General features: G+C 36.1%; 5 protein-coding genes and 1 non-coding gene across 6 annotated transcripts; 2 read left to right on the top strand and 4 right to left on the bottom strand.

The window, feature by feature from the left end:
- Positions 1 to 12,140: 12,140 nt before the first annotated feature.
- On the bottom strand, positions 12,141 to 12,944 carry LOC141719963 (uncharacterized). Its single transcript, XM_074522321.1, has one exon. The coding sequence runs from the start codon at positions 12,942 to 12,944 to the stop codon at positions 12,141 to 12,143; it is 804 nt and encodes a 267-aa protein (XP_074378422.1).
- A 1,637-nt stretch (positions 12,945 to 14,581) lies between these two features.
- On the bottom strand, positions 14,582 to 15,160 carry LOC141719962 (uncharacterized). Its single transcript, XM_074522320.1, has one exon. The coding sequence runs from the start codon at positions 15,158 to 15,160 to the stop codon at positions 14,582 to 14,584; it is 579 nt and encodes a 192-aa protein (XP_074378421.1).
- Positions 15,161 to 54,477: 39,317 nt separating this feature from the next.
- On the top strand, positions 54,478 to 54,550 carry TRNAA-CGC (transfer RNA alanine (anticodon CGC)). Its single transcript has one exon. It is a non-coding gene; the product is annotated as a tRNA-Ala (tRNA).
- A 231-nt stretch (positions 54,551 to 54,781) lies between these two features.
- On the top strand, positions 54,782 to 60,195 carry LOC141717263 (AP2-like ethylene-responsive transcription factor AIL7). The gene is made up of 9 exons (XM_074519356.1): positions 54,782 to 54,883; positions 55,473 to 55,950; positions 56,315 to 56,397; positions 58,454 to 58,462; positions 58,566 to 58,654; positions 58,770 to 58,843; positions 58,935 to 58,985; positions 59,175 to 59,251; positions 59,507 to 60,195. The coding sequence occupies exons 1-9, from the start codon at positions 54,856 to 54,858 to the stop codon at positions 59,944 to 59,946; spliced, it is 1,329 nt and encodes a 442-aa protein (XP_074375457.1). The 5' UTR covers positions 54,782 to 54,855; the 3' UTR covers positions 59,947 to 60,195.
- Positions 60,196 to 60,780: 585 nt separating this feature from the next.
- On the bottom strand, positions 60,781 to 64,282 carry LOC141717262 (receptor-like cytosolic serine/threonine-protein kinase RBK1). Its single transcript, XM_074519355.1, has 8 exons — positions 64,083 to 64,282; positions 63,540 to 64,001; positions 62,900 to 63,157; positions 62,642 to 62,799; positions 62,238 to 62,317; positions 62,014 to 62,149; positions 61,358 to 61,507; positions 60,781 to 61,246 (listed from the first exon to the last, which is right to left on the bottom strand). Exons 1-8 carry the CDS (start codon positions 64,105 to 64,107, stop codon positions 61,106 to 61,108), a joined length of 1,410 nt encoding a protein of 469 aa, XP_074375456.1. The 5' UTR covers positions 64,108 to 64,282; the 3' UTR covers positions 60,781 to 61,105.
- A 415-nt stretch (positions 64,283 to 64,697) lies between these two features.
- Positions 64,698 to 66,245, bottom strand: LOC141721423 (UDP-glycosyltransferase 91A1-like). The gene has a single exon (XM_074524347.1). The coding sequence runs from the start codon at positions 66,213 to 66,215 to the stop codon at positions 64,812 to 64,814; it is 1,404 nt and encodes a 467-aa protein (XP_074380448.1). The 5' UTR covers positions 66,216 to 66,245; the 3' UTR covers positions 64,698 to 64,811.
- Between the last annotated feature and the right edge of the window lie 5,844 nt (positions 66,246 to 72,089).

Below are 72,089 nucleotides of genomic sequence, written 5' to 3'. Positions count from 1 at the left end.
TCACTACCTCTCATCACACATAGTAATAACGATATTAATAGTTATAATTAGTGATTTCTGATTGAGATTATGGTTGTTGTCTGGAGACGGTAGTGAACTGATTGAAAGTGATGATGATGGTGACAGGGACAGTAAGAAAAGAGGTAGTGTCATAATCAATGTGTATAATATATAATGACTCTGTATCAAATTTTAGTGATTTTTAAATATAAATCGGTAATTTTTATAGCACTTACTAGTGATTTATGTAAGATAAATTAGTGATTTTAACATTTACGGTATTTCAGTAATATAAAATAGTGATTTCGGTTAAGATCATATATGGTGGTGATCAGTGATATAAAATAATTATTTCAGTTCTGATCTGATATGATGTTGTTGATGATGGTGTATGTATGTAAATCTATTATCGTGTGTATAGGAAGATGAAGATGGGAGAAATGAGCCATGTATATTAAAGCACTGATTAAATATTGGGTTGGGCCTTGGTACTTGGTGTGTTTTAATTAGGACCATTGGTGTGTTGGTTTCTAGTATCCATTTTAAGTCCATTTCTATTTGAACAACTATATATATATATATATATATATATATATATAGAAAAATGACCATAATACTCACTTATTGCATGGAGCATGTCCAATTTATCCACATCCTGTTTCGCTAACCATATTACCTGTCCAATGCGTTGGTTTCTAATGCGTATCTCAGTCAACTCAAACAACAACTTCAACTCAAACATCTATACTATTATATTCAAGACGAAATAAGAAAATTTTTGTTGGTAGTCGACCTGTAAATATAGTAATATTAAAAGTACAACACTCTCATAAATATATTAATACTTACAATATAATTATACAAATACAAATAGAATTATAATGCGACCCCCCAAATCCGCTATCTTGCGAATCTGAGTTATCACGGTACCATCTGCTGAAACCTGTATTATTACAACACATTATATCATAAGATAATCTACAATGGACTATCATTCCACAAATCTCAGAATCGATTTCACACTCTCACATAATTTACATCATAATAAAGTACCAGTACCAACGGAAGTTGGTTAATTCTAGTCTTGTTATAGCTCTGATAAAGCTTGTAACTTGCGTAAGATCATTCATTGGGCAAGGCGAAGCTAATAACTTTTAATCCCGATAATGCTCTTTCTCCTTTTATCCCTCTGCTGCTCTGAACATTTTTCTCTTCATCTTTAATTGTGTAAAATATTCATAATAGTAAGGGTGAGCATCTAAATGCTTAGCAAATTTATCCCGTGATGCAACGATTTATAAAACATAATTTTGAATTATTCAAAAATAAAAGAGTACCAAAACTATTTCAGTACTACAAAATGTAAGCAATTTGATATGAAAATCATATTTAAGTTGCTATATAAGTAAAGAGAAGCAACTCTTATATGGCACTTGATTCCAAAATGGTAACGAGAATAAACTGGTCATATTTCACCCCGGTACATCAGTGATGCGATCAACTACCACAGTGTACCGTCCTTCTGCGTGTTTTACGCTCACCCGATCACGGCTCGTCGTAAGGACACCTAACACACTTGCTAGCATTAAAAACGAGTTTCATTTCAAACTTACGGCCACACACGGGCCGGTAATAAACAATATCTACATCTCAGATAAATAATAAATAAACCATGAATACTTCCATATTGACCAGTATAGATGAAAGAATCCTCCGATGATTACCACAATTCATTTGACATTAATTTATGAAACAAATATGTTGGTATGTCGAATGAAACAAATATGTAGAATGTCGTTGGTATGTAGAATGAAACAAATATGTAGAATGTACGTTTAAAATGAAACAAATAAACTTAATATGTAGAATGTCGTTGGTATGTTTACAAAAAAAAGTTAAAAACTAACATATATGTTGAGAGTTGACCAAAAATTTTGAATTTCATTTAAATAAACTATATAACTGGTCTATATTATTACTGAGTTCTCTACTAACTAACTTACAGTTAACTTACTCAATTTAAAAAGATAAAAAATGAATAACTGAATTCAGAATTACTTGCAATCATATATAAAATCATTTATATATGGTATTCACGTTATCACTGACAAACAATTCATATTTGTTTTTTACGCGACCGAGTATCAATCATGTAACATAAAAATAAATTATATATTGTAAGACTTATTATTGATGTTCATGATTTTTTTCAAGAATTTGAAGGAAAAATTGTAATTATATTGTTATTTAAACTATTTTTAAGTTTTTTTCATTACAATTCTAATATTTCTTCATATAATAATTTGATAATATTGTATATTATTTTCCTAAAATTAAATATTTTTCAATTCGATAGAGTTTTATAAATATTAGTTGAACTGGTTAATTCCTTCAAATTATTGAACAATATATATTTTTTAAATAGTATAAAATGTATTGAATCAAATGCTACAATATATTATAGATATAACTTTTATTTGAATAATTTAAAATATTAAAATAATTCAAAATATTTGTACAATATTATCTTGATCAATAAATATTGTTTATCTAAAAGAGTTCTTTTTAAAATGCTAGTTTTTTAAAGTGAAAAATGAAAAATAAATCGATTTAATATATCATCGTAGTTTTAACAAATCTTATGAGATCTCATATCAAATTTCAAATATTTTTAAAATCGGGACAAGTCCTAAAACACTATTGCGCTATCAGTGTAGTTAGTAATTTTAATACAAATAATCAATTGACTTGATCCTATAAATACCTCAAACACATTAATTTATATTAATATAAGATATCAAAAAAATTCACATTATTGGTAAGATATTCTCGTCGAACTTGTAATTTAAATTTACTAAACGTAGAATGTGACAATGTTTTTCGGCTAATCATGTAGTCAAATTTTGAGTATTTTTTGAAAAATGGACCAAATTCTGATTTCAAATTCAAAATAAACTAAAATTCATTGACTTATTATAATTCAAACTTATCTAAATATTTAATATCAATCTAGATTATTTATATATAGGCGATTCTATTTTCAATATTTTCTTTAAAAATTATACATATACATTTTGATTACTTTTTATAATAAAAAAATGTTAAAAATATATGAGATATATTTTCAAACTAAAAAATAATAATAAATAAAATAATAATCCATTTATGTATTATGCCTAACTTTATATCTGGAATTCAGTTCTTTAAAATTAATTGTACAAATATTCAAGTAGCTATCATTTTTTTTGCGGAATTCAAGTAGCTATCTTTAAAGTTAAATAAAATATTCCTTTAGCACACTTACATATTATGTGTATGATAAAAAATACATGTGATAATATGGTGTGGTGGTATGAGGTTGTATAGAAGAATGAAGCAACTCGAGTTCGATTCCCACTAAACACAACTTTTATATAAATATTAAAAACAGGGGTAGTTTAGTCTTTTCAATGAGACTTTTTAATCTCAAAATATTATCCCCTTGTTGTGCTATTATATATAGAAGAGATATAACCATCTCATACATGTAAGTTGGAAATTTGAAAATACATTGAACGCGTATTAAAGACATGTGGGTATGAGTTTACGCATTCAGCTAATGCTGATATGGATAGTGTACTTTGCTTGCCATGCAATAGTGTAGTGTATATTCAGAATACGCAAGCCAATTATGCACATGTAGAAGGAATTTTGGTCCCTTTCCCCCACATGGGCATTTTGATTAATGATTAATCAAAAGGAGGTATTTTTGTCGTTCACCTTACAGATATATCTTGAACAGGTTGTTATATCAGTTTAAATAATGAATCGATAACTACATGCAACATATAATAAAATCTTTCTACTAAATTTTTTAATAAATTTTTCCATAGCACTTCCTTTACATATAATAGTTTTGCTACTTGTAACATCATTAAGATAATAAAATAGTATAAGCAAATCCAAGCGGCTCCGTCGGTGATAATTAAATAACGTATGTTAAAAGATATGTAACCGATGAAGTATATAAATGCAATAGCAATATCCACATCTACACAATATCCACATCTATACAGTGCATCTACAGATATAAAGATGATTTCTGAATTAAATTCAGGCGACCTAAAATGAAAACGTATTATAAAAATTTGTCGTGACGTTTATTTCAGTTGATTATAATCTAGCCATTATCTATATAGTTAATATCTTTTTACACTTATTTTTCACCAATGCAATCTCACAACTATAAATTGGGATCGTGGGGTGTTAGAATCAACTTATTACTAATATTTTTTCTCAATTTTTCTATGATAATAAGAAAGTACATAAGGTTTTAGTTTTTCAATAATTACCTTCATATATAAATAATGTTTAGGATTTTGGTCATGGATGAAGATGCAACTTGTTTATTTTGTTAACTTTTATGTACATTAATTTTGTAAACTTTATGTACTGGTTATGATTTTTTTAACCATTTAAAGTGATCTAAACTTTTGTTTTTAGATGTACAAATCAAGTAGAAAATTCATATGATTTTGTTTCCGCAAATGTATACATGTCGGGCGGCTTCAAACTCCCACGACACGTTAATAACAAACACCAATTATATGTAAGTTTCTATACAAACCCCCGACTGAAATTAGTTTATTGATACACTTAACAAAAAGCTAAAATAAAAAATTTATTTTACTAGAACTAGTTTTTTTGGTATAAAAACACATGAATTTATTTACCAATTTTTTTTTCAAAAGCATAATATTTTCTCATAGTTATGTTTATTTAGTAAAATTGTTATAACTTCATGGAATAAGAAGATTTTTCGAGATCTCCATTAAACCTTCTATAATGTACATCTACAATATGCTAATGCATGAATCGATTTAAGGTAAACACTCAGGTGCTAATGCATAAATCAATTTAAGGTACACTCAAGGAGAAAAGAGGCATAAATGAGTCAAGCTGTTCGTGATATATTATAACTCGACTCATAAAATATTATATTTCAAGTAAACAATAATCAAGTCGAGTTCAGGATCGATCTATTCAAACACAATGTTGAGTCGAGTTTGATATTTAAATTACTTGCCTCGTGTGTTTCATTTATACAAATATGTTAAACTTCACCAATAAATATTAAAATTGTGAGAAATATTGATATCTGTTGATGACAATATTGAGATCATATGCCAGGGATCCAAGAATGGAACCCTGACTAACTTATTATGGCAGGACATGAAAAAATAGTGCTTACAAAATAATCAAAAAAGCGAGTGTATAATAATCATTTGATCATTTTTCAGTTATACATATGTCGAGGATAAATCAAGGGTAAGAAATTTCTACTTAACATATATGTGTTAATTATTTCTCACCATTTGGTTTATCCTCGACATCTGTACTGCTTGAAGATGAATAAATGATTCTTGGTACACTTGCTTCAATGATCCTTCTGTGAACATTAATTTTAAAAAATTTGAAAGAATTTTGATATCCTTTATCGTTATCGCCTTTAATAAGTTAGTCGGGGTTTCATTCTTGAGTCCTCGTATATGACCTCTTTCTTGTCATCAACAGGTATCACTGTTTCTCAGAATTTTAATATTTACTAGTAAACTCGAATATATTTATATTTGTGAAACATACGAGCCGAACAATTAAAATTTTAAACTTTAATCAGTATAATATTTGAATTTCTCAAGGAAGACTTGTTCAGTTATTGTCGAGCTAATGAATATTTAATGAGTCAAGTTCGAATAACTCACGAATAATTTAGTCATTTACACCTCTTATGTCCCCGTGTGTACACCTTAAATTAAATCATACATCCAAGTTTGTAGATATATATTGTGGCATATTGAATAAAGAATTTGAAATTTGTTTCTCTTTCATAATAACTATACCATTTTTAAAAAAATATACATGTGGAAAAAATGTTAAGCATTTGAAAAATAATTAGTGAATTACTTCACATAACATATATATATATATACATATTATCATAATGAAGATACTAGTTCTTCTTAAAGTTATACTCCCTTCGTCTCACAACATCAGACCCTTTTAAATATTTATGCTTAATAAGAAAAATATTAATTTAATGATATATTTTTACATATAGCCATCATAAATGCACGAGTGTAGACTAATACTCACCCCTCGTAAATTGTTATACAACTTTTTTAAGTAGGTTATTTTTGAAAAAAATGTCAATAAATTTGTATTGGAATTTAAAAGGGGGCATATATTATTGGGAAAAAAATAATCTCAAATGATACTATTATGAGACGAAAAGAATATTCATTTATGCCCCTTCTTAACTATTCCCTTAACAAATTTCAGTGAGAGGTTAAATATGATTTAAAGAAAATTTAAATATAACATGTATGTTAGAATTATTAATAATGTGTCACACTAGTTCAAAGTTGTCCATGAAAGCCATGTTTGCATCGACTGAAATCAAATCACTTAATTTTTCTTCTTCGCCTTCTCCACCGAATAGTAATGACAAATTGACGATGATGATTTTCTTATAAATAATATTAGGATGAAGACTAAAAATTTCATTTGGACAACAAACCTTTAAATTTACTTTACAAAACTTATTTCAATCCCTAGTTTAAAAAGTAAGCTTTATATGTGTTACGCCCAGATCCTTTCGGTTGTATGAACAGGCTTCAGCTGGATTGAAGATGGCTTTGGCCGTACCTGAAAGTGAAGAGAATGCGAGGGTTTGGACCCCCGATTCACCTCCGGTGTGAGAATCAGAATCTGGCTATAAAATTAGGGTAGTAATACAAGAGAAGTAGAGTGTTGAGAGTGTATATGTTTTATCTTACTTCACAAGGGTTTTTATACCCAATCATCCCATGAATGTTCTTCCGTTACCAACTATTAAGGAGGGAGTGAAAAGGGGGCGTTATGTCCCTTGCATTGTCCAATGGTCCGCGAGTAGCAGGCCTCGACCTGGGCTTCCATGGGCCTTAGCGACGCGGGCCTAGAGGTCCTTCGGCCCAGTAGCATAACCGCTTAATGGGCCTTCGTTCAATGGGCCTTATTGGGCCTATAACCAACATGTCCCTGTCCTTCGGCTGGGCCTTCGGGTCGGCCGACGGAGACCAGTCTCGGCCCATATGAGGGTGAAGGAACCCTAGGGTGATCGCTTCAGTCCCGCCTGGATCTTCGGTCGTACACGTGGCAATCTTATGGGGACTTGCAGTGCATTGATGACAGCTGGTGGCACGTCGTTTCATGACTCAATCTCAGTTGTTGAATGCCAACCGTTTTGATCCGGGACGTGCATTTCAAAAACCCCCAAACGTCGCTGCTCTAAATTCATTTTAGGCGCCTATATAAGCCCATTTGTATGTTTCATTTCCTTTTTATCACTTTAGCTTCTCCACACACAGTGACAAATCGCGGTGAATCTATCAATCACGGGCAACAGCAACTCCGTCTTCCCAAATCATCCCATTTCAATCCAAGAACATCTTCAAATAAGTAAGTCTCTCTTTTTGTTTTCCAGTTTTGAATTTGCATGCTAGTTTCCCGTGTTTTAGAGAGTTTGCATGCAGACTTTTGTCCCGGGTTTATGGGGATTTTCTGGGTTTTTGCGTGTGCTATTGTGTTTTTCTGGGGTTTGGGTAGGTAACATAGGTTTCTGGGTTTTACCAATTCTGAGGAGGCCCCAAGGGTTTAAAGATGGCATGCGAGGTGTTTTATGACCAAGAACGTTCTTCAAGATTTCTTGGTTTTAAAACACCCTTCGGGAGCCGACCCAGGGCTTAAACAGGTGGTCTGGAGCGATGTTTGTGTAAGGCTCTGTAGGCAAGAACATCCTTCGGGTGGGCTTGGCTCAGGAGCAGCATTCGGAAACAGCCTCCGGGGTTCTGGTTCGTTCGGTCCTGGGACGTGTACTCGGGTGTTTATTTTTTCTTTTATCTGCTAATCCGAGTACATGGACTAATTTTTCTCTGTTCCTGATACAGGGACATGGACCGAGCAGAACGTCCCCCGGATTCTTGGGACCCCTTATCCAACAGCTTGGTGGGAACGTCTTCCATTCGCCCCGAGCGGACGGGACGGGCCCTATACGGTTCGGCTGCCGACTATCCCGCAGCCAATAATAGATCTGAACTGACGAAAGGGCGCGTAATTCAGATGTACGATGATTACTCTGTTCCTTGAGGACTTTATTGGCTGTACGCGTCGAGGGAGGGTGAGAGAATCTTCGACACTCCCGGGGTACCGGACGGATATGGAGGCTGCGCCGTAGGGATTTCGGAGGCGGCCTTCAAATGCGGCTTGAGGGTGCCGCCGTTGAAGCTGATTAAGCACCTCTTCTTCCAGATGGGTATCGCCCTCGGACAGATGGATCCGAACGGGTTCATCCACATCAACTGTTTTCAGAACAGGTGTCTTCACGCCGGGATCGCTCCCAGCACTCGCCTATTCTAGTACCACTACGATTTCAGGAGGAATCCGAAGAGTGCTGGTTTTTACACCATCGCCCGTCGGGCAGGGCGACCCGATTGGACGGTGACCAACTCGAACAATAAGTCCACTCACACACATTGGTGCTATGTGAGTGGTCCGGGGTTGGCGGCCATGTCGGTTTGGCGGGATGTAAACCCCGCACTGCTTCTCATGCCGAGCTTGACCTTGGACGAGAAGGATAGTTACACGGCGTTGGTGGACGTCAATGTGAAGAAGCTGGGTCCCGGAGAGTTTCGGGACAAGGATTGGCTCTTCAGCTTATGGGGTGGGGGTAACAAAACTTCTTCCTTGGTCTTTTCTTTAGTTTTGTCCCCACACCTGTGTTTTCTTTTTCTTATTATGCATTCGATTATATATATGCTTGGACTGACTTGTTTTCCCTTATTTCAGTGTCTTCAAGGGAGGCCCTGATAGAGAGAAAGAAGGCCAGGGCGGCCGAGAAAAGGGCGGCTGAAGAGGCGGCGAAGAAGGCCGTCGATAAGGGGGCTACGCCCGATCCCTCTGATGGCACAGGCGAGAGGGTCCCGACTGAGAAGCCCTCGTCGCCCCGTCAATCCCGAGTGGCTTCTGAGGCCGAGGAGGGGGACAATTTGGAGTACATGGGGGAGGGGAACCCTACCAAGAGGACCCGAAGCAAGGAGGGGATAGTGCGTTCTTATCTCCCGGGGTGGGGCGTGCTTACGTCCGACCATACTATGTATCCTGCTCGGCAGTCCACGAAGGAGGTGGCTTCAGATCTCTGCCATGGGCTTCAGCTCCCGGTCAATCTCCCGACCTTTGCTTCGACCTCTGCTACCGAAGCCTGCACGGAGCTTCTGTCCTTCCTGTCCTTGGTATGTTTTTTAATCTTCTATTCTTCTTCTACTTTTTTCTTTTCGGCATCCTTTAGTAATGTTTTTGTCGTCCTTTTGCAGGCTGCCCCTTGGGTCGCAACCGTGGAGGATAAGGTTAAGGATATGGAGACTCGCATGGCCGAGGTAAAGGAGTTGGAGAGGAGGGCTACGGCGGCCGAGGAGGAACTCGTGAGGGTGAAAGCCCAGAACGAGGTCGAAGCCGCTGAGCTGAAGAAGGATAGATCCCGGCTGGAGACTGAGTTGGAGAGGGCGAATCGGAGGATCTCCCATCAGAACGTCCAGCTGAAGAGGTCCCGAAAGGAGCTTCGGAAGAAGCAGAAGCAGCTGGACCGGACTGAGGAGCGCTGTTTCCAGTTCGGCGCTGATTATGTCCTGGAGAAGGCCCATGGCCTGAACTGGGACTATAAGCAGTTGTTGGACGACAGCCTGGAGGATCCTATCGGTCGTCCAGCAGTCGAAGTCCCTCCTGTCTCCTCCGGTGAAGACGAAGAGCTCTCGGATGAAGACCCTCGAGCCTAAACCTTCAGCACTGAGGTGGTTGACATGACGGAAGATGATCTTGTTACGAAGTTTGCCGTTGGTGTTTCCATGGTCGTACCCAACTCTTGCAGCGGCATTCTTCGTTCGTCTTCCTGTATTTCTATTTTTTGTAATCGGTACTCTTTGTAATTGGTAGTAGTTGGTACTATTTGTAATTTAACTAGCCTTCGGGGTTTTATATTTTAATGCATCTTTTATTTTTCATCAGCATTGTCCGACTGCATTTAATTGTTCACCTTAAAAACGAATCGTCTCTTCGGCATTATTGGTGCCTTTAACGATTATTAAAATTGTATCTTTGGCTTCATTCGCCTTAACAATCTTAAAAATTTGAATAAAATGAATTGTATTTTCGGCTTACTCATTTGCCTTAACGAAATTAGTGAATTGTATCTTCGGCTTATTCTGCCTCAATAATTTTAATAATAAAATGAATCGCATCTCTGGCTTCATTCGCCTCAACGATAATTGAATAAAATGAATCGTATCTTCGACTTATTCATTTGCTTTAATGATTTTTTAACGATTTTAATGTATTGCTGCCTCACTACCCCTTACGGCCCCAAGGGTTAAAGGTCGAAGGTTGGTTCGGGCTGTTAATCCTTTCTTAATTCAGGCGAGGGCACATGGGTGTTGATCTTTTAATGATCGCCCCTAGATTAGCGGTCATCTTCGGGATCGCCCCTAAACCTGGTCGGATTAATTGTTTCATTATCTAGGCCGAAGGACCATGTCCTTCCTTTGATCGCCCCGGGACAGGGGTTCCTTGGGCCTCATTAATAATAAATAATTAAGTTAAGACGAATGATAGGGCGTTATTCTAGGATTGCCCCTTAAGGCCCTTAATTCGTGTTTACCAATTTCAAGTTGTCATAATAGTGTAGTGATGTTCGATTTTTGGGTGATTGCCCCTTATATCTTTTCAATTAACAAATTAGACAATGGCGGCAGCCGGAGGGTTTATCTTCTTCGGGATCGCCCTCAGATAATACTCGGTCGGCCGCAGCATGTATAAATAAAGAAATTTTGACAGGAAATGCATCTTTATTTAATCAGACTGCTTACATTCTTCACATATAATTGAAATACAAGCTTTTTAAGAAATTTCTTACTGATAAAATTTCCGAAGATGGCTGGCATGCCAAGTATTTTTAATTGATTCGCCTGATAACGTTTCGAGCTTATAAGTTCCTGGGCGAACGACTTCGGTCACTTTGTAAGGCCTTTCCCAGTTCGGCTGGAGCTTTCCTTGCTTGGCCGGCATAGATGCGGCCAACTCCCTTAATACTAGGTCCCCTACTCCGAAGGCCCTTTTTTTCACATTGGAGTCATAGTGTTGCGCCGTTTACAGTAAATACCTCATGTTCCTTTGATGGGCGGCTTCTCTTTCTTCCTCCAGCAAGTCTACGTTCACCTTCAACCCGAAGCTATTAGTTTCCACATTGTAGGTCTCAGTTCGGTATGATTCCAAGCCCACTTCGACAGGAACTAAAGCCTCGGTGCCATAAGCCATTCTAAAAGAAGTTTCTCTGGTCGATGTCCGGGGAGTGGTTTGGTAAGCCCATAAGATCCAAGGGAGTTCCTCCGCCCATCTTTCTTTTGCCTCGCCCAGCCTCTTCTTGATTCCACGGAATATCACTTTGTTCGCCGCCTCGATCGCCCCATTTCCTTGTGGGTGGACGACTGAGCTAAATTTTTGTTGGATTCCGAAGTGGTGCAGGAACTTGCGGAATTTGTTTCCGATAAATTGAGTTCCATTATCTGAGATGCAGGTTTTTGGAATGCCAAATCGGAGAATGACCTGTTGCAGGAAGAACTTTTTAGTGGCTTCTTCGATTATGGTTGACAGAGGACGGGCTTCGACCCATTTAGTCATGTAGTCAATGGCGATTATGCAGTATTTCGCTTGCTTCGTGCTGGTAGGAAGTATGTCGACTATATCCACGGCCCATACGGCGAACGGAATTGGGCTTAGTATAGATGTCATCTCTTCTGGAGGTTGCTTAGGGACAGTGGAGAACAACTGGCATTATACACATTTCTTTGCATAGTCAAAGGCGTCTGCCTTCAAAGTGGGCCAGAAGAATCCCTACCGGAGAATTTTAAAGGCGAGGGAACGACCAGCCAGATGCTCGCCGCAAATTCCTTCGTGCACTGCCTCTAAAGCCTGCTGCTGTTCTTCGTTGTTCAAACAGCACAGAAGGGGTTGACTGACTGATCGGCAATACATTCACCCATTGATGATAGTGTAGCTTGATGCTCTATATTTAACCTTCAGGGCATCTTTCCGGCCGGGTGCAGAATGCCCTTCTCCAGAAAGTTCCTGAGGGGGGTCATCCAGTCGCTGCCCTGGTGAATCTCTAGGCATTCTTTCTTTTCGATCGAAGGCATCTTGGCTTCAGTGAGGTAAATAGAACCGGTTAAGTTCTGTGTCTCGGCCGAAGCTAGCCTGGAAATTGCGTCCTCCCTAGAATTATTTTCTCTACCAATTTGACTTAATTCAAAGGTTTCAAATGATAAAGAAGCATCTCGTACCTTGGCAGCATAGGCTCTCGTTCGGGGATCCCTTTGTTCATGCTCCCCTGTGAAATGTTTCACAACCAACATGGAGTCACTGAAGGCCCTCAGGTGCTTTGCCTCGAGGCTTCGGGCAAGCTTCATTCCCGCGAGGAGGGCCTCGTATTCGGCCTCATTGTTTGTCAAGGGGAAGTCGAACCTTATGGCCTGGCATATTTCAAATCCTTCGGGGCTGGAGAGGATCAAGCTTGCCCCACACTTTTTTCCAGCGACCGACCCGTCTACAAAGAGCTTCCACTTCCCTGGGATTCGGATTAGTTGTTCTTCAGGCGAGAGATCCTTCGGACCCGAGAATGCACATTCAACCACGAAGTCGACCAAAGCCTGGGCCTTAATTGCCGTTCGGGGGACATATTCGAGATCAAATTCCCCGAGTTCGATGGACCACGCTACGACTCTCCCGGAGGCTTCGGGCCTGGTCAAAATCTTCTTCAGAGGTTGATCGGTGACAACTTGGACCGTCCGGCCTTGAAAATAATGTCGCAATTTTCGGGAGGCCATAACCAACCCATATGCGAATTTCTCGGCGTTGGGGTACCTTGTCTCTGCGTCCTTAAGAACATGGGACACGTAAAATACGGGATGTTGATTGCCTTCATAATTCTTCACAAGGACGGCCCCAGAGTTCTGTCAGACACAGCTAGATAAAGCTGAAAAGTTTCCTTCGGATCGGGCCTCATTAAAAGTGGTGCCTTTGTTAAATATTCTTTTACTTCTTCGAACGCCTTTTGGCATTCGGGCCCCCACTCAAAATTCTTTGACCCTTTGAGCACGGCGAAGAAAGGAAGTGCTTTCTCGGCTGACCGGGAAATGAAACGCCGAAGGGCAGCGAGTCGGCCTGTCAATTTATGCATATCTCTAATGCATTTGGGAGGTTCCATATTGATAACCGCTTCGATCTTCTCCGGGTTCGCCTCTATCCCCCGGGCGCTGACCATGTACCCGAGAAATTTTCCACTAGAGACTCCGAAGGTACATTTGTTCGGATTGATCCTCATGTTGTTCTTTCGGAGAGTTTCGAAGCATTCCTTTAAGTCCTCGGCATGATCTTGGAACAGTGACTTCACTATCATATCATCCACATATGCATCCATATTCCTCCCAATCTGCTCTTTAAAGACTTTGTTCACCATTCGCTGGAATATGGCTCCAGCGTTCTTCAGTCCGAAGGGCATTTTAATATAAGCATAAGTCCCCTTCGGAGTTATGAACGCTGTCTTGGGCACATCCCTATCATTCATAGCAATTTGATGATAACCGGAAAAAGCGTCCAAAAAACTAAGTACCTCGTATCCCGCCGTTGCGTCTATTAGTTGGTCGATGTTAGGCAATGGGTAGTGATCCTTCGGACATGCTTTGTTGAGGTCAGTGTAATCCACGCACATCCTCCATTTCCCATTCGACTTCTTCACGACCACCACATTGGCCAGCCAGTCAGGATACTCGATCTCCTCGATAAATTTGGCCTCTAAAAGTTTTTCCACCTCGGCCTCTATTACCTTCTGTCGTTCGACTGCAAATGTCCTCTTCTTTTGCTTTACCGGCTTGGCCTCAGGCTGCATATTCAAGCAGTGCGTTGCCATCTTGGGATCCAATCCGGGCATATTTTCGGGCCCCCAGGCGAACACATCATGGTATTTCCGAATGACAGCTATTACCTTCGCCTTCAGATCTGGCCCCATGTTTTTGCCTATCCGGACCATCTTTCCCGAATGGCCTGCGTACAACTCCACTTCTTCAGTCTCTGCCGCGGGTTCGGTAATAGGACTCGAGAGATCGGCCCCAAATTTTTCCAACTCAATGTTCAATGTTTCCCAACTTCCGCTGGGTTCGGATTTTGCCCGCTTCCTCTTTCCGGTTCCATCCGGTCCTTCATATTCTTGATCCTTCTCAAGGTCTTCGAGCATTATGATTCGGGCAGTTTTCTGATCGCCCCTCATTTCTCCTACCCCTTTTTCAGTTGGGAACTTGAGTTTGAGGTGGGGTATGGACTCCACTGCTTCGAAAGTTGATAAGAAGGGCCTGCCAAATATTGCATTGTACGGGCTTTCAATCCGAACCACGTAGAACTTTACCAGCTTCTCGGCGGTATACGACAACTTGCCCAGGAGGACTGGAAGAATAATTGTTCCTTCGAACTAAATTGGATGGCCTCCGATTGCATAGAGGGGAGCCTCATTGCAGGGCTCTAGTTGCTCTCCCGCCAAGTTCATCTTACAGTAGGTTTTGTGGAATAGTATATTGGCTGAGCTGCCGGTATCCACCATCACCTTCCATATTTTATTCTGCCCGATGATAGGATTGATGATCAGAGGGTCCTCGTGCGGGCGAATGACATCCTCATAGTCTTCAGTGCTGAAGGTCATGGGCATGTGTGGCTTTGCCTGCCCGAACTGATACAGATTGTACACCTGTCGGGCGTACATCTTCTTTGCTGTCTTGCTATCCTTATCCAGGATGCTTCCCCCAGATATAGTTTTTACTTCGCCCCTTATCCTGTCCCTTTGTTCTGGCTCATCGGCCCCTACTTCCTCCTCTGGGTTTTCCTTCGGCCCCAATCTATCTCTCAGATCTCGTATGAACTGATTAAGCTCGCCGTCTTTGATCATGCACTCAATGAGCTTCTTGAGGTGGTAGCATTCATCTGTGTTATGCCCCTTGTCTTTGTGATAGTCACAGTACTTATCGGGGTTTTTCTTGTGATTCGGGACCTTCATCTTGGCGGGGCGAACAAATCCAGGCTTGCCCTTTATCTCATGGAGAATCTTGGAGATCGGCGCATTCAAAGGAGTGAACACGACCGAATCTCTATCCCGACATCGTTCGGCCCCTCGATCTGATTCCTTCCTTCCTTCCTTTCTGCTATCCCTTCGGTCAGATCCTGATCTTGAGCCCTCATATCTGTCGGCTCACTTTGATCGGTCGTCCTTTCTTGAGTCTTTATATCCCCAAATACTTTTCATCTTACGGCGAATATTCTCGCCCCTCATATATATATCATTTAGGGATTTTGGGGGAAAATCGTAAAGAGATGAGCGAAGCTTTTTACCTTTATAGGGGTCTAGCCCCGCCGTTAGGAAGCCCATTGCTTTGATTTTGTCCAGATTAGTGACCATCCCCGCTTCTTCCTTAAACCTAGCGAGATAATCCCCCAGCTCCTCATTCGCCCTCTGCCGACAATGAACCAAGGCTTCGGTGTCCTTCGCCTTTCGGCACAGGTGCGAGTAGTACTTTAAAAATTTCCTCTTCAACTGCTCGTAAGACCCGATGGACCGAGGCTTCAGAGATTTGTACCACATCGAGGCAGACCCTTTGAGATAAGTCTTGAATATTTTGCACAGCATTATATCGTTGTGGCCCATACCAACCATCAGGAGTTCATACTTTTCACAGTGGTCCTCGGGGTCCCCTTTCCCGTTAAACTCGCTCATTTTGGGGAATTGTCTCTCCTCGCCCGGAAGGGGTCGGTATAGTTCAATATCTTGTGTTACAACAGGTTCTGGATCGGGCCTCCTATCACCGAAGAGGGCCTTCTCTAAGCGATTGAGCCTGAGGCGGGATCCATCAGGCTCTTCATCTGAATCGGAAGAGTATGGTTGCTTAGCCCTCTTCCCTCGGGGATGCGAATCAGAGTCAAAATCATCTTCTTCCTCATATGCCCTTCATTCCCTTCTATCCTTATGTGCTCCGCCGGTTTCTTCGGCCCGCATCGCTTCTCTCAAGGCTTATTCTTGCAGTTCAATTTCTTCCCTCTGCAGTTGCAGGGCTTTAAGCCGGAAGGCATCAGCTTCTCTTTTCTTGGCCCGCGCTTCCGCTTCCTTGTCAATCTGATCAACTTTGGTCTTACCCTTCTCCGCAGCCTTTTCTGCCCGGATCTTTAGGAGTAAGGCCTCTTCTTCAGGGGTTAACGTGATAACCCCGTCCTCGTCGACTAGGGAGGATGGTTGTCCCTTGTCGGCGAAACCAGGTGGCGGTGAATGCTCATGAATTTCTGTCATTTTCTCAACTTGTAACTCTTGTACGTTCCCACAGACGGCGCCAAATGTTACGCCCAGATCCTTTCGGTTGTATGAACAGGCTTGGCTAGATTGAAGATGGCTTCGGCCGTACCTGAAAGTGAAAAGAATGCGAGGGTTTGGACCCCCGATTCACCTCCGGTGTGAGAATCAGAATCTGGCTGTAAAATTAGGGTACTAATACAAGAGAAGTAGAGTGTTGAGAGTGTATATGTTTTATCTTACTTCACAAGGATTTTTATACTTAATCATCCCATGAATGTTCTTCCGTTACCAACTATTAAGGAGGGAGTGAAAAGGGGGCGTTATGTCCCTTGCATTGTCCAACGGTCCGCGAGTAGCAGGCCTCGGCCTGGGCTTCCATGGGCCTTGGCGACGCGGGCCTAGAGGTCCTTCGGCCCAGTAGCACAACCGTTTAATGGGCCTTCGTTTAATGGGCCTTATTGGGCCTATAACCAACAATATGCATATTATGTACATCAAACACAATAAAATATCCATTTATTTGAGTAACCTGAAAACTAGTGGCGGACCAAGGAAATTAAGGTAGAGGGGTCTAAACTATACTATATCTTTTTCTTTCTTCACATCACACCTGAGAGAAGAATTATGGCATTACCCCTTAATATCTAGTTTGTTTTATCACTTGTATGTTTACATATATGTTTTAGACTGTGGCTATGTAATATAAATACTAGGCATATGGGATGGACCGTGACTATGGTCTTCATCAAGTTTCACTCAGTTAGTTATAACTAAAGAACAACTTGAAAGCCCGCCAAAATATTGTCAGGGGAATACACACAAATATAGAATCAAACAAACAATGCAAAACACAAAAAAATATATGACGCAGAAAACCCACATCCCAACTTGTATTATTAATTTAAATAATTATGAATAATACAATTAATCTTACCAAACGGTATTCACTCACATGATACTGAAGCTAAAAAATACTCAAGCATACATCAAAAGAATAACATGACTATATATATATAGTCATTACAAACTTATCCACCAAGATTAATAATCTGATCTCATAATAATAATAATTTTTTACCTAAACAATTATTAACCACTCCAATTATGATAATAATTATCTATCCGTATAGTTATTACTCAATCCAATTATGACTTCTATCACTAAGCCCGTACTAACTATTGGGTTGGAACCCAACAATCTTCCCCTTCAACACGATACAGTTTCATGCACGACCAAATTAATGGTCATTATTAAGCCATAGATATCTATCCGCAAATGCCTCCCCTCGAACAATAACCTCTCCTTCTAGCACAAAAGTATTTAACTTATCTTCTCGACCTTTGAATATCTCTAATTTCCTTTTAGTGACCTCCAACAGATTGTTCTTCATCATAACAATATATCTCAAATCAACTAATTTACCCGATAAAAGTAGATTTTGATTTAATTCCGATATGTACCTTACTTGAGTTAACTTCCGAACACGACTATTGTGAAGTTTCATTGTTAATTCACCATGCCAATAACCTTTTTCATTTTACTGTTCGGTAAAATTACCATCTTTCCCACACACTTCTTGAAGGACGAGAACCACTCCTCCCTGCACATATATGATGAGAACATCTCGAATAAATCATTTTTCTTTTGGTCCCTTCTCTTCTTGAACCAAAAGAACATCTTCATCAGCTTCCACAAGTGAAACACTACCCCTCCTCAATTTTTCCTCAACTCTCTCAAGTCTTCTCTTGCCTGTGGACACATAAATTGTATATGACCAACAAGCATATCCTGGCCATGGTATAAGTCAATAACATTTAATAATTTTCATTCATTATATAACATTCTGTCTAACTTGTTTAAATGGTGTAATAGTTAGTTGTTTTTTCATTTTACAGTTTCCCATTTTTGTAATAGGAACATTAGTTTACACAACATAAATACTTATATACATGATATAATATGCATTATACTTTCTATTATTTATAGAGAATAACTATAAAATAATTTTTTTATGTGGAACACATTTTTTTATCGTGTACTATATATTCTAATGATCACTATATTTTAGTAACGGCATAATAGTTTGCATGTATAAATGTTTTAAAGAATACTACAATTTTTTTATGGAACTCTGTTTTACTATGGTGTTAATACATGATGATCTTTTCCAATATTTTTATGATATGAGTACATTATGACTATGTGTAATGAACAAGGTGGCCATTTTCTTGTGTCCACTCTAAACTCCCAAAACCATCTTTAAGATCATTCCTAATGACTACATAAACTTTCAGTAATTGACCCTCCATAATTTTAATTTGAACATATAAATATTTGCAGAAAAATGAAGTGATTAATATAGATTATCTTTATTTATTCTGATCACAAAGGATTTAATCAAATGCTAAAGAAGATTAACTAATATATCTCTTATCTTCTATATATTTATACTATACTATATTAACCGGAATGGGGTATAATTTGTTTCAACGGTTGTTCCCTAATTTTAATTATTGTTGTGCAAGACATGCATATACTTTAACAAGACTAAGTCAATTTGACAACCCTAAGTAAGTTGTATTGTTATCTTAATTTATATTTTTTACTTGTAATACTTAAAGTCTGTAAAAATGTCAAAGGAGCAGACTGGAGTCTTTTTTTATAAACATTGTCAAGCCTAAGAATTCTATCTGGAAGAAGATCATGCCTCAGAAGAATTGTGAAGAAGCTTGGAGTTGAATAAATCTGTTTTAGGAAAAATATTCTAAGTCAAGATCTCTTCAAGTCACATATTTAGTGTTATAGAGAAGTCATTCGAGAACTCCAGAATGACTTATAGAGAACTCAGGAAAGCTTATAGAGAACTCAGAGATATCGACAAGCCAAATTGAAGACATGAAGATTGGAGATATCGACAAGTCATTTCTTCACTAGAGAACTCAGAGTTATCGACAAGTCAACATTCATTAGAGAACTCTAAGTTATCGATAAGTCAAATTCCACTAGAGAACTCAGAGATATCGATAAGCCAAAATTCACTAGAGAACTCTGAGATATCAACAAGTCAAATTTGACTTGAGAACTCTGAGTTATCGACAAGTCAATAAATCACTAGAGAACTCATAGATATCGATAAGTCAAAGTGAAGATATGAAGACTAGAGATCTCGACAAGCCAAATTCTCTTATAGAGAACTGGGAGACCTTTACAAGCCAAATTAACTATAGAGTACTAGAGATCTCGATAAGCCAATATACTTATCGAGATGTCAAGTTCTCTATAGACCAAACTGGAGATCTCGAGGTAAAATTGAAAGTACAAAATTGATGATCAGTTCAATATCCAAGATTAACAATCAACAAACAATCCAACCAGCTGGATTGACAGTATACAAAAAGCAGCTTGAAGGGTGTGCAAGATCAATAGTGAAGATTAACTGACAGAGGAAGATCAAAGTTAACACAGTGTGCAAAGATATGCTAAGCCAGAAATGGAAGATATACTTTTCCTAAAATGGAAATGACAAGTGACAGTTTACTAAAGTAAAAAGTATGTTTTATTATACACTGTGTAAACCAGAAGTTAACTAAGTTATAAAGTTAACACTGGTCCTTTGTTTAGAAGTAACAATTTAGGAAGAAAATCTTGTAACTCTCTCGAGAAGAAGCTAAGCTCTTTATCAACAAAGAGCCTAGAAATTTTGTAGCAAAACATTCTTAATTTTAATATAAAATTAACTGAGTTTTGAAAGATCTGTGTTCTTCATTATTGCATGTTTAATTTCTGCAGTAACACATTTTCACTACAAGATTTAATATACCTTGTTCAACCATAAAAATTTCAAGAAAATCATAAAAACAGTAAAACACATTAACCCCCTGTGTGTTATTCATTTCCTAATAAGAGGTATCCGAGCAAAATCTAAAAGTAAACAGATTCAAGATCTTGGAAGAATGAATACACAGAAAATCAGTAGCATCAAAATTCCTACATTTGATAAAGCTAACTACACTCTTTGGAAAAAGACAATGTTGCTGTTTATCAGGATGACCAATCCACTCTATATTCAGATTCTTAAAAATGGGCCCTTCACTCCTATGGTTAGAGTTGAGGAATCAACAGATGGTGATATGGTCATTCCAGCTCATTATGCTCTAAAAGACCCTTCTGAGTACACTGAGCCTGGAAAGGAGAAAGTTTCCCTGGATAGTGGCATGTAACTAATATTGATAGAGTCACTTGACAATGTAATGTACAACAACATTGTCAACTATGACACTGCTAAGCAAATCTGGGAAAATATTGAGATACTCTGTGTGGGAACTGAGGAAGTTAGATCTAATCAAAGAAGGATACTGATTTCACAGTATGAGGGTTTTATGGCCAAAACAAAAGAAAGTATAACATATGTGTTTGAAAGGTTTAATAAGCTGATAAATGACTTACAGTTCCATGACAAATACTATGAAACTGAAGAAGTGAACTTGAAGTTCTTACTTACTCTCTTTGACCATTTGGAATTCTCAAAACATATGAACTAGAAATGATTCAAAGGAAATCAATGAGATCTGGTCAAGGACATGTTGTAGATGGCTCAAGTGCTTTAATTGTCAATGAAATCCAAACATCTAATGATGAGCCAAGATCTCAAACTCCAGTTGCCTCAATAAGTGAGCAAAGAACAAATGATTCACAGGGATTAAGTAATTCTGGAATTAGAAGAAGATGAGTTCTACATACTTGATGAACTGGATGAGCTAGATCAGTCAATGGCCTATTTGGATAGAAAATTCTTTAACATTAGAGTAAAGAAGCCAAGATTTTTCAAGGGTAAAGGACAATCTTTCAACAAAGACAGTAGCTGGAAAGGAAAATGGAAGTACACTTTTGATAGCAAGAATGGTTACAAAACTGGATCTGTTGACAGATCTAAGACAAGGTGCTACAACTGTGATGAGTTAGGCCATTTTTCTACAGAATGCAGGAAACCCAAGAAAGCTAAGAAGGATAAAGCTTATCTTGAACTGGAAGCAAAATATGAAGCTCTTCTAAGGAAACAGTAAAGTAAAGCTTATATTGTAGAGGGAAAAAGTTGGGATGACTCTGAAAATGATGAAGATGAAGAATTTGGAAATTATGCACTCATGGCTTTGGAGCAAGGAGAATCATCCTCATCTAAATCACAGGTACCAACTCTTACCACCATTGATTTAAATGCGAGTCAGTATAAGAAAACTGTTGAGAAGATGAGCACATAAATGTTTTAGATTCACACAAGCATGGTTGCTGCTAATGAAGAAGTTAGCAGACCGACAAAGATAAATGAGAAGCTTGAAAATGAGAAACAAGAGACTGAATTGTTGTTGGTGGAGCTTGAAGCTGTAAAACAAGAAAATGCTTATCTCAAGAACAAGCTCAAGTGTGCAAATAAAATTGAAGCAGTGCTAAGGGAGAAGCTTGAAAAGAATGAGGTAAAGTTAAAGTCCTTCAGAAATGCATCTGAGTTAGTTGGACAATACCATGAGAAAAACAAACCATGTGCAAATATTGCTATTGGTCTTGACTATGATGCCTTGAACAACAAAAAGAAAGAGATAGGTGACAAAGGAAAAACAACAGTTAATAAAAATGTTCCAGCTATGCTGAAAATGGTTGTATCACCTATGTTCAAGGCATGTAAAGTTAACTTCAGTGAAGAAGAGCTGCTTATCAAGCAAGAAATTGTTGATGAGGACAAAGAAAAGAAAACTGCAGAATCAACTCAATCTTCCAATATTGAAGAAAAACTCATGAATAAACAAAGTCCCAAGACACCTGTCAAAGAAAACAAGACTGAAGATGCAAGAAAGAAGAAGAAAATAGAAATGGGAAAATTGGGATAAACAAAAGCAAATATTTTGCTTATGTTGCAGATGCTCCAAGAAAGAAATGTGAAAAATGTGGCTCTGTGAATCACCTAACTTACCTTTGTAAAAAGGAAGTTAGCAAGCCAACTGAAGGAGCCTGCAAATACAATGAAGCAAATATAAATGATCCCTACTCCTTCTGTGACAAGTTTGACTGCATTCTTTGCAACTTAAAAGTGATGAAAAGTTGCCACAAATTGAGAGTAGACCTCAAAGAAACAATAATTAGGTATACAACAGAAAGAGAAAATGCACAACAGTCAATGAATTCTATTTTATCTGAAACTACTCATTCTACTTCTGCTAAATGAGTTAACAAGAAGAAAGTACCCAACACTGCTTGGGTTGCTAAATACACTTAAAACTCATTGTGTGCAGGGCAAAGTGAAGAAAGTCGTCTGGATCATAGACAGTGGATGTTCCAGGCATATGACAGGTGATAAAGCCCTGCTATCACAGTTTGAGGAGAAGGCTGGCCCTTTGGTGACGTTTGGAGACAACAGCAAAGGATTCACAATGGGATATAATGCAAGATTTTTTCCGAAAATGTTGTCATTGATGATGTAGCACCGGTAGCTGGATTTGAAGTGAATCTTCTAAGTGTGGGTCAATTTGCAGACAAAGGCTTTGAAGTTTTATTCAAAAAGAAGAATGCACTTTTATTAGCAAGAAAACTGGTGAAGTTGCTCAGAAAGGAGCAAGAAAAGGAAGCTTATTTATTACAGACTTGGACTCAACAAATAAGGATGGAATTTGTTGCTTCTACACTAAGGCATCAGAAGAACAAAACAAGCTTTGGTATAAAAAGTTGTCTCACCTGAATTTCAAGGCAATCAACACCTTGGTCAAAAAGGAATTGGTAAGAGACATGCCTAAACTGAAGTTTTCTCAAGTTGAAGTTTATGAAGCTCTTCAGAAAGGAAAAATGAAAAGATCAAGTCACAAGTCAAAAACTGTGAATTCTATAAGTGCACCATTGCAGCTCATTCACATGGACTTGTTTGGGCCAGTAAATGTCTTATCTATTTCAAGGAACAAATATGCACTTGTGATGGTGGATGATTTCTCAAGATACACATGGGTAGAGTTCATGCACTCTAAAGATGAAACTTCACACATCATAATTGAGCAGATTATGAAGATAGACAAACAGATTGAAGATCAAAATTGTGTAAAGAGATTGAGAAGTGATAATGGAACAGAATTCAGAAATGTAACATTAAGTGAATTCTGCAAAAGCAAAGGCATTGTCCAAGAATTTTCAGCAGCTAGAACACCTCAACAAAATGGAGTAGTTGAAAGGAAGAATGGAACATTGGTTGAAGCTGCTAGAACAATGCTACAAGATGCCAAGCTGCCAACAAGTTTTTGGGAAGAAGCTGTTAACACTGCATGCTGCACTCAAAACAAATATCTCATTAACAAGGTACATGGAAAATTACCCTACTCGATCATGTCTAAGAGAAAGCCTACTGTGAAGCATCTTCATGTGTTTAAAAGCAAGTGTTACATTTTGAAAAACAACTCTGAATATGTGGGAAAATTTGACTCAATGGTTTTTGAAGCAATTTTTCTGGGATATTCATTGGAAAGAACATCCTACAAAGTTTATGTGATCAATCAAAAGAAGATTATGGAAAGCACATATGTGACCTTTGATGATGATAAGTGTCCAGACTTAGAATGCCTTGATGATAATGAAGCCGAAGCCCTTGCATTTGAAAACCTCAATATTGATCGTGATTCTGATGGGGAAGATGAAGTTGATGCACAACAGATGATAAATGAAGAGACTGTTCAACAGGAAAATCATGTAAATGGAAGCTCATCTCAAACACCTGAATTTGATAGCACAAACTCAGGGGGAGAAAGAGAAAAAGGATTTAGCAGTCATACCAATAATGAAGAAAATGATGAAGCCACAAGTCAACAAACTCATACAAGAAAGTGGGATATAAGTCATATCAGGGAAGCAATTATTGGTGATCCTACTGTTGGTGTGAGGATTAGAAGTGCAACTGCTAATGAGTGCCTACACGAATGTTTCCTGTCTCAAGTAGAGCCTAAGAAAATTGATGAAGCTCTACTGGATCCTGATTGAATATCTACCAGCAGAAGTTGAATCAGTTTGAAAGAAACAAAGTTTGGAAACTGGTTCCTGCACTAAAGAACAGAAGTATAATTGGAACAAAATGGGTGTTCAGGAACAAAATAGATGAAAATGGTGTAGTTACCAGAAACAAGGCAAGGTTGGTTGCAAAAGGCTACTCACAAGAAGAAGAAATTGATTATGATGAAAACTTTGCTCCAGTTACAAGACTTGAAGCAATAAGGATTTTTCTAGCATTTGCTGCACATTCAAATTTTAAAGTATATCAAATGGATGTCAAGAGTGCCTTCCTAAATGGTGAGCTAGAAGAAGAGGTTTATGTGCAACAACCACCTGACTTTGAAGATCCAGAATTTCTAAATTTTGTGTACAAATTACTCAAGGCCCTATATGGACTAAAACAGGCACCTAGAGCTTGGTATGATACACTGTCAAAATTTCTACTCAAACATGGTTTACTAGAGGTACTATAGACAAAACTCTCTTCTATAAGAAACATGGTGAAGATATGATCCTAGTTCAGATCTATGTAGATGATATCATCTTTTGTTCTACAAATGAGAAGCTGTGCCAAATATTCTCCAAGATTATGCAAAGTGAATATGAAATGAGTATGATGGGGGAACTGAGTTACTTCCTTAGACTTCAAGTCAATCAAAGAAGTGATGGGATCTTCATCAGCCAAACTAAATATGTCAAGGATTTATTGAAAAAGTTTGGTATGGTTGATTAGTCACCTATATCTACACCCATGTCTACTGCAACAAAGTTGGATGAAGAAAAAAATGGCAAAAGCTATCTCAAGCTATAGAGGGATGATTGGATCATTGCTTTACTTAACTACAAGTAGACCAGACATCATGTTTGCTACATGTCTATGTGCAAGATTTCAAGACAATCCAAAAGAATCACATTTGATGGCTGTAAAGAGGATTTTCATATACTTAAAGGGGACTCCAAACTTGGAATTGTGGTATCCTAAGGGAACTGGTTTTGAAGCTGTTGGTTACACAGATGCAGATTTTGCTGGATGCAGGGTTGACAGAAAGAGCACTAGTGGAAGCTGTCAATTTCTTGGACAAAGACTTGTATCCTGGTATAGCAAGAAACAACAATTTGTATCAACTTCTACAGCAGAAGCTGAATACATAGTTGCAGGAAGTTGCTGTGCTCAAGTGAATTGGTTTAGAAATCAGCTAATGGATTATGGCTTAGTGTTACACAAAATTCCTATCATGTGTGACAATACTAGTGCTATATCTATAGTGGCTAATCCAGTTAATCATTCTTGAACAAAGCACATTGATGTAAGGTACCATTTTATTAGAGAACATGCTACAAATGGTACCATTGAGCTCATTTTTGTTCCAATAGAAAAAAAATTAGCTGACATTTTTACTAAACCTTTGGATGAAGCAACTTTCACTAGACTTGTAGGTGAAATTGGAATGCTTAACTCTTCATCCTAAGGCAAGAACTCAACTAATGTTTTGCAGCAGATTAATTTCTTATAAATCATCCTTTATTTGATTTAATTGGAAATTAACTGAAATATGAATTATACATATTTCAGAAATCTCTGCATATTTATTTTTCAAAATTCAAAATTTAACTAGGAAATTTATCATATTCTAAGTAAACTGCTTAGTTGTTAATTTACATCCTTAATATGTAAAATTAATACAAAGCATAATAATAAGTATCCAAAAGTATATAGAGAACTGAGTTCTTGATAAGTCTAATTGACTTCTCGACAAGCCATTTTAAGACTTCTCGAATGAGTTCTCGATAAGTCAATCTACTGACTTCTCGAGTGACTTCTCGATAGGCTTAAATATGACTTATCGATAAGTCCTTGTAGAGTTCTCTTGTAGTGATACTTCACAGAGTTCTCTACAAGTATAACTTTTAGACTTATCAATAACTCAAAACTGAAATAATTTAATTTAATATATTAATTTGGTAAAATACTTTTGGGAGATTTATTCCAATTTTATTTTGAATTTATTCAAATAAAAGTTGGAATTAATTCAGTTCATTTCTGGACAAACTGGGTATTTATTTGACATCTCGATAAATCAATTTTTAGTTATTTATAAGAGTAATTTAAAATGACGTCTCGATATATTTTCCATTTCTTAAAATGACTTCTCGATAGGCTAATTCCAAACATCTATTTTTGAGTTCTCGACAAGTCATTTGCTTTTACTATAAATACCTAGACATCTCGAGACATATACATACTTACAACTTTCGAGATCTCAATTGACCTGGCTCTTCAAGCAAAAACCGATTTCTCTCTCATTTTTCCTCCTTTCTCACAAATCTCTTTTATCCACTAACCTTCATACTCATATCAATGGAAGCGAACAATCTTGTACCCTCCATCCCCAAGGAAACCATCTTTCTTGCATTTCTGGATGCAAACCAAACACCTGAAGCTTTTCAGTGCTTTGTCAAGTTCCTTTCTGAGACCTACTTTTTAGGTGCTCTTACTGCTAATCCTGTGTTGTATTTGGATGTGTTAGGGGATTTCTGGAACACAGAAACAACAAGGACAGTCGTGCATGAGAATCAAGCTGCAACCATAGTGATAAACTGCACAATTAAGGGACAAAAGTTGGAGATTCTTGAGGATGATGTCAATAAGGCTTTGGGAATTTCTACTAACAAGCTGGTGGAGGCTCCAACTCAGGATGAGCTGTATGAATTCATAGACTTCATCAATTACTTTGAGAGGATCAATCTGGCTAGCATGAACAAGAAGTATCCGATGAGGGAATGATCATTCCTGTTTGATTATGTGATAAGGGCGTTCACTTGTAGAAAGTCAATATTTGACAACATTTCAAGTGTTGTCCAAAAGCTGGTCTATTCAATGACCTTCAACAAACACATAAATGTAGGTCACTACATATTGGAGGAGCTTAGCACCAGACTCACAATGCCATTGGAGTCAAGAGGTAAGGAGATCTTTCTGCCTAGATTTATTATGTCAGCTTTAAATTATAAAGTTAATGACATACATATTCTAAAAGGTGTAAACAGGACACTAACTAGAAATTGTAAGCAAGTATCCAAAATTCTATTTGAATCACTTCTTACTAGGAATAAGGTTCCGGTAAGTCTTAAGTTAACACCTTTCATGATTGAAAGATTTAAGACTTACCCTTATTCTATGCCAGGCTTGAGAAGTAGTGGAAATCATCCTATTGTAACAATGGTTTCTGAGCCTATGGAAGCACAAACACAGGCACACCCACAGGAACCTACCCATGTTGAGCCTGTTCTTTCAAAACCCTTAGAAGCTAGGCATCTAACCGCCTCATCTTCTTAATAGGATGAGGTGAGTAAAAAGAAGAGAAAGGGGGTAACCTTAGCAGTTATAGCTGAGAGTGATGAGGATCTAGCAGAAGCCGAGTCACTTTTGGTCAAAAGATCCAAAAGAAGTAAGAAATATGACCTGACCACTCAAACCACCTCTGTATCATCCCAACATGATGCAGTTGTAACAATGGGGACTAAACAGACTCTAGATGCATCCTCTCAACATGATGTATCTATTGAAAAGAGTATTCACCCAAATGCACCATGTAAAGAATCTGCACAGCCTGCACATGAATCAATTAAAGTGTATGGTAGGAGAAATAAGGATGGCACACACTGTGAGGGCACATCTTTTGAAGCTCGCTCATCCACTCAGGGGGAGCTGCCAACACTCATATCTGAGCACCAATATCTCATATCTCAAATTTCTTCTCTACCAACAACACTTGAACTCACTTCTCAAGTGCAAACTCACTCAAGTGACTTGGTTCAAGAAACCTTGCTCACCACCCACACACTTCATTTAGATGGTGAGAGGCTACTATCTGGGGTAGACCTTGATGACACCATAAAAAACACGGGGGATTCATCAATTTCTACTGAAGACCCCTTGGAAAATCTAAATGCACCCGCATGTGCAACTCAGTCTTCACAGAATGTACGGTTTGAGGGTAGTACTCCTGAGGGGGAACTATCTAAATCCTCTCCAATTCAATTGGAGGTTCCTCATGTAGGAACAACTCCCCTCAAAACACTAGCGGAAATTGCTTTGGCAGTTGATACTAGGAGTACAATTTCCAATGATCCTGTCATAGGGGAGGCAAGTATAGCACATTCAGGTGATAGTTTGGTGCAAGACACGCAAGGGTTTAAGACTGGTGCACATGGCAGTAACCCAGTCAAATCCCCTCCAATTCAATTAGAGGTTCCCACAACTAGTGTAAAACAAAAACTATCCATAACCACAAAGCAATCTGTAAGTAAAACTGTGACTTCAGTCACATGTGGTTCTTTTGCTCAACCTTCAACATCTCACACGCACCTCATCTCTCAATGGCTCCAAGACACTGAAAATTAACCATATACTATTGAAGATAATAGAGTTGATCAACTTGGAGGCCTGGCTCAAATCTCACAACAGCTACTCACATCCAACATGTCCAATCATTATTACCAAGCTATCATGTTCTCCTACCAGGATGATATGGAAGAAAATCAAGCCAAGATTATTGATGAAGCTGGTCAGGATGCTAACTGTGATGCTTGGTAGGACAAGAGTTCACAATTGAGATGGATGTTGTGTTAGCAAACTTCAGAGAAGAGTACATTACAATCTTGGGAAGCAATGCTAGATCCCTCACTCCACAGGAGGTTTATGATGCCATAAATGAAGTCTACAAGGCTCAAATCAAGGATTTCCACAACTTTGAAAAAGCTTTACAAATAACATTGAATCGTCATCAGGACAAAGTAATGAAGATGGTCAGAGAAAAGATGGACCATATCATCCCTTCACAAACTGAGATCAAAAACCAATTCAAGATCTTCTCACAACAAATGTCTAGGTATGATCTCAGTGGGATTGATAAAAGTGTAAGTCAACTCAAGGAATCATTTGTGGCCTTGCACAAAGTTGTTCAAGATCATATCATTAACTCCAATGACACAAGGTTGAAGTTGGATCAAATGCACATTACAAGATACACTCCTTCACCTTTGGTCATTGATGAAATTCAGAAATTTGTGCAAGCTACCTTTGGCCAATCTAATGCTATCTCTGCTCCAAGCTCTTCCTCTACAGATATGCAAGCACTCAAGTATCAAGTAGCTTCTTTGGAACACTCCAATGTTTCTCTCAGCACTAAAGTTCAAGTTTTGACTTCTCTAGTCAAAAGCCAACAGACAAACATCAAGACCCTGATGGACTCTGACAAGCACCATCAAATGCAAAACTCTGTTGCTTTAGGATCCATCATGGGAAAGCTCAACATACCTCTTCCATCACTTCCAGAACGGATAAGGCCTGAAATTCCTACTCCCCTTCTCATGCCTACCAACAAGACTAAGGGGGAGATAGAAGCTAGGCTAGCACAATCCAAATCATCTCAACAAGTCCAAGGTGCTAAAAAGAATTTAAGTTAAGAAGTAGATCTTGACATGAAGAGACTTATTAGGGTTGCTGGAGGACCAAGTCTGAGCAGAGAATTTGATGAATTGCTCAAGCCCCTAAAAGATTCTCGTAATGATAATCACTTCACATACAAAAATACCCTAGACAAGACAATAAATTTCTTAAGGGTGGTCATGGTGAATCAAGATAATTTTCTACAAAAGAGGATTGTGGTCAATATCAATGACTCAGGGATAGACAGATGTATGCAGGTGTCCCTTAATTATCTTATCTCAAGGAGGGCATCTAAGTTGGGCATTATGATCAACAAAGTCAGAGTTGTAACTCATGAAGATACCATGCTACTAATTGAATTGAAGATATCATTCTTAATTTTAATACAAAATTAACTGAATTTTGAAAGATATGTGTTCTTCATTATTGCATGTTTAATTTCTGCAGTAACATATTTTCACTACAAGATTTAATTTACTTTGTTCAACCATAAAAGGTTCAGCAAAAACATAAAAACAGTAAAACACATTCACCCCCTGTGTGTTGTTCATTTCCTAACAATTATTAAATAAATAAATAGTATTATATATCTGCTAAACTACTAAATTATTAAACTATTAGATATAGTCTAGTAAATAAATAAATAAATTATGTTATATATCCGCTAAACTACTAAATTGTTAAAATACTGGATATAGTCTACTTATCCTACTAAACTACGACCACAACTTATCCTATTATTAAAATAAATAAAGAGTGTTATATAACCTCTAAACTACTAAATTCTTAAACTGTTAGAATAGTTTATTTATCCTACTAAATTACAATCACATGTTATCCTATTATTTTTTTTATAAATTTATAATTATTGTTTATTAATATAAATATTTTAAAATTATAATACAACATGATAAATAAAAAAATTTAAGTATTAACGGGAACCCGTGCATCGCATGGGATTTAAGTTAGTACTAATTTGATATCGGAATAAAGTATAATTTGATATGCCCTTTTTTTAGTTGATTTGGTTATCTCATTTATTACCATCAAATCTTTTTAATCAAGTGATCAGAAATATTAGATTCAAATACTAAAATAATATACATTACTCAAGCTCCCACATTAGAACTCCGTCAACAATAAATATTTATATTATTATTTATACACTACTAAACCTCCCAGGTTCGAACCCCACCAATGACAAATATTTATATTATTATCTATACACTACCCAAGATTCAGGTTCGAATCCCGTCAACAAAGAATATTTATATTATTATTTATAAATATACTAATAAGTTTATGATCCCAAAAGAAATTTATTATAATTTTAAATAATATAAAAATATTAATGAAGACCCTGCATCACACGGGTTGTAAAGTTAGTATATATAATAACCCCAACATGGCTATAAAATTGATGAGATATTTTATTATCGTGAAATGACATATTTGCTCGTGTATTTACTATATTTAAAAAATATATATTAATGAGAATCGAATCCGAGTCCACTCATTCACTAATAATACTTCTATATACCACTACACCAACTTATCACATATATTTTTTATGGTACATAATATGTGAATGTCATTGAAGAGTGAGATATTTTATTTAACTTTAAACATTATTATTATATTTGTTAGGAATATGTTGTAGGCTTGATGATATATTACCAAAATACCTTAGTAGATTTAATTAAGTGTAATTGTAGCTTTCAACGGATAATCTTACTTGTCATCTGTTGAAAGAGTAGCTTATGAGTAAATAAGTTTGTGTAGCACATTCCTGTGTACTGTAATTTCTTAGAGAATTATAAGTTGTGGGATATTCTACGTCATGTTGACTACAAGAATGATATGCAAAATAGGTTGGCTAATTGTAAATATTAGATGCCTTGTAATTTTGTATAAGTAAAATTGAGTCAACTGCTATGGAAATACGTTCAATGGATGTTTATACAAGGCCTCAATGGATGACCCAAGTTCCAATCTGTCAGGAATATGTTGTGTGAACTTGATGATAAGTTAAACAAAATACCCTAATAGATTTAACTTAGTGGATTTTGTAGCACCCGACGGATGATCAATTATAGTCCCAACGGATGATTCAATATAGTCCTGACAGATGACTAATTGATATCCATCGGGTGAGTAGCTTATGTAACAATAAGTCATGTAGCACATTCCTGTAAACAACTTTGTGTAATTCTGTAGGAGCATATAAGTCATGTTGACTACTAGTAGATATGCAGAATAGGTTGATTAATTATAAATATGTAATGTCTTGTAATTCTGCATAAATGAAATGGAGTCAAGTGATAAATAGCTACCCGACGGATGATCAACAAAGCTACCCGACGGATGAACAACAAGACTACCCGACGGATAACAAGCATGTACCCGACGAATGATCAATTCAAATATCTGTTGACAGTGACAACACAGTCACATGCATTGAGTGTTTACAAAAGGAAGGTGGCAGCCTGTTTAGCAGGAAATCGAGAACAAAAAAGCATTGCCATTTCCATGCAAGCTATGAAGATTTTCAAAAATAATGGAATAGAGTAGTGAAGCAGCATGGTATTATACTTGATAGGTTTTGTTTTATTATCTTGTCTTATTACTATGTAATCTTCGTAATATATAAACCAAGAGTAGCAAGTAGAACAACAACAAGACTAAGAAAATACATTCTCAGAGAAACATTTGTAAGCTGATTCCTGTAGCATTTCTCTGTAAGTTTAGTTGTTCATATTTGTAAGCAGCTGTGAGCTATTCAAGCTTCACAGGGTTCTCTTGATATATATATATATATATATATATATATATATATATATATATATATATATATATATCTGGTGGATACATTCAAATTCACCAGAAAGTTTTAAAGACCTGTGTTTTTATTACTTGTGTTTTGATTTCTATAATTCTTTCATTCCGCACCTTGCAAATCAAACACTTATATATTATCAAGTTAGAACCATTTTTCACAAATCTCAAAAAGAGGCAAGAATTACATTCAACCCCCCTTCTGTAATTCTTGTTGTATTGTTAGGGAATAACACAATCAACGGATAATCCAATAGAGTCTCGACGGATGATCCCACAAAGTCTCGACAGATAACAAATTCAAATAGGAGTTGATAGTGACTTGACAGTCACATGGGTTGATTGTATACAAAAGGAATGTGACAGCCCGTAATCGGGATTATGAAGATCAAGAAGCATTTCCATTTTCATGCTAACTTGAAGAAATACAAAGATGCTGGATGGAGAAATAAAGAAACATGTGATTAGACTTAGACATGTTTGTTTTATTAGTTTGTCTTTTTCACATGTAACTTGGTGATATATAAACCAAGAGTAGCAAGTAAAAAAATATCCATTTGAAAGAACTGAAAAATAGATAAGGCATAATCTGTTAAGAATATCTAAGTTCTCTCTCTGTAAATTTACTTGTAAGCAGCTGTGTGCTTTTTGCATCATATAGATATTCTACATTTATATATATCACTAGTGGAAACAAAAATCCATTAGAAAGTTTTTAAACATCCTAGTTTATTTACTTTGTGTTTGAATACTTGAATATTTCTTATCCGCACTTAGCATATTTATACACAGTTATATTTATATTTGCAAGAAGTTTCAAAGATTGTAAAGAAACCAATAATTACATTCAACCCCCCTTCTGTAATTCTACTTGTTAGATTGTTTGAGAATAACAATTGGTATCAGAGTGAGCTCTTGACACACTAAGAGTTTAAAGATCAAAACAACTAACAACATGAGCAGGAAGGATGTTGGAGTAAAGATCTCTTTCTTGGATAAAGACAACTATCATCATTAAAAGGTGAAAATGCACCTGCATCTACTCTCTCAAGATGAAAGATATGTTAATTACATTGAGAAAGGTCCTCATGTTCCTCGAAGAGCTGCTACAAACACTGAAGGAGCTGTAGACAATGAGCAAAGTATTCCAAAGCCACAACCAAAATGGACAAATGAAGATATTGAGCAATTATAGAAAGACAAAAAGGCTATGAACATTCTGTTCAATGGTCTTGATGGAGACATGTTTGACAATGTCATCAACTGCAAAACTACTAAAGATATTTGGAATACAATTCAAATAATATGTGATGGAACTGAAAAAGTGAGGGAAAATAAGATGCAACTTCTAATCCAGCAGTATGAGCATTCTCATTGTGAAGACAATGAATCCTTGAATGACATCTTTAGTAGATTTCAAAAACTACTAAATGCACTGAAGTTGCATGGAAGAGTCTATCAGACAAAGGATTGAAACCTGAAATTCTTTAGATCTCTCCAAAAGAATGGAAGCCTATGACAGTCTCTCTCAGAAATTCACAAGATTAGAAGGAGTTTACTTTGAAGAGATTGTATGGCATTCTAAAAACTTATGAGCTTGAGGTGGAACGAGATGAGAAGATAGAGAAAGGAAGGAAGAAGGGATGATCTATAGCCTTGGTAGTTGAACAAGAGAGAGTGAAAGAGATGAAGGTTGAAGCTGCGGAATTTGCACAAAATTCTAGGGTTTGTGAAGGCAAAGGAAAGGGGCTAGTGGATGAGCATGAAGTTCATCTAAGCCAGGATGAAATGGAGGACATATATGAACATCTAGTTTTTCTATCAAGAAGGTTTGCTAAGCTAAAATTCAAAAATAATTTTGTAGAAGCCAAGCCAAATAGAAACATGGTGGATATATCCAAATTCAAATATTTCAAATATGGCTTGAGTGTGAATGCAGAAAGCCCGATTCTGAAAGAAAGAAGTTTGAGAATGTGGACTATAAAAAGAAGTAATTTGAATTACTCAAATAAAATGAAAGGGCTTTCTTGACTCAAGAAAATGACTGGGCAACTGATGGGGTAGATGAAGATGAAGAAACAAACTATGTCAATCTAGATTTAATGGCCAAATCAGATGAAGCAGAGGTCAGTTCTTCAAGCAATCAGGTAATCACTACTAATCTAACAACTTATCTAAAGAGGAGTGTAATGATGCTATAAATGACATGTCAAGAGAATTATATCATTTGCGTGTTACACTTAAATCACTCACTAAAGAAAACACATGAATTAAAGATAATAATCTGTTTTTAAGTGAGAGAAATGTTGTGTTAGAAACTCAATTCGTTGAGTTGAGAATTGAATTTAGAGTGTAAGATTTCCAAAAAGGAATTGACTGAATCTTTGAAGAAAGAGGAGATTTTGAGAAAGTAGCTTGAACGAAAGCAAGAGGTAATTAAGGCCTAGAAGTCATCAAGAGATGTTCATACCCAAATTGCTAAAGTTCAAGGTATAGAATCATTATGTGAAGAAGCCTGGAAAAAGAGCAAGGAGAAACTGAATCCCAGCTTGATAGAAGGACTTTCAAAGGATGTGGATTCAACGGATAATGAAGATTATCCGTCGAAAGATAAAAAGAATTATCCTTCTAAAGACAAAGAACCACATCCTTCAAATGAAAGAAAACCAATTAGCAAAGCTAAGCTATCCAAACTCAATGAGAAATATGGATCAGTTTCCAAGAACTTTGTTACAGGTGAATCAAGTCAAGTCATAGAAAAACAAAAGAGTTCATGTGGGGCATTTGTCGATGAAGCAACTGAATGACATATTGGAGAAAATTGAGGTCAAGGAAGATTCCAAAAAGAAAAATAACAGGAATGGGAAAGTAGGAATTAAAAAATATAACAACTACACACCTGATAAATATGCACATATAAAATCTGTGCTAAGCGTGGTCGTGTTAATCATTTGTCTGTTAACTGCATATCTGCTATGCCTGCATCCATGTTTGCACCTCCCTCATTTTCCAACATGCCCACAATGCCTATGAATGTTATGCCTGCATAAAATTTGAATGCATAATTTGCTAACATGCCATTTGCACAAAATCCTTACTATGTCGCATTCAGTATGCCTCAAATGCCATTTAGCATGCCATACTGGAATAACATGTTTACAAATAATATCCATTTCATGTTAACCAAACTGTGCCTGATAATTCTGCAATTATAAATGGTTTTCAAAGCCCTGCTATAATGACCAAGGTTGAATGTCAATCACCTAAGTCAAATGAGGACTGTGACGGCCTCAACCCCGGGGTCAGGAGTTAACGTCATCAACAACAATAATAACAATTATAATTATTAATAATACATAACTACGACCCCTTTACCAAGACCTTTTCCAGGTTTAAGTATGAATTAGGTTACAACTAACACAACTCAAATCACCTTACACAATCTTGACCACTAATTTAATGCAGCAACTCAACAGACCTCATCTGGTCTGAACACAACTACCTCAGAAGAGTCTGACTCGAAAGGAGCTGGAACTCTGCCCTGACTACCGTGCAAGAATCACCTAGGCATCTGCAATACATATAAAATATTCTGCAAGGGTGAGCAATTGCTTGCTCAGCAGCACCACTATATGAATAACAAGTAAAACAATTAAAGTAAAGCAGTTATAGGAACAAAATTCATATCTTGCCAGAAACGTGTAAAACAAGTATAAACTGGATATCAAAACTAGCATGCTCTGTAAAACAACAACATCAGTAGTGTGCTGTGCATAAATACCAGAGAATAATTCTAGCATGCTATTTTCATTTCTAAAGCCGCTATATCAACTACTCATGCCCTTACGGGAATCACACAAAACCAAATCAGATACGTAGCGGATATGTGAAGACAGCTGATCAGGCTATCAACAACAGACGGCTCCAACTGCCATCTCATTTACCTGTTCCGGAACTCAGAGACTAGCTAGGTCTCTGACCTGCTGGACTAATCGGTTATACAGTGCGCGCAACCGAATTAGCCTCTTACGCCACCTCAATAGGCCTACTCTGGCCCCAACGTATCCCATATCTGATCGTTTTAATCCAGTTTTCAAAATCATCACTTTTATCTATCTCTTTTCAAAATCAATTCTGTCATAGCACACTATTCAAATCCTCTTTTCATTTAAATCACATTTAGAGATAGGTGTTTTCAGAAGTTACTTTTCCCCAAAACATAATGAAAACAGTGATTTATAACTATGGGGATACGCAACTTAAAACATTTATGTTCCATTACGAGAATAAAACATTCAGTTATTCATATACACTGAACCATAAAAGAATGACCAGGGGTACTTGCCTTGCAGATCTATACAACTATCTCTGATTGACCTTGAACCGATTCGGGACACTCAGCTTTATTGCGTTACTATTTGACTATCCTGGATCCGACTTCAACGCTCAGGTCCTTCGCTTAGGAACCTCGCTGCGCTTGTCGATTGATCACTAAGTTATCTCAGTTCGATATCAATTCTTGAGTCCTTCGATTAGAACCTACAGATCCGAAATATCCTACGTTAGACATCTAGGTATGCTTGACATATCTTTGACACCAATTCTACCCAATGATATTCAAACCCGACTCGCACATACTCGAACTACTACAACTTACATAACAATTAGGGTTCACATATTCACAACCCAGTTCACTAATTACTTTCAGAATATACATATACTCTCGATACCGAAAATAGGTTTTGGAATTCATTTTTCACAAATATATAGATATACACCCAACTGTGTTACATATGACTAACTGTTTGGAATCTTGGTTTTGAGTTTTAATCTAGACTAGCAGAACCGAATTTATACTTAATTAATCGTTAGTAAGATAAACCGACCAACATAAGTTAGTAAGTTTATCTGAGTAATGGTTAATTAAATACAACTCAGGGTCGTACTAATCCGAGTTAGTACTCGTACCAAAAATTAAATTATGAAACGTTATATCTATAATGATATAGGCAAACGACTCGATTGGTAAGTCCGATAATTATAGGAAATGTTTCCGAAATAGTAATTCTCCGAAATCCGGACAGCACCTCCTCTATTTATTGGACTACCAGTCGATCTCATATCGACACCAAAACCAACAATCAAATTCACAACATCAATAATCCACAATCCAACCGATAACACAACCAAACCCAATCAATCCAGTAATCTCTATTCACCATCCAATATTATATGCCTTACTTTATTTATAATAACTAATTTTCGATTCGAGAAATTATTTTATAACTAATTGGTATCTATTTAATATTTGGCTCATGAATCATCATCGCCAATTATTCGTCAGCTCAACGAGTTCATCGCTGACGTGGCATAATTTCGATGGTATCCCTATGGGTTTCCTATCGAAATTTCACCAATATTAATCGCCGAAATTCACTCGATTATTCTTTCAATAAAATCAGTCAAGTAATTCGAACAATCCAACCAATGATATATTCAAATTAATCAATACAGTAACATCACAGCAACCGGATATCATTCAAGCAGCACAGTACAGGACACGCGCACTAAACGTGCAGGCCACCTCGCCGGCCGGAGCACGGCGGCGGTCGGGAAGCAAGTCGGAAAAATAAACACAACAATCACAACATCAACTAACTGACACACACACATATACGGATGTATATATGTATATACCAATCAAGAAGAAATGAACCGCTGCCAACGATCAGAAAACATAAGCAAATCGGAAGATTCACGGCGGCGAACTGAACGCCGGCAACCAGAGTAGCGAATCGAAGTAACCGGAGGAACAGAGCAATGGAGAATAACGGCACAGAAGGAGAGAAAAACCAAGAGCAGAGAATAGAAAATAGAGGGAGAGGAGACAGTTGAGATCGAGTGAGAGGAGAAAGAGGGTTCCCTGTGGTTTGTTTGTACCGAGTGACAGATGCTAAAAAATAAACATTCCACGTGTTCCTTTAATTTACTAAATATTGACACGCAAGTTTTAAGATAAATACGATAATTTAAAGGCCTATTTCGGCCCTGGAACTCAAAATTAACGAACCAGGATGTGCATAAACAATTTCAGAAAATTACAAAATTAGCCTTAAAATATCACAAATATCCCGAAGTTTATAAAAACATAAGTTTCGGAATTTTTAAAATAATTTTCAAGGTGCACTTTGTACCCGCTTTTTAACAGATAACGAAACGACGCGCGGGTGAAACTAACTCCGAAAATTTCCAAAATAATTTTAAAATTCCCGGAATATTCCCAACTTAAATAAGTGTAAGTTTCATAATTTTTAAAGAATTCGAGGATTAAATACAGATTTTACAAATAAATGAAATCATAAAATCATACAGGGTTAAATAATTGATGAAATATTGATTTATGAATTTTATAAAATCCCAAAAATAATTATTGAGATTATAAAGTCATAAAAACAATTTTAGAGACAATCCACATATTTACACAAATAAACTTGTATTAAATCCACTTTTAAAAGTAAGAACAAGTCAATACAAGTCCATAATTAATTATATGAACCTTCCTGGACACCATAATTCACACACATAGATAAAAGTAAAACAACACATAGCTGACAGAAACTATACACATATATTATTCATTTAATAATTCCATAATTACACTTTAATTAAATATAAAAATATACAGGTCGTTATATCCTTCCCCCCTTAAAAAGATTTTGTCCTCAGAATCTGACTTAACAAAATAAGTGAGGATGTTTGTCAAGCATATCTGACTCTAACTTTCAGGTAGACTCTTCTACTCGGGGATTTATTCATCGCATACTCGCTATAGACATAACTTCATTACTGAGGACTCGCTCTCAACGATCTAGGGTTTAGATCGATCATTCCACGCAGAATAATTTTGGATAAGAGCACATTGGCTCCTAATCAATAATTTGATCCGAATCAGATATATATCACCTTAATATTGATACGCAAGACACATTATATATATATATATATATACTGCAACTGCAGCAGCCACATCAACTCATGGTAACTATACCTATATTTACCAATACCGCGAATGATTCACTATATTGAGGACTCAACCTGTCCCTTCTGTTCAACTTAACCAATCTCTTTCAGGGTAAATCTTTTGCCTATACCACAATCCTCATTCTATATATTCCTATTCTTTCGATGCAAATCCGCTTTCTCTCTTTTTCTATCCTGGGCTATTTCAACTCTTTTTCGAGTCAACACCACCACACTCTTGATGTACTAAATTAATTCAGGACTTAACAATGTCTCTACTTCCACTTTCTCTCACTAGGGTGAGGACCCACACTTATGTCCATACAACCCTTCACAAAGTAACATTCTCGTGCTAACATGATAACTATTATCATAGAAACTCAATCCATGGTAGGTGATTATCGCAGTTCACTTTTTAAACCCATCATATATATACTCTCCACATATCTTATGTTGTCTGAATCATCTTCTTACTTTGACCCTCTGTCTAAGGGTGATAGGTAATACTGATTTTCAATTTAACTTCCAACATCCGATCACTTCTTACTCATTTCCATCAGTTAAGGTTGGGAAATAATCTTATATACTAACTTCTCACCACCTTTAGATACTCAACTTCAATTCCCACAGTTTCAAATTCTTGATTCATAACTTCTTCTTAACACTTCTTGATTCCTTCCATTCCTTCTGACTGAAAAGTGATCTCATACAACTACTCTCCACTATCTCCAGGTACTTGAATCTTCAATTTCTCACTTCTTCCATTCTTCTGTCAACTCTCTAATGATCTTAATAATATTCAATTTTCTTTTCTACTCAAGACATCTATCCCTGAATGGACCCTTCCTGGTAGGTAGTCACTTAAACAACCATGGCTCATATTCAATTTTAATCAAGTTCTCATACTTTTGAAGCTTAGTATACAATTCCTACTTCTCAACCTTTCATAGACACTTCTTTAGGCTTTCAACTTGACCTTCCTTAGCCCTTAGATGGGCGAGGATGTTATCAATAAATACCATCATACCATCCAAATATTCCTTATACACCATGTTCCTTGATTCCTTATAGATAAATGATGTACTTATTACTTCGCATAATATCACCAGAACTTGCAAGGCTTATAACTCATCCTAATCACAATCTTTGATATATCCTCAGGCTGGATCTTAAGTCAATCTCGTAGAAATCACACACTCCTTGAATTAGGTCCCATAAGTAACCAATTGTTTACAGAGGTTACCTATTCTTATTTATCATTTCGCTAAATTCCCAATAATTAGTACACACTCTCATAATTTTCATTCCTCTTTCCAGCAACATTACTGGTGCAATCTCAGGGGTCTCTATCTAGTATACTCACTTCCCTTCCAATTACTTTCACAATCATCGCACTAATTATTTCGTTCCACTGACCTCTAGAGACTCCAGGGCATTTATTTATTACTCCAACTTTCTCTTCTTCGTATCTTTACACATGGTGGATCTACCTTATATTCTTAGCATATTACTTCTTTCCCAGCATAATTGGAAGAACTTTTATATCCACGCTTGAAATATTGCACATTCTTTCAGCACGAACCACTGTGTATCCTGTCACAGAATCTTGCAATCCACTGCTGACTCGAATGACTGAGCTGGAGTGGAAGCAACTGCAGTAACACTAGATCTATCCTGAAATAAACTTTACCTCCGGAATCTCTTACTCATGTTCCAGCCAAGCCAATTCTCAAATCCTTACATGGATTCTCCTTGGTTTGCTTTATCCTTAACACTTTCCGATTTACTTTCTTATCACTTTCGTCCCTAACAGTTAACTTCTAGTCACCTTCTATTACTAGGGTGGCCTGAACTGTGACGGCCTCAACCCTTGTTGGAACCTTCTTACCTTCTGACTCTCCGTACTTACATACTCAGGAATTAATCGGGCAATTCTGTAAACTTGGCCTTAAATTCCAACACACTTCTTTCACCCTGTTTTAGTTCTACAAACTCGATTTCCATTTGACTCCGCACACAATCTGGGAAATACCCTTCCCAAAACAACTCAGTAAACCTAGCCCATGAAACAGAGCCTTCTCCTTCTGCACTCTGGAAAGATTTAATACTAGTACTTTGATTCACTCCTTGTTGTTGCTGTTGCAACAGTAGTTACCACTGCAACAGTAGTTACCACCACTGAACCTATTGGACTAGCTGCAACTGTTGTTGCTACTGCTGGCGCAACAATTTTAGAGTTTCATTTATGATTGGACCCTCTGCAAAACTACTACTATTTTCTTTAGATTGGGTAACTTTATTAGGTGGCATCTTCCTGGAATATATAAATGAGTTTTATTCAAAATATAACAAAATGTTTGACATAAGGTATCACCGTTTAAATGGTGCACCTATATCAGGAAAATGCTGCCCAATCACAGTACCCAAGTCCTTAATATCGGGGTCCACTTATAAAAGGAATCTAGATTAACAGCTCTAGCAATCACAGCAACAATGACAGTAGCAGAATCAATGACAGTTCAGGGAACTAAATATAAAGAAACCGAATACCATAGCGTAGCTCCTCAATACAACAACAACTGACCAGCTTCCCATCACTGCTCTATTATCATATTAACACCAATCTGATATACAATGAAACTTGGCTATACATGAATGGAAATTTTACCCTGCTCACAGAATTCAAGGAGAGAGTTGATCCAAGTATTACTTTTGGAGATGACAGCAAAGGATATACTATGGGATATGGCTTTATTTTTAAAGATAATATCATTATTGAAGAAGTTGCTCTAATGCATGGACTCAAACATAATCTTTTGAGTGTCAGCCAGCTTTGTGATAAGTGTAACTCAGTAACATTCAATTCAGAAGCCCGTTTTGTTACAAACAAAAAGAACAACAAAGTGGTTCTCACTGGAGTGAGGAAAGGAAATGTGTATCTAGCTGATTTCAACTCATCAAGTGCAAATTCTATTACTTGTCTTTTCAGCAAAGCAAGTCAAGATGAAAGTTGGTTGTGGCACAAGAAACTGTCCCATCTAAACTTCAAGACTATGAATGAACTATTCAGGAAAGATCTTGTAAGAGGCATTCCTCAAGTTGAGTTCACAAAGGATGGACTGTGTGATGCCTGTGAGAAAGGAAAACAAATCAAGGCATCATTCAAAAAGAAGCTTGAATCTATAATTGAAGAACCACTACAACTTCTGCATATGGATTTGGTTGGACCAGTCAATGTGTTGTCAATCTCAAAGAAAAGATACTACCTAGTGATTGTTGATGATTTCTAAAAGTTCACTTGGATATATTTTCTTAAATCTAAAAATGAATCTAGTGAAATCATTATCAATCATATAAGGCAAGTCAACAATCATCTTGATCTCAAAGTTAGAAGAATCAGGAGTGACAATGGAACTGAGTTCAAGAATTCTTTTATGAGGTTATTTGTGAAGAAAATGGGATCATTCATGTGTTTTCAGCAGCAAGGACTCCACAAAAAAATGGAGTGGTGGAAAGAAATAACATATCTCTTATTGAAGCTACAAGGACAATGCTAGAAGAATCAAAGTTACCAACTTACTTTTGGGCAGAAGCTGTAAATACTGCATGCTACACTCAGAATATTTCTTTGGTCAATCAAGCAAAATGCATGACTTCCAATCAATTATTCAAGAACAGGAGGCCAACACTAAACTTTGTTCATGTCTTTGGTTGCAAATGCTATATTCTAAGGAATTAAAATGAGCAGCATGGAAAGTTTGATGCCAAAGCAGATGAAGGTATTTTTGTTGGGTATATAGTTGGAAAAGCATACAGAGTCTTCAATCTAAGAACCAACATTGTTATAGAATCTTTACATGTTGTGTTTGATGATAATAAGATTAAAGGACTGTAAGATGGAGATTTCCATGAAAGCCTCAAATTTGACAATGTTGAGATGAACAGTTATGATAGTGATGATGAGAGTGATCAAGAAATAATCTCTAAGGATAATGCAAAAAAGTCAGCAACAAATGGAGCACAGAATTCTTCATCCGTCAAAAGACAAGGTGCATCATCTGTTGAGAGACAAACTACATCATCCGTCAAAAGGCAAAATTTAACATCCGTTGAGCCATCAATAGGTTTTGAAAGTCAATGTAGATCACACATAGAAAAGACCCCAACTTTAAGTCAAAGATCCACAAACTCAGGGGAGTTTCTTCTAATCAAAACTCAGTCACACATCAAGACAACTTTGAGGCCTCTTCATCTAGAGCTAATCTACCACAACAAAGGAAATGGACTAGAGATCACCCATTTAAACTAATTATTGGTGATGCATCTTCAAGAGTTCAAACTAGGAAAGCAAATCAAGAAGAATGTTTATATAGCAACTTCCTGTCAGAGGAAGAGCCAAAGAAGGTAGAAGAAACTTGGTTGGATCCTGATTGGGTTTTAGTTATGCAGGAAGAGCTAAATCAATTTGAAAGGAATAAGGTGTGAAAGTTGGTACCCAAACCTAAAGGTAAGAATCCTATTGACACCAAATGGGTATTCAGAATCAAGACGGATGAAAATGGCATAGTAGTCATGAACAAAGCTAGACTGGTTGCTAAGGGCTATTTCCAACAAGAAGGAATAGATTTTGATGAGACATGTGCTCCTGTTTCAAGACTTGAAGCCATCACGATCTTTCTAGCTTATGCAGCCCATGCCAATTTCAAGGTCTATCAAATGGATGTTAAAAGTACATTTTCGAATGGAGAATTGGAAGAGGAAGTCTATATCATTTACCCTCCTGGTTTTGAAGACCCCAACTTTCATGATTATGTCTACTATCTTTTAAAAGCACTATATGGTTTGGAACACACACCTAGAGCCTGGTATGACCCTTTGCCAAAGTTCCTTTTAGAAAATCATTTCACAAGAGGTACTGTTGATAAAACTTTTTTCTTTAAAAATGCTAATGGCTTTAGTATACTTGTTCAGTTTTATGTAGATGGTATTATATTTGGCTCTACAGTTGAGAAACATTGCAAAAAGTTTTCCAAATTAATGCAAAGTAAGTATGATATGAGCATGATGGTAAAACTAACTTACTTTCTTGGTCTATAAGTTAAGCAAGTTAGTGATGGAATATTTATTAGTCAAACCAAATATATTTATGATCTCTTAAAGAAGTTTGACTTAATGGATTGCACATCTGCAAAAACTCCCATGGCCACTGCCACTAAACTTGAATTGAACACTACTGAAAAGTCTTTGGATATTTTAAGTTATAGAGGCATGGTTGTCTCACTTTTATATTTAACAACTAGTAGGCCATATATAATGTTTGCTACTTGTCTTTGTGCTAGATTTTAGGCTGATCCTAGAGAATCTCATTTAGTAGATATTAAGAGAATTTTTAAATATCTCAAAGGAACACCAAAACTTGGCATTTGGTATCCTAGAGATTCTGGTTTTGATCTAATTGGTTATTCAGATGCAGATTATTCATGTAATAAAATTGATAGAAAAAGTACAACATGAACCTGTCAATTTCTAGGAAACAAGATAATGTCCTGATTTAGTAAGAAACAAAATTCAGTCTCTACTTCTACAGCTGAGGCTGAATACATTGTTGCAGGTAGTTGTTGTGCACAGATTCCATGGATGAAAAATCAGTTATTAGATTATGGTCTACATGTTGACAAGATTCCAATTTTCTATTACAACACAAGTGTCATTGCCATTACCGAAAATCCTGTGCATCATTCAAGGACAAAGCACATTGACATCAAGTACCACTTCATTCAAGAACATGTCGTGAATGGTACAATGGAACTTCATTTTGTTCCAAGTGAGAAGTAACTTGCAGACATCTTTGACAAGCCACTTGATGAGTCAACTTTCACTAGGTTGGTAAGTGAGTTAGGTATGCTTAATTACTCTTAAATTGATTTTGATGTCTAAGCAATTTGTAATGCAGCCATAATCAAATTTAATTTGTCTTGCAAAGATGAAATTTTAGCTAAGTTAAAATTTACATCTCGATGGATGTTCATTACCCGTTGAAATTGAATATCCGTTGAATTTCATTATCTGTTGAAAATCAAATATTTTTCTGGGTACTTTTTATCTCGATGGATATCTGTTTAATCTATATCCGTTGAAATGCTTTAACCATAGCTGTTAATTCTATTCCTTATCCGTCGAATTTACTTACAATATGTAAGTATATGTCGATGAATAATCTCCAGAATTTCTATAATTTATTTCATTTTTAAGCGGCTATTTTGGGAAATTTTCATTGGGTACTTTATTGTACTTTTCAATTTTTATTTGTTTATTTCTGAGAAAGTATAAAAGCCCCCCTTTCATTTTACTTTTATCTTTTTCAAAGCAATTTTACTCTCTTCGTCTCCAAAGCAAAAACCCTTTTCTCTGTAACTACTATCAATCACAGCTATGACACTTGTAGTCAAAATCATGTCTCAGTCTGGATTTGTTTATGAAAAGAACAACTTTGTAGCACTGGTAAACAAAAATATTGCTGCTTCTGAGGACTATCACAAGATGATGGACTTCATTCGAAGTTGCAAACTAAGTTATGCAATGCTTGAATCTCCGGTTATCTATTGCAAAGTTGTGGAGGAGACTTGGACTACTGCAGTGTACAACTCCAAAGATAAGAATATTGCCTTCTCTCTCAAAGGTAATGACTATTACATTAACTGTGATGAAATTCAAGCATGCTTTAAATTTCCTGAAAATAACACACTTGTTCCACACACAGACGTAGATGTTAGCACCATGCTTGTGTCTATGGGTTATTCTATTAATACTGCCAAATTAGGTGAGGTTAGGAGAATAGGCCTTAGAAAAGAGTGGAGCTTTCTCTGTGACTTTTTTACAAAAGCATTTTCAGGAAAGATTAGCAATTTTGATGCCATTACATACTCTATGGTTAACATTCTTTACATGCTTTTAAGTGATAAGTACTTTAATTTAAGTAGTTCTGTCATGTATGAACTAGGGTATAAGTTAGGAGACATTAAAAAGAGGTCAAAAAATATTTACTATGATTGGTTCATTATGATGCTAGCAAATCATGTGTTTAAGAACTTCTTGATTTACAAACCAACAAATAAGCTTGATTGTTGGGTCCAAGAAAAGAGGGCTCATGTTGATCTTAAAAGAAACAATCTCTATAGTGAGGTACCTCTCAATTACTTGCCAATCATGGAGGCACCTCGGGTAAGTGAGGTAAATGTTTTTGTCTCTACTATTTCCCAACCTCAAATTACTTTGCAAACTACTGTGGCTATGGCTTCTGTGACAGTGACCAAATGGATGACTACCCAAGCCACAAAATCCAAAATTTCTAAATCCAAGTCAAAGAAATCCCACTCTAGTTCCTCTCAAAAGAAACTAGTTTCAAAATCTACCAAAGAACAAGAGGGGAGTGTGAAGGGTTGTAAGAAAGGTGAGGGACAGAGTAAAAATTAAAGAAACCCTAAGGATAAAAAGAGTGAGGTTTGTGTGACCCAAACCATCCATACTGCAGTCTCCCAACAGACTGTAGTGCTCAATAAGGAAATAAGCTCATTACTAGTTGCATCCTCCCAAAAGGATGTGACAATTGAAACAAGCTCTCAACCAAGAGCACAAGCTAAAAGGGGAAGGAACACAGACCAACCTCAAACTTATATAAGAAAGAAGAAATCTAAACCTATGGGGGAGTCACAGGGTGCACACACAGTGCCAACTGCAGTCCAAGACTCAGTCATTGCCCCATCATAAAGACAGGTTGATATGGCTCCAATAAATGTGGAGTCACATCCAAAATCTCTCACAATTGAAACACCTCACACACATAATTGTCCCATAAACTTACTGGATGTGGACATAATTAACACATCAATTCTTGATTCTCCATCTTTGACACTCATGGAGGAGCCAAAATCCAAAGCAAGTAAGCATCATCTTATAGATGATTTGTTGGCTCATTTGCCATTTCTTTCTGATACTATTGAGAAATCTGTGCATAATCTCAAATCAATCACCACAGATTCTACAGTAGTTTCAAATCCTAATTCTATCATTTTTACTCTCTCGATGGATATTTCTCATTCGTCGACAAGTGATTGTCTCTCGACGGATAAGCTTCACCGTAATTATCCGTCAACATTCATAACTACTATTTCGACGGAAGTTTCTAATCAGTTGGAAGTCTCTACACAACTTGAAATTTCCAAACATGTTACTAGTGTAGATGACTTAGTGGTTGTTCAATCACTTTTAGGATTGAGGGAAGGGAGTGAATTAAGTGAGAGGTTGAGTTGCTTTCAGGCAAAAGAAGAGGAAAAGAGTGATCAAATGCATGCTATTTCTTCTAGCTTGGAAAAAGTAAGTAAGAGGAGTCCCACCTTTGATGGTGAAGGTGAGGGTGTGAGGGTGGGAAGCCAAGGGGAGCCCTTGATGCAGGAAAAGAGAGATAATGAGAGAAAAGCAGGTACCATAAAATGGGAAGATCCCATTGTTAGTGAGTTAAGGGATGCCAATGATGCAGAAAAGGAGCAACTATATCAGCAAGAATATCAAGCTATTTTAGATTCTGTCTCCTTTGATGCTGAGGCATTTACTCATTCTGTTCCAGCATATCAAATTTTAGCTGAACAGGGCAATGAGGATGCTGAGAGGACATTAAACTTGGTGCACACAATAGCTTCTATGCTAAGAGCCAAGGATACAATCAACTCTCTTCCACCTACAGCTAGTGATGATCTTGAGTTAGAGTCTAGTGGCTCTCTTGGAGATGCTTCTAATGAGGAAGATGATAACATGAACATAGGGGAGATGCAGGACCTAGTTCAACCACAAGTACTCCAGCCTGGATGTTTACCAATGACTGCACTGATCATCATTTTAAATCTACTCTATTCAAGCTTATCCATCAAACTCAATCAACTCTTCAAGCCACCACAGATGCCAATACCAAATGTCTTCTCCAATCCATCTCGAATCTATACAACTGTACAAGATTCAATCTCTCAAACAGAGTCAAGATGTGGATAACATCAAGACCAACATTGAGCAAGTCGAGAAGGATATCAATGACAGAATGGAGTATAAACTTCTTAAATCAACAATGAAAGACACTCACCAGAAAATCAGGAAGGACTATGACTTGAGTAGCAAAATTGATTCTTTGGACTCGAGGCTGACAACAGTGGAGAATTCCATTACCAAGGTGCTTGTCAACCAAGTCCATCAGACACTCCTTCTTCAAAAATTGGTAGCTGCTCAAACTCCAACCCCTGCATTACTTGATGATAACAAAAGGGGGGGGGGATGCAATTGTTCAAGTTAGTGAGGGGAAAATGATGTGAACATTCAAGTCAGCAAAGTAATTGTTCCGGCCATTACTTTCTCAAATCCACCAGTGTTGGACAGTATTGACTTGATCAACATTGCAACAGTTGAACTTAAGCTGAAAGAACAAATAAATAAAATTGATGAGAAAATTGAAAAGGTGTTTGGTCCAATTAAAAAACAAGACAAATCTGTGAAGCACTTCACACAATTGAGACATATTACAATAAGTGAAATGAGCTTGAGGAATATGGAAAGAGGTCAAACCTCAACTAGAAGACATCAAAAGGCCACTGTGATCATGAAGCCCAAGAACCATTCATTAAAACATTCAAGAAAGAATCCTTTAGACATAGTCTATGAAACTCCTCAACCTGATGAAAAGAAGCTGCTTGGTCACTCTATTGCCAATCATAAAGATCCAAGAGACTCAGTATTGAAGAAAAGAATAGCAAAGATCTACAAAAATTGAAAACTGATTTATGTGATGGCTGGACATCCTCAATTTGCAGAAGCCAAGAGAAAAGAAAAGTTAAGGCTCAAATCTCATAAAAGACAGGCTGCCTTAGAAGCAAAGAAAAAAGCTGGGAAGCCTGTCACCAAGTCAGAAAGTGAGAATTTGGAGGAACTAAAGCAGAAATCAGAAAAAGGGTATAGAAAGGAAAGAGCAAAGAGGAAGCTGGTATCTGAAGAAGAAGAGGAAGAACCCAAGCCAACTCAGTCTACTACTATAAATCAATCAACTATGCCCATATTGGAGCAAGTTGAAATCAAGGTCCATTCAGATGTGAATTTTCATGGTGAGCCAATCATTCCCAAGGATAAACCAATAGACTGGGAAAGCCTATCTATTCCTGAGCTGATCATCCCAATACCAACTACCTCAAAAAGGAGAAAGAACATACGAAGCAAGCCAGCCAAATCTATCCCGTTGAAATCTAAAACTATATCCAAAACCAAACCAACAGTTAGCAAAGAAGATCAACTCTTTATTTGTGACATAAAGGAGTTTTCAGACATAAATCTTTACTTGGATGAGCTGGATGAAGTGAGAGCTATTGATTCCCACAGCAGACTCCCAAAAAGATTAGTATTCAAGTACAAGGGTGGAAAATAATTCACTTGGCCTCTTCACAGAATTCTCAATGAAGGTTACTCTTTCTTAGTAAAAGTATTCTCTGCTATCAAGGAAAAATTTTGGATTCACCATGGTGGCTAAAAAGGAGATACTTAATAAAATTGAACAAATAAAACAAAGCCGGAGAGACCCAAGTGCACTACCAAGAGTCTTAACCATTCCTTACACTGGGAATAGAGTTCACTTGAGGACATATTGGTTAATGGAGTTCAAGGATGAAAAGAACACCAGAAGGTTTTTCAGATTAGAAGTCCAGCTAAAGATTTCAAACAATGAAACTCTCAGGGAAATGCAGGAGATGTTGGATCAATCTAATGAAGATGAATCTGAGTTTTACAGACAACTCCAACACCATATAAAAGAGAACAATGAAAAACTAGGAAAGAAGACTAGGCACTCAAGGAGAAAAGATTAATTTGCTCATACTAGAGAAGCACCTTGAACAAAGCTTGTAAGACCTGTGTGAACTTTCGTCTGTCAACTTTCAACAAAACTGTAACACTTATCATTTTAATCTGCTATTAAATGATCTTTTTATTTAGGGTGTTTTGTTATCATCAAGTCCTTCTAAATTTATGCCTACAATTCTAGTAGACATAAACTGGGGGAGATTGTTAGGAATATGTTGTAGGCTTGATGATATTTTACCAAAACACCTTAGTAGATTTAATTAAGTATAATTGTAGCTCATAACAAATAATCTTACTTGTCATCCGTTGAAAGAGTAGCTTATAAGTAAATAAGTTTGTGTAGCATATTCCTGTGTACCGTAATGTCTTAGAAAATTAGAAGTTGTAGGATATTTTAAGTCATGTTGACTACAAGAATGATATGCAAAATAGGTTGGCCAATTACAAAAATTATATGCCTTGTAATTTTGCATAAGTGAAATCGAGTCAACTGCTATGGAAATACTTTCAACGAATGTTTCTACAAGGCCTCGAAGGATGACCCAAGTTTCAATCAACGGATGATCCAATAGAGTCTGGACGGATGATCCAACAGAATCTCGACGGATAACAAATTCAAATAGGAGTTGATAGTGACTTGACAGTCACATGGGTTGATTGTATACAAAAGGAATGTGGTAGCCTGTAATCAAGATTATGAAGATCAAGAAGCATTTTCATTTCCATGCTAACTTGAAGAAATATAAAGATGCTGGATGGAGAAATGAAGAAACATGTGATTAGACTTAGACATGTTTGTTTTATTAGTTTATCTTTTTCACATGTAACTTGGTGATATATAAACCAAGAGTAGCAAGTAGAAAAATAACCATTTAAAAGAACTGAGAAATAGATAAGGCATAATCTGTTAAAAAATTCTAAGTTCTCTCTCTGTAAATTTACTTGTAAGCAGCTATGTGCTTTTTGCATCACAGAGATCTTCTACATTTATATATATCTCTGGTGGAAACAACAATCCACCAGAAAATTTTTAATACATCCTTATTTATTTACTTTATGTTTGAATACTTGAATATTTCTTATCCGCACTTAGCATATTCATACACAATTATATTTATATTTGCAAGAAGTTTCAAAGATTGTAAAGAAACCAATAATTATATTCAGCCCCCTTCTGTGATTCTACTTGTTAGATTGTTTGGGAATAACAATATTATTTGTTAAGTTAATTTTAATAAATTGATTTAAAACATGAGGTCAAACATAATAATACATTAACAAATCATAATCTTATTCATTGATCGTTTTAAGTTTAAAAATATATCTTAAACTTTTTCTGTATATTATATATATAGGAATATAGTTATATATGAATATTTAGTATATATAATACATAAAATATAATCGTATATATATATATACAGACATATACATTTATTTATTTATTTATTTGAATATGTCACGACTTCGAAGAGTCGGTGTACTTTAGTTGAATTCGAAATCATAATTTAACCCATTTTAAAAACAATACTTGAAATGCTTCAGCTTATTTTGAATTAGAAATCTGACCCATTCTTTGAAAATATTCATCAATTGGCTATGTGAAACGATTCACTGCGTAGTTTTAGTCTATTTAAATTATGAATTCGATAAAGACATCTTATTAATAAGGCAAAATGTTTGTAATATTTTATATCAATAAAATTTATTTGATATTTAAATAACTAATATGTATCAAATATATCAACTTGGCCAAAGATGAGTTATTATTTTTGGGACTGGACATACATGGAATTTGACACAATTCGTCACAAAATCTGTTTATCACTCTGACTTTCAAGATTTTCCAGCATAAGCTATAGGCCCAGTTGATTTCGATGTGATCTCTAACCTACCAGATTAGATAAAAGGCTCGGGATTGGGTCAAGTTGGTACCCTAGATATCATGAATCTTAATATGATCCCCAATACCGACGTGTTACAGGGATGTGAGGGCATTGAAGAAGATTTCTTTCATGGTGGGTTGAGGTTTATGAAAGAAGTGGATCTAGAATATGTCATGAATAAAGAAACTTATATATGAGTACTATAATAAAAATGATTTTGCTTGAAGTCAAAATTATGTATTTGAATTGTATATATGTAACTACACGACCACACCCTAATTTTTTAAATAGCAGCTGATAGAAACTGTGGTTTATCAAAAAGGCTTATTTAGTAGGTTTATACGGATTTTATTCAACCATTGTATAATTTCTCGGGTGTTCTAATACAATTCTTTGCTTTTTTTAAAAAAAACTTATGACCTGTGTGATGCTAGGTAATGTTTTAAAAATTTATTAGTAAATCTTTTGTCCTTTTTATGATAAAACATATGTAAAACTTTATATATAATTTTATTGGCCAATTTTTTCTAACCTTTTAAAATTTTAAATATATTTACATATATTTTTAAAATTCAAAGCTGAAAAAATTGATAATTAGACCAACAAAAGTGATTCAAATGATCGAGATAGGTGAACAATATGATACATAGTCTCCATTCAGTGACCAATTTAACATTGAAATCATTGAAAATATCATAAAAATACTTGTTTTATCAATAGTATCATTCTGAAATTCTATGCATTCCAAGTTAAAGTAATAAATGTAACTCGTTATCCACGACTATGAGAAATATACTATCACACGTGTCTTGTAGTGCTTACCACTTACAAATTTTGCGGAAAATAATGATTCCAACACGAAGTTGAAAAAACAGAAGGATCTTCATTTATTCACAAAGATGTTTTTCCTTTTCATATAAAATGAAATAATGTATTCAACATTCATAATTTAGAACTTTACACTTTACAACTTGTTTCCCTTTTTGTTAAAAGCTCTATAAATGTAATTTTATTTCATGAATATTTGCAACTATAAGTTTCAGTTTCATCCTATTTAGCTTCCAACTTGCATGATTAAAAACATAGAAATTTCATTACTTAACAAAATATTTTTGATTTAACATATCAAAAAAATGACATTTTTACCATTATTTTTTCCATCTGATACATGAATATCACTTTTCAGGGAAGATAACCAATAATACCATTCTAATAAGCAATTGACAAATGCTTAATAGAAAACAAACAAACACACATATGTTTTTGAAATTCTGAAATGGGTCTAATGTCGGCTCCTCACAATTCCCACAAAACATATGTCAATTACATATGTTTTGAAATTCTGAATGTTCTACTTGAACGTATGGTGGTTAACTTTCTTTCTTTTTATTTGAAACTTTTGAATATTTAAAAGACGTGTAATAGCATTGTATTACGCATATACAAAATGCATATATATGTATCACCCTTTTGCACAATGCGTATCGGTGTTTCTTTAACAACATCTATATGTAATATATGCATTCATTCAATGCGTGAACCATATTACTCATTCAAAAAATGCATAACACGCTCGTAAAAATGGCCAACATCTCCGCGTCGTGGTATTTCTGTCAATCCTCTTTAAAAAACTGTTACTTATGGCCTTTGTCCTAACATATCACGTCCAAAACGTGTTAGAAACTGGCTTGTGTCTCGCACGGACTATTGCGCTAATTATTTTATTTTATTAAAGCAGGACAATTAAGTTTGGAAATGAGGCCTTCTGGTTATTGTGTTTGTTGGATATGTGACTCTTAGATAATATTTGTATTTTTTTATTATACATGTCAGCCAGCAACTAAGACAGGAATGAAATTTCCAAGGAAATTATATATCCAGATGGATTAAACAAGCAGCGTTTGTATTGGCAAAATATTATCATCAACATCAGCTTGGGGGTGTAGCTCATATGGTAGAGCGCTCGCTTCGCATGCGAGAGGCACGGGGTTCGATTCCCCGCACCTCCATCTCATTTTTCAGTTTTATTAAACTATAAAATGCTATGTCTACTGAAGGCACCTCCATTCTTTTTCATAATTATTAAACTATAAAATGTTATGTCTACATTACTGAAGTTCCTCTTATTTCGGGTTTCAGACTTTCAGCTTATAAATCTTGATCCATCATGGCCCAGTTTAGATGAGTAATTTAATATAAACCAGGCTCAGGCCCAAGTAAGAAATGTACTAGTACTGTCTCCTGAACTCCTAAATCCTTTTCTTTACAGAGCTTTTACTAATACATTTCCTATGTTCTTTTGTTCCCTCAGAAAATGGACTACTCCTACTCCTCTTCTTCTGGTAAGCTCCCCATCTTTTACTTCACACCACACACACTTCACACACACACACACACACACACACACATTTCTTCTGGTATAAAGCTCCTCCATCTCTTGTTCTTAAATTTTACAAATAAGCACATACACATGCATGTTTAAAAACATTAGCCCTTATTTTAGAGTACCCTCGTATGAATTCCCTGTTCCGCTAATTTTAGAGTACCGTCGTATGAATTTCTAGTTCCGCTTATTTCAGAGTAGGATGGAAAAATCTTGTTAGAGAGATGACAGGCGTTAGTCAGTAGTAACATCAAATTTAAGTTATTACAGGCAGTAAGTGGTTAAGTTGATGACAAAATTTTAAGGAGTTTCACAACTCAAACCTAAAGAACTTAAGGAATAAAGGACAATATTGGAGCATATAAGATACCAACTCCACTACTTTTCACTCTCATTTTTCAAACCTTATTAATTGAATCTTTACAGTTACTTGCATGAATAATTATTAGTATTTTTTTTTAAAAAAATAAATAATAACAGGGCCCCACACCAGTTATATTCATATGTTTGCAGAGGCAGAGATTATGCATTTGCATTGTATTTTTCAGGTGGTTGGCAGGCTCGAATGGCCGAAGAAAATCAAGAATTTGATGAGAAAATGAAAGCAAGTGAAGAAAACAATGGCCACTACATTTTCACAAACTTCGAGACTCATGCAGCAGCAGCACACAAACCGGAAGATTATCTCAACATGTCACTATATGATCACAGTTTTTCCATCACAAAAACAGAGTCCACTACTCATCATGACTCGTCTCTGGCTCTGAGTCATGTCTACAACACTCACTCGGATGTCAACATGGTCACTCCCTTGCAGGCCTTTTCTGCCAACTCGGGGTTTCTTGACTCACCTTCTCAGATACACTTCGGGGGCCAGTCTAATGAGTCTGGGAACGAGTTGGTAGTTTATGAGTATCAGGACTCTGGTAAAGCAGCAGCTGGTGCAAAGGAGTTGAATAATCGTAAGAAGATTGTCGCTAATGACAGTTTCGGCCAAAGAACTTCGATTTACAGAGGTGTCACCAGGTAAATCCTTTTTTAAATATTACTTGCATTTATCAAACATTATTCATATCGATAATTATATCGCTTAGAACAATGAATTATTTATCTTTACGATTTGTACTACTGTGACCAGTAATTTGCGATATAATTGATGGTTAGGAGAGTTTGTTTATAAAATTAAATACGAAATACGAATGAAATAAGAAAAATTAATTAGGGGCCTACATGTTAGATATAATGCTCTCTAATCTGGTACTAGTACATTGTTATAACAGAGTCTACATGAGCTAAGTGCAATGCTGCTATAAATTTGTAAGTAAGGATTTGACGTTACATGCTTGTAGCTGCTACAAATAGCTTATAGTTAAAGTAATGAATGATGCAGACACAGGTGGACGGGAAGATACGAAGCGCATCTATGGGATAACAGCTGTATCAGGGAGGGTCAAGCTAGAAAAGGACGCCAAGGTCTCTCTCCCCTGATCTCCCTCTCTCTCTCTCTCTCTCTCTCTCTCTCTCTCTCTCTCTCTCTCTCTCATCTCTCTCTCTCATCTCTCTCTCTCTCTCCGTTTTCTCTCTGTAATTTGACGGGGAATTGAAATATTCAGAATGCAGTAGCAGAAGGGATAGTACACTCTCTACATAATAAATAATTTATTGTTAAACCCTACGAGTGCATAAGTTTTTGTTTGACTATAAAGTTGTGAGCGTCAGGTGGGCATGTTCTCAGTTCTTTCTTTCATATCAAATCATATCAGTGACTTTATTTTTATTTTATTCATCATCATAGATTGACTGATACTCCTATTTACAATTCATTTAACTTGTACATTTTGTACTTGTACTTTCTGTTCTCAGTATCCTCCACTTTCACTGATTTGATCAGATTGGCCGCCATTTTGGTGTTGTTTTCTTGTTTTTTCACCTCTCTTCATTTTTTTAACTTTTTACCCCCATCACTATTGTTCCCATAAATAAGCTTCTTCTGAAACTGGGATGATGATGAGATGGTCTTTTCAACTTTTGCTTTTGCTTTCCTGCTGCTTCAGACTCCTTCTATATATAGCTTTGACCAAGTCTCTACCTCATTTAATTTGAATGACTGCCCACCATTTTTAGTGGAAATATGAACATTACAGAAGTTATTGCAATAGCTATTTAACACAACAGAAGAACCCAAAAATTATTAATACATTTGGGCAAGTTGTTATAACAGATGCTCACATGACTTGTATTCAATGGCCTCATGTTGATGAAGCAAAACTAATATTATCTCTCACATTCATTATAGTTTGTCATCCTTTATATGAGAACAATAGAATCCCATGTCATGTTCATATTTTGAGGTCTTAACTTCTTTTCCCTCCCTGGAATTATGCTTCCTCTATTGTGATTGCTTTCGCGTAATTCATTTGACCGCCTGGACCTGCCTAATTCCGTCAAACTCAAAAAATGTTTATTGATCAATTTTTGCAAAAATTAACACAACCGTCTAAGCCGATTTTTAGAACATTGCTTTTAAGTGTATGCATAGACAGTAAAGAAACGTGTATGGTTTATGTATGGGTATGTATTTTGTATTTACAATAACAAACAACTATAAGACCTGATTTATGAATTTAATCTAGTTTGCCTTGGCTAAATTACAGAGCTCTAGCCAGGAAAATCTTTAAAAACAAAATTCCTGCATAGTAGTTAGTTTTTATCCAACCTTTTAACAACTTTCTGTTTACCAAAACTTTTAACAACTTTCTCTTTACGGATGATCTGATAGTCTCTGATACGAGTTGTTTTGAGTTAACCATTTGCTTAGTAAATTAACAAATTGACACAAGTTTGGTTCAGTTTACTTGATGCTAGTATTATCCTAATATAGTATGAGTGGTTTAGGAGAGGGGGAGATGGAGAAGATAAAGAACTGTGTTCATGTAAAATGAATCTTAATATCAGTTCAGTGTTCATGTATAGGCTTCAATGTAGCAATATACTCCGGGACACATGTGTTGTAACAAATTGTCTCTTTTATGCTATTAATATTCTAAATCATTTATAGAATTTTTTTAAGGCTACACATGCAAGTTGTAAGATAGTACTGTTTTTATTTTCATCAAAATTTTAGAATCAGTGAATAGCTTTCAACATAGATATACTTGATCAATTCTCATGTGTAACAATAACCCCCAAAGTACATTGCATCAAAGTCATGATTTTTAGGAAGTAACAGATGTTCTCTATGACAGAGCAATAAAACACTTGGTTAGGACATTATATTATTAGTGAAAGATATGATTTACTTGTTTGTAGAAGGTTATGTGCACATTTAAGCATTATTTTCATGAATGTGTACTGTATTATACTCTATTTCTTATGTGCTTTGTATTGCTTTAGATTATCTCTCCGGGTAGTATTATTTCAGCTGACTGCTGTATTCACTAGTTCTTTTAACATAATTTTCCGATTTCTTGCATGCCTTGTGGTACTGGATGATGCCTTTTCACTTCAACTCTGAAAACTATGGCAACAGTTTACTTGGGTAGGCTACATGTTTGTCATTTTCGTGTTTCTTATTATTATTAGAGCTTACCTTCGCAAAATTACTTATAATCTGTATGTCTTGGTGAAATTGTGTCCATTAGGTGGTTATGAGAAGGAAGACAAGGCAGCGATAGCTTATGATCTGGCAGCTTTGAAATACTGGGGTCCTACTGCAACCACCAATTTCCCTGTGACTATCCTGCCCATTCTATAGTTTTATTATGATTTATTAATTTCCATAATCTCCTTGATTCAACGGCTAAAATATAATCGTAAGTTACATTTTTTTTACTAAATTTATTTAGGTTTCTAACTATACAAAAGAAGTGGAGATGATGAAGAATTTCAGTAATCAAGAATTTATTGCCTCTCTGAGAAGGTATCCTACTTTAGGTTTCTAGCTACTATGCAAGACACCATGCCTATGCTTCAGCTACGATTTCTTACCAAGTTATCACCGATTTGTCCAGGAAAAGTAGTGGTTTCTCTAGGGGAGCATCCATTTACAGGGGTGTAACAAGGTCTGTGCTCTTTCTTTCAATCCAGTAGTTTTCTTAAACGTGTTGTTTGTTCTATGCAATTTTCACTCAATTTAAATGGATGATACTGTATAGCCATTACTAGTGACTAACTTTCTCTTGTCTATGCGCGTTATTGTGATTGGATGGATTATGCGAGTAACAGTTTGATAACAAACTGTATTTTTGCAGGCATCACCAACAAGGACGATGGCAAGCAAGAATTGGCCGTGTTGCTGGAAATAAAGATCTCTATCTCGGAACTTTTGGTAATTACGCACAAGTTGCTCGGCTAACATTAATGTTTAAATATTTCTAATATAATGAAATTTACAACTCACAAAGAATATGTAGAGTAGAGAGATCTATATATCGCCTTGCATGTGAAAGCTTTGCTGCTCCTAACAACCAATATCAGTTGACGTCGTTGGATATATGTCGTCCATTTTGGAAAGGGGACTTATTTTGGATTAAATTAGAGTACCCATGGATAAAAATACTGACTGATCTTATAAATGGTGCAGCTACTGAGGAAGAAGCAGCTGAGGCATATGATATAGCAGCAATCAAGTTCAGGGGTGTAAATGCAGTGACCAACTTTGAGCTGAGCCGATATGATGTTGAAGCCATCGCCAAGTCTTCTCTTCCAATCGGGGCGTCAAAACGTGTAAAGCTCTCGCTTGAAGCAGAATCAAAACCATCATTTGGAGGCAACCTGGAGCAGCAGAGCATCAGCAACAGCGGAAGCAACATAACTTTTGATGCTACTAGACCTGTTTCTGCTAATTCCTACGAAGTTCCATTTGATTCCACAACCCCGCATTATCATCACAATCTCCTGCAATTCCATTCCATAAATGCAGGCACATCTGATGCCTCTGATTCCATGTCCACAGCAGTGACCTCAGAGCAAGTAAGAGCAGAACCAGCTGAGTTTTTCCTTTGGCCTCATTATCCCTGTTAACTTATGAGATGGTTAAATTTCTCTTTAAAAACCATTTAGCTGATATTGATCTCTTAGCTCTTGTATTCTCGCTTAAAAGCAATGCAGGCTTTATAATATTAACAGGCTTAAGAGCCGAGACTAAAAATTAGTTACAACAACGGTAGCATAAAATATTGAAATATGTTGTTCCAGAAATGAAACAAATCTTACCGTAGACTGGCTGAGAAGAATGTATGATCGGTCCCCCCCCCCCCCCCCCGATCTTGTTGAATGTTTTAACTTTTAGCTGCAGAGTATTTTTTTAAAAAAATTATTTAGTTAAAATTGCTGCTGGTCCTTTTACAACTACAAGTATCAGATCAATCTTCTTAGTTTCACTTCCAGCTTCCTGAAATCTTAATGTTATCTGTTTCCTGCCTGCTATTTGCTTTTCTTTACTCATCTGCCGAAGATAATTGATAGGATCTGATAATTATTTCACCTTCAAATCTTAGTCATTTTTCCATAAAACCGGCTATTACGTGTTGACAATACGTTGATACAAAAAATGGTGAAAGTATATGATTCTCATGTTTCGAGGTCTCCATGCAAGTTAGGAGTGGCGTTCTTAAACTGTGGTCAATTTGCTCTAGTGCATGCATTCACTTTCATCATTTTAGGATCATACTTGGTCTTGGTTCATTAGTATATTGTCATGTGGGATGTGATAGAGAACAACTGTTAGCCTCAGAACAATTGGACTCTTGAAAAGGTGTTGAACAAATGTTATCCTCAAAATGTAAGAACTCTGAGTATTTAGTGCTGCAATTTTTTATCCAGATTCTTATAGATCATTTTAACTACACTGTAAGCTAGGGATTCAACAAACATATGTAGACTAGAATCTTTCAGATACAATTTTGTTACAGCCACATTAATTTTCTTTTCTAGCTGTGCTAATATAGCAATGTGTGACTCCCTTGTACATTCCTTCGTATTTGAAGAAAGAATCAATCTTACATAGGAAACAAGATAAGGGGCTAAAACAACTACATAGATTACAAATTACATAAACAAAGAGACAGAACCAGTGCTGATCAATCCGGTGCCTAACTATTCAGAACTAGGGGATCTCAATTTGACCTCAACTCTGTTGCACTCTGAAGAACAAGAAATCTACATCTGGGAGACTTTAACGTTACCCCATAACAAGTTCTTTATGGCGATCAAGATCCTTATTGTAAGTCGCAAAATTGTAGTCATCTTTGTCACAAGGATCCACGACTGAATGTCGACTCGTATCTACTTGTCCACTCTCACCTCTCAATAGTTGAACAACCTACATATCCAGAATACTCAATTTAATGTAAAAAAAATATTAATAAAAACTACTTATGAAAGTAGACATTACAAGGAAGCAGATGAGTTTTGCATAATATTGTAATATTACCCTGCTCATGCTTGGACGCATCTCAGGTGAATTATCAACGCACAAGGAAGCTGCTAAAATCGCACTTTCCATGTTAGTAATGTCGTAAACATCACCTAATCGAGGATCTGCTAATTCTTTGATATCGTTGTTCTCAAGATGTGGTTTTGCCTACACAACAAGATATGAAGGAATGAGATTGTTAAAGGGTATAAGATTTTGTTCGGGCCTTACTCTACAACATTAATATTTTAGATGGGTTGGTTACTTAACATGGTATCAGAGCTCAGTTCAGGGAGAGACTCGGGTATGAATCCTTCCAACCCCATTCATTCAATTTAAATATTGTTTGTTGATATTGGTATCGGTATTGGTTTTATTTGTCGTTGTCAATCGTAACGAAACGTATCGTACAATTGAGCGGGAGTATTAAAGAGTATAAGATCCTCCTCAGACCTTCCTCTACAACCTTAAGATTTTAGATAAGTTGGTTACCTAACAGAGATATGAATGTAATACAATTCTCAACCATTTGATACTTGTGCTAAGTTCTTAGCTAGAACCTTGCCAAAAATGTAGTTGGCAAGGGAATGAAGACAGACTTGAGGAGAAGCTTACTGAATAAGATAAGTAATGATCAAAAAATTTCAGAAGATAAGTAATGATTCAAAACATACCCACTTTACAAGGCTTTGTCGATCGGCGTTAACTGCACGACGCCCTGTAATGAGCTCCAATAGTATAACTCCAAATGCAAACACATCAGTCTTTTCATGAGTAATTCCATGCATGAAATATTCAGGAGCCATATATCTGAAGCGAAAACAAGTTAGAACCAAAGTTTAACAAAATTCGATTAAATCCTTAGGAGAGATTGTCAAAAGAGGCATATCATAATTACCCAAAAGTCCCCTCAATAGGTGATACAACAAGATGCAGCCATTTATTAGGGAGCCATTTTGCTAGTCCAAAATCTGATATCTGCACAACATAATGATTCTTAGAAGAAATGAACACCAATACTTTTTACTTCTTAGAAGTACATATACTTAAGGAGCGTTTAAACATAAGAATATAAACCTTCTTTTACTCATAATTGAACTCACGCACACCATTTTGCTAAACGAGGATGAGGGGGGTACTGCTGGGGCAATGCCCCGTTGGTAACACTCTCATTCTCGGTTAAAAGAGGTCAAGAGTCGAAGTTTCATCACTTAAGAGCGTGTCAGTATTTAAATTTCCACAATTGACCATTTGCAAAAAATTCAGTTCTTTACATATAACTTAATTATTGCAAGGAGCAACCTGAGGTTGATAATCTTCCATTAGTAGTATATTTGAGGCGGTAATGTCCCTATGAATTATTCGCTTTTGACAGTCATAATGGAGATACTTCAAACCATCGGCTATCCCAACTGCCACCTTAAATCTTGAGTTCCAGTCAAAGCACTCCGCTGAATCTCCTGGATTAAAAATTGTACTTCCATTACTCAAGAAGATGTGAATGTCGAATTGCTTTATGTGTTTCCTATCATCAAAGCTGGAGTAAACAAAGAAACAAACCATGAAGTAAAGTACTAAGGCTGCCATTAGGAGCAAATTGGAGGACAAGGTATAAACCATTATCAATCCCAAACCCGATTAGCTTTGCAGCATTTGGGTGATTAATATGAGCAATGATCCCGAGCTCACTTAAAAAATCTTGAACTTTATCCTCATCTTTCTTATCTTTCTTTGTTATCTTCTTCACCGCGACAATCTGACCATCTGGTAAGCGACCTTTATACACTTCTGCGTGGCCACCTTTCCCAATCAACTCACCTATACAACATCACGGTTATTTTGGGAACAAATATTACTTGGTGTTGATCAAGTTTGTAAACAGAAGACTGTATACAGACCATTAAGGTGGAAAAAAGACATGCTTAACATAAACCAAGATGTCCCTATGGCTTGTTGTAGGTAGTTTAGTTCACACTTTCTGTAACTTTCTGTGCAAATCCCTGGAGTGTAGAGATAGTGTTGAACAGAAAAAAACATGCATTCGAATTGGAGCAGTGGAATGGAGAAATGAGAATGAATAAGAATTATGCCTAAATGCACAAGAAATAGAGTAAATTTTATTATGTTCCTTTTACTACTTCATCATTTTCCTTTATAGTGTTGATTTACATGAAAGAGATTAAGAAAAATGGGCTCACACCGGGATTAAATTTTTTTGTGGCAGCCTCAAGCTCCTGGAGAGTGAAATTTCTCCAAGAGGGCTTAGGCATCATCCATTCAATAGAATCATCCGATGCATGGCTTCTCCCATGCTTCCATCTCAAACTCTTCTTTGATTGTCCAATATTATTAATATTGAACGCAACTGAAGAGAACCTTCTTACAGAGTTCTTCCTCATATTGTCAAGCTTGCTCTTTAACTGCACCACGCTATGAATATTAATATTATTATTATTATGATTGCCACGCGATGGCAATGATAATGCAGATGACAATGACTCATCATCATCTGCCAATTCATGGTTTATAATAGATGAGCTCAAACTGCTGATCCGGTCAAGCTCTGTACTTGATGCAGATTTCTCTAGAACTACTCTTGGAGACATATCTGCAGGATCGTCGTCCACAGTAGTTGTCATTTCTACTTGATTTTCACCATTTTCTGTTGAAAATATTATTAGATTTCCAAAACAGAGCTTAAAAATTTTGAACTTTCCAGGATAATGAATTCATTTTTAGTTACCTTGCTCATGGACCATTGCCGACATTTGTAGGTCAAATCAAAGAAAATTATGGAGAGTCTTCAAAAAAGATGATGAATTGAAACAATTTTTTGAAGGTTGAAAGCAACCAAATTCTTTCTCTCCCTAGCCACAAGTAATGAGTCTATGAGAGAGATGGAGGAATGAAAGAATAGGGAAGAGAAGAATGAGGAAGGTGAAATCGGATTGGGCTATGTTTTGGTGGTAGTTATTCTTACTAATGATCAGAGGTGAATCTGCCTTGTTAGTTTGTGGTAATCAGAGCATGTGCTATATTTATACACTAATACTACGGACGCTTCATGCAGGAGATGGATCTTTGTTGATGTACATTTAAGCAATAACAAGAAATTTATATCCCTGGAAAAATGGCCACCTAAATTTTAGATCTATTTTAGAGAAATTTCGTTTGGAGATCGATCTTTATCTGTCTTCCATGTACAACGCCTGTGTGGGGATTCATGTCAAATCATTACTAAATCCTAGCATTCACTAATAATCAGATAAGCACTAGGAAAAGTTTGTTATTCTGTGCTTGCAATCTTTTATAATGCATGTTCAGAAGTGAGCACGAATTGTGGAATAAGTGTACCAAATTCACAACAGAACAACGAAGCCAGTTTTATTAAACTGTCCTAAGACAGAAGGCACAGGGCAGAAACACGAGATAGTCATACAAGCGAAAGCAACTAATAATAATAACCCTGCATTCATTCCTGTCGCTTGTGAGCTTCTAGATAAGCCACCAAGTTATCAACATAACCGGTTTGCTTATCCATGTCACGGAAAACACTTTGCATCTCCTTCACTTTGTCTCGATAAACCTTCCCAGCTTCATCCACCATTACCAGCTTAAGTGACTCTGCCACGGAGTCTTTAGTGAACGAGCCATCTTGCTCGTTCCTTGGGATCACAAAGCCCAACTTCTTCTCCGCTAGTTGACTAGCAATTATCCCCTGATCTCCCAACATTGGCAGCAATACCAGCACTTTTCCAAACTGCACAGCCTCCACAACAGAGCTCCAACCTGCATGAAACAACATACCACCAACCGAGCCATGCTTCAGTATCTTAGTTTGAGGCACCCATGTCTTGTAAACCATTCCACGACCTCTAGTTCGCTCTTCAAAACCTTGAGGCAACTCAACTGGCTTGAGATCAATCAGCCCTCTTTGCTTTCTGAAAGCCCAAAAAAAAGGCAATCCAGACAACTCCAAACCGAGTGCTAACTCAGTAACCTGAACTTGATTCAGTTTTGTTTCAGCACCAAACGCAACATATATCACTGACCCCTCTGTTTGTTTATCAAGCCAATCTTTTATATCACCCCAACTTTCATTACCCCCATGGTCCACACCCTCTTGAACAGGCAATAATCCAACAGGAACCAGTGGTTTTCCATAGATCTCCTCTACTAAATTTAACCACTCCGGTTCAAACTCAGCGCTACTTCTAATTGCCACCATATCACAGTTTTGAATTGTCTTTCCAAGGCGATACTGGTCACTTACATTCTCCGTTCCATCATCTTCTAGATTAGGAGCCATTGCTTGTATCTGATACTTAGTCATTGCAACACTTGTTTCAAAGTAAACCCATTCAGGTTTCCTCGTAAAACTTTCTAGTATGACACGATAATCATCAGCATCGATCATGTTGCCTGGAGGGCCCAAAAAACCTAAAGTTGAAGCAGGGAAAACACTATACCACCCGACTGGAATTCCAGAACCGGAAGCAACAGGGCCAAGCCAATAAGATGCAAAATCACACAGTATCCAATCTGGTAACATGGATTCTACAAAAACAGTAACAGCATTCTCAAGATAATCATAAGCGATTTTTAAATACTTAACCTTGTCAAACGGGATATCACTTGTTGCTTCTGCTGATCGAGGAAGGTTAGCAAAAGGAGGCAGGGGGACCCTGATAAAGTCTATATGAGCTTTTAGATCTGAAGGAACTTTTGGGAGGCGTTCGATATTTCGAGGAGTGGAGATAAAGGAAATTCTGTGACCTCTTTTAGCAATGAGCATGGCAAGGTTCAAGAAGGGTAGCAAGTGACCAAATGCTAACCAGGGAAACATTACAATGTGCATTTTTTTACCGGAAGCCATGTCTCCTCGCAATAACTATAGATCATTCATTTACTTGGTTTCTTAAATAGGCTAGTAGATTGAACCGGACCAGATCTAGGAAGGAGCACAAGCGCCACGTCACATCAAAAACCGCGGCGCACACAGTATTTTTGGTTTTTGCTCTCATTTTCTTCGCCTTTATGTCATTTTTTAATAAAAAATGAGTAGATAGACACTTTCACATATTGCGGCGCCCACAATATTGTTTTGGTTTATGCACTCGTTTTCTTCGCCTTTTTGGTTTTTGCCCTCGTTTTCTTTCCTGTAACTTCATTTCTTCATAAAAAACCATGAACCCAAACACTTTTAGAAGTTACGGCGTCCACAGTTTTTTTTGGTTTTGCTCTCTTTTTCTTCGCCTTTTTGGTTTTTGCTCTCGTTTTCTTCTCCGTAACGTCATTTCTTTATAAAACCGAGAACCTAGACATTTTTAGAAGTTAGCGCCCACAGTTTCTTTTGGTTTTTGCTCTCTTTTTCGTCATCGTTGCGTCATTTCTTTATAGTTCTTATTGTTACGGAGGCCATCCAATCTTATCCTTCTATTCTCCTCCCTTAATATTTATTATTGAATTTTAAATAAAGGAAAAATCTATGTAGCACACTTGAACTCACCATATAAGTTAATAAAACTATCCAAGCAAATAATTGCCTTAAATTTTTACTTTCAATTTTGAGTAACTTCAAGTTTCATGTCATTTAAAATTTACGGAATGCTTCAAGCATTAATAACGAGCCTTTACACTCCAACAGTGTGGTTCCTCGTTTAGCAATGAGCATGGAACCAGGGTAGCAAGGGACCAAATGCTAACCAGGGAAACATTGCAATGTGCATTCTTTTACCGGAAGTCATGTCAGCTTTCAATAACTATAGATCATTCATTTATTTAGTTTCTTAAATAAATTAGTTGATGGAACCGGACTAGATCTAGGAAGGAGCATGGGCGACATGTGACATTAAAAACCGCGCGCCCACAGTATATTTGGTTTTTGCTCTTGTTTTCTTAGCCCGAATGTCATTTCGTCATTTCATTTCATCAGTGATGAGTACATGGACACTTCCACATGTTGCGGCGCTCACAATATATTTTTGGTTTTGCTCTCATTTTCTTCACCATGTTTATCTCTTGTTTTCTTCGCCTTAAATCATTTCCTCAAAAACTGTGAACCTATACCCTTTTAGAAGTTACACGGCGCCCACAGTTTCTTTAGATTTTTCTTCGTCTTTCCGTCATTTCTTTATCGGTTCTTATTGTTACATAGGCCATCCGGTCCTTTTATATATTTTAGTCCCAAAGTATTAATTAATGAATTTTAAATTAAGGAAAAATATTCGTAACACACTCGAACTCACCATATAATTTAATAAAATTATCCTAGCAAATACTTGCCTAAATTTTTCCTCTCAATTTTAAGTAACCTTCAAGTTACAAGTCATTTAAAATTTCCGGAATGCTTTAAGCGGTAATAAGAGTGTAAGACTGTAAAGCGTGTAAAGGCAAGGCAAGGGCTTAAGAGATTTTTGGGCTGAAGTTAAGTAATATTATTAATTTAAAAGGGAGTTTGAGAACATTTGGAGCCGCTAAGACACTGTTGGTTAATTATATGTTTTCTAACTTTTTTTACGGAGCCTTTTTCTAGCTATAATAACTAGCCTTTACACTCCAACAACTGGCTGAGTTGACTCGGGACCTTTTCTAGCTATAATAACTAGCCTTTGCACTCCAACCGTCCACAGCTGTATTTACACTTGGCCCAACTTCCCTGGCCATATTTTTTGGACTCCAACCGTCCAACCTCACCTATTTACTTGGCCGTGGTTTATATTTTTTGGAAACTATTTAGTTGGACCAATTTATGAACCTATTTATTTTAAAACATAATTAAAAATAAGATTCAAACCTATAAAAATAAAAAAAATGCTTCAAAAATTAAAAAAAAATGGATAAAAAATAATACATATAGAATTATAAGTCATATAGTAATCAAAAAAGTTCAAAACAATACACTTAGAGTTATAAGGTGAAACTGAAAAGTGATGTAAGCAAAAAATATGTGAAACCAAAGTAACACTTAAAAAGAGGTTTCACTTTAATAAAGGTTATTAATTCAAAAATGGGTAAAAATAATAGAAATAGAATTATAAGTCATAGGAATAAAAAGGATAAAAATACTACACTTAGAATTATAACATGAATCATAAAAGTGAAACCAAAAGGTGGTGGAACAAAAAAATAAGTGAAACCAGAGTACCTCTTAAAAAGTGGTTTCACTTATTAATAAATGTTATTAAAGTGAAAACCAAATATTAAAGTAGATTAAATATATTTTCCAATGACATTATTTTTTTATTTTATTCATTTGTAAAATATTAATAAATTTTGATCAAATTTTGGTCAATTTGAATGCACAAAAGTCAAATCTGACACCTAAAAATGGATGGAAAAGGTAATAGATTACCTCTTCTTTTACTTTATATTGATTGGTAACAGTTAGTATCAAATACCATTAAGTTTATTAAATATTATCAAGAGTGTCTAATATATATATATATATGCATGGTTGCGCTATAATGAGAAATTTTTAAAATGAGAATCGAGGATTACTATAGTTGAAACTGGTGATTTTTTGAAAAGCTGAAATTTTGAATTCGGTAAATCGATGATTTTTGTGCAAAAAACAAATTTAAATTTTGTACAATCGTCAATTTTAACTATGAAAACCATCGGTTCTCATATATATATATATATAGGGTGTTGCTCGAGGGAGAACCCCACTGTTGTAAAAATTGAAATATAATCTCATCCACTCATTTAAATACATCATATTGATCCCTCGCCATTCATTTAATATTTTATTATTTTTGAAGTTACTCAATTGAGAACCTTCATTATTATGAGATATGAGATCTAATCTCAACCACCTATTTTTAATATCCACATTCAATCGAACCACATAATTTATATATCATATTTATTTTTAATCCCCGCCTTTATCATCCCACTATCTTCGATCTCTCATTCCACTTCCATTAACCACCAGCACCGCCCTAAACCCCGTTACCACCACCGGCTCAACCTATCCCCATCTTTCTCTTATACATAAAACATACACACATACACAAGGCCCTCACTATTCTTTATCATCCACATACCTATGACTCTCTCTTTATGTACTCCCACCAACCCACTGTCGAGTTGCCGCCAACTTGTCTCCGGTCATCGATTTTCCGGCCTCTATTCATCAATTTTTAATTTTTCGACAATTATCGTAAATTAATTTTGGATGAATTAAGTCCTTTTATCGATTGATGGATCCGCCTTATCTTCGGCGATTTATTTTCGGTTTGTCTCGTCAATAATTTTTAATAAAATTTGATATGTTCTCAATTTTAATTGATCACTGTTCATTTTTCGATGATTTTGGGTTGTAGTTGGTGATTCGTTACATATTGAGGATCTAGGGTAGTGTTGTAGAGGGTAGTAGGGGTGTTGCTTTGTTGATATTTACGGCAATAGTGATAGTGTAGTCATGTAATCTGATGATTTTTGTTATAAATTTGGTGGTCGGGGTTATGAATGGACCTGGTGGGTAGATAAGGTGGCCGAAAACTATGACAGGATGTGGTAATTTTTATTTTCGTTGGTGATTTTTAGTGCGCCGGTGGTGATTTTTTATTTTACCGGTGGTGATTTTTGGTTTGACAGCGGCGATTTTATTTTGAGTAGTGATTTCTGGCGATCACCAGAAAATCACCATTTCCGGCGATCATCAAAAAATCACCACTGGCAAACCTATAATCACCAACGACAAACCAAAAATCACCACCTGAAAAAGGAAAATCACCTCCAGAAAACGAAAATCACTGTCGGAAACCAAAAATCACCACAACAACCACTTTCCAGTCCCCTAGCACCTCACCATCATTAATCACCGGTCACCACTCAAACCAACACGAATCACAATTATCACAAACTAAATCATGAAAAGCGAATTTTTTTTCCAGATCTTCAATTTAATCAATTTCAGCCTCCTACACCTCAACATAACCACCTTCACGTCTTCGTCTTTTTCGATACAAAGTCAACAATATAATCAGATCTGAATATAAACAATTCCGATAAAATGAAAATCACTTATTTATTTCCGTATGGAGATGGAGCAGAGCTTTAATGGTGTCTTCGAGCATATCAGAGATAGAGGAGATGCGTCGCCGGTATTTGAGGTGTTGCGACAGTTATGGATAGCAGTGGAGGTGAAAGGGATGGTGGAGGAAGGGATGAAGAAGAGAGAGGGGGGAGCGGGGGTTGGGCCGCGACTGTGGGTGGCGTAGTTGAAAATGCGTGGCTATGATTTAGTTTGGGAATGAAAATATGTGGATGAGATTAAATCTCAGTTCTGCAAATAGTGGGGGTTCTCATTTGAGCAACTCCCTATATACATATAATTTAATTATACTAATTGATAACATATACGAAGCAAGAGCCACACATTAAAAATATCAAATTAGTACTTGTAAATAATTAAACCACATAATCCGTGCGAAACACGAATAAAAAATATATTAGTATTAAATATTAAATTAATACTTATACAGAATGAATCAAATGAGAATGTGTAATAAATAAATACTATGAAATTATGTAGTTAAAAGGATCAAACTTAGTAGAGTTATCAAATTCCTTACTAATGGGATTATTTTGTGAAATGAATGTTTACTTATCTTATGAACCAAACATCTTTGTGATTTTAGATGATTTAATATTGCTTAATATTACTTGATAATTATTTTTAATATAGTTCATTTAATATTACTTAGTTATTGATCAAATTGTTATTTAACTTAATTTAACATTACTTAACAAAATCTAACTACAACTCATAAATTTGTTGTTGTTAAAAAATATTTTTTAACTTAAAAGTAAATAGACGATGGAATGTATACTAAAAATATTTAAACCAGTGATTTTCATGTTTAAATTAAATAAATATCAATAAAGTCATTTACTATTATTAAATTATTGCTAAAAAATTGTTTGTCAATTTAAAAGTAAATCGATACTTAGATGAAAACTAACTAATAAAAAATAAATACTACAAATAGTTTAAGTCAATTCGTGATTGTAGTTGAGATTTTAAAATATAAAATTTTTAAAATATATACTCTATCCACCCACTTGAGTTGTTAACATTTGAAATTAATTGTTCAACACACATTTTAAGGCTCTTATCTAGCATAGTTGTATAATTTATTTTAAATTTTTTCTTTTTTTTTGATTAAAAGTTTAAATATTTAATATTTATTCAAAAGAAAACAAAATTTAAAAAAATTTATGTAACGTTACTAGATAGGAGCATTAAAATGCGTGTTGAAAGCTTCATTTCAAATATTAACAACTAAAAGAACAAATTAATTATTTAGTGAGTACAAAATTTGATACTCCCTCCGTCCCATTAATTTGTTAATATTTGAAATGAAGTGTTCGACACACATTTTTAGGCTCCTATCTACAATAGGTACATAAATGTTTTTTCTTCTAAATAAATATTAAATATTTAATTTTTTATTAAAAAAATTTCAAAATAAGTTATACAATTATACTAGATAAGAGCCTTAAAATATGTTTCAATTACTTCATTTCAAATGTTAACAACTCAAAGGGACGGATGAAGTAATTTAATACTTCTGATACTTTTATTTTATGATATGATTTTAGTCATTAATTTTTTCATGAAAATCCAATATTCTCAGAGTTCTGTTAAAATAATTTATTTTATTACTTATTTATTGATAATAAAAATTCATTTTAAAAGTAAATAAATATTATTTTAATTATATTTAATTTAATTTAAATA

This window comes from Apium graveolens, chromosome 4 (assembly GCF_009905375.1).
Source record: "Apium graveolens cultivar Ventura chromosome 4, ASM990537v1, whole genome shotgun sequence".
In the NCBI taxonomy this organism is placed as follows: Eukaryota; Viridiplantae; Streptophyta; class Magnoliopsida; order Apiales; family Apiaceae; genus Apium; species Apium graveolens.
Note: the sequence above shows the minus strand (reverse complement) of the source record. Positions and strands in the feature narration are given on the sequence as shown.

Excerpts from the sequence above, each read along its gene's own strand:
- LOC141717263 (XM_074519356.1), top strand. The coding sequence starts at position 54,856 with ATGGACTACTCCTACTCCTCTTCTTCTG. Across the intron at positions 54,884-55,472 it reads CTCCTACTCCTCTTCTTCTG|GTGGTTGGCAGGCTCGAATG; the intron begins GTAAGCTCCCCA and ends TGTATTTTTCAG. Across the intron at positions 58,844-58,934 it reads TTTATTGCCTCTCTGAGAAG|GAAAAGTAGTGGTTTCTCTA; the intron begins GTATCCTACTTT and ends CGATTTGTCCAG.
- LOC141719963 (XM_074522321.1), bottom strand. The coding sequence starts at position 12,944 with ATGGCCTCCCGAAAATTGCGACATTATTTTCAAGGCCGGACGGTCCAA.
- LOC141717262 (XM_074519355.1), bottom strand. The coding sequence starts at position 64,107 with ATGTCGGCAATGGTCCATGAGCAAG. Across the intron at positions 61,508-62,013 it reads GACAAAGCCTTGTAAAGTGG|GCAAAACCACATCTTGAGAA; the intron begins GTATGTTTTGAA and ends CTTGTTGTGTAG. Across the intron at positions 61,247-61,357 it reads TGCGTCCAAGCATGAGCAGG|GTTGTTCAACTATTGAGAGG; the intron begins GTAATATTACAA and ends CTGGATATGTAG.
- LOC141721423 (XM_074524347.1), bottom strand. The coding sequence starts at position 66,215 with ATGGCTTCCGGTAAAAAAATGCACATTGTAATGTTTCCCTGGTTAGCA.
- LOC141719962 (XM_074522320.1), bottom strand. The coding sequence starts at position 15,160 with ATGAAGGTCCCGAATCACAAGAAAAACCCCGATAAGTACTGTGACTAT.